Source organism: Pleurodeles waltl, chromosome 1_2 (genome assembly GCF_031143425.1).
Source record: "Pleurodeles waltl isolate 20211129_DDA chromosome 1_2, aPleWal1.hap1.20221129, whole genome shotgun sequence".
Taxonomy (NCBI): Eukaryota; Metazoa; Chordata; class Amphibia; order Caudata; family Salamandridae; genus Pleurodeles; species Pleurodeles waltl.
The window spans coordinates 1091808437-1091880525 of record NC_090437.1 but is presented as its reverse complement, the minus strand read 5'-3'; the positions used below and the strand labels follow the sequence as shown (position 1 = coordinate 1091880525).

General features: G+C 45.4%; 1 protein-coding gene across 1 annotated transcript; it reads left to right on the top strand.

The window, feature by feature from the left end:
• Nucleotides 1–16288: 16288 nt before the first annotated feature.
• Nucleotides 16289–69242, top strand: SOD3 (superoxide dismutase 3). Its single transcript, XM_069202169.1, has 2 exons — nucleotides 16289–16425; nucleotides 66970–69242. Exon 2 carries the CDS (start codon nucleotides 66989–66991, stop codon nucleotides 67766–67768), a length of 780 nt encoding a protein of 259 aa, XP_069058270.1. The 5' UTR covers nucleotides 16289–16425; nucleotides 66970–66988; the 3' UTR covers nucleotides 67769–69242.
• The last annotated feature ends 2847 nt before the right edge of the window (nucleotides 69243–72089 follow it).

Here is a 72089-nt window from a genome sequence, read left to right as displayed (position 1 = left end):
CTCCTCAAATTGATCGGCTGTTTCTTGCTCAGTGAGTATCTCTCCCTCCTCTAATTCTGCTTGTTCAGCTCCAGGTTCTCGTTGCTTTGTCTCGGTGCCTGGTACTTTCTTGTCAGTCACTGGTGATTTCAGTGCTTCAACTTCCTCTTATGTGGGGCACGTCACCCTTTTCGTGTGACTGGCGTGAACCCAGTTGGGAACTCCCGCACACTTTACAGCGGTAGTAGTCGTCAGAATCACTTGGAAAGGCCCTTTCCAACGAGGTTCCAGACACGACTTCCTCACGTGCTTCTTTATCACGACCCAGTCGCCTGCTTGCAGGGCGTGTCCTGGACCTTGGATCGGTGGCAAGGTGGTTGCCTCCACCTGGTGAGAAAAAGAGCGTACCACATCAGCTAGACCTTTGCAGTAGTCCAATACCATATCATCTGTAATATTCAAAAGAGCATTTGCAGGAACTGCTGGAAGTCTCATGGCTCTGCCCATGAGGATCTCGTGCGGGGACAATCCAGTTTTCCTATCAGGGGTGTTTCTCATAGACATTAACACCAAGGGCAATGCATCAGGCCATTTCAAGTTTGTTGATGCACATATTTTCGCAGTCCTTGACTTCAATGTGCCGTTCATTTGCTCCACTAGACCTGAGGCTTCAGGGCGGTAGCTACAATGCAACTTTTGCTCAATGTTCAGCGCTGCACACAGTAATTTTATTACTTCGTTATTGAAGTGACTTCCCTATCTGATTCTAAAGAGATCGGGAATCCGAAACGTGGTATTAGTTCCCTCAAGAGTAGTTTGGCAACTGTGAGACTATCATTTTTACGTGTGGAGTATGCTTCAATCCAGTGACTAAAAATACACACAATCACCAACACATACTTCAAGCCTCCATGCACAGGCATTTCAATAAAATCCATTTGCATCCTGCTGAATGGACCTCCAGCTCTCCCAATGTGGCTCAAATTTACTACTGTTCCTTTCCCCGCATTCATTTGTTGACAAATGCCGCAACAATGGCAAACTGCTTCAGCAACTTGGCGGAATTTGGGGTTAAACCAATCAGTTTTGAATAGTCTGACCATGGCGTCCCTTCCAAGATGAGCATGTCCATGGTAGAATCTGGCCAATTGCGTCAACAGGCTGTTAGGCAGAACCAATTTCCCTTCACTTGAGACCCACAAATCATCTGGTTTCTTTACACATTGCAATTTACTCCATGAGAGTTTCTCATCTTCACTAACATCGTTCTGTAAAGACTTCAATTCATCTATTGTATCCACAACCTTTGGGGCAAAGGCTTCGCTTGGTTCAAGTTCTGGCTCATTTATCAAGTTCCATTGGTCCCTGAGCAATATACAGTTCAATGCGCAAAACCTTGCGACTTGATCTGCATACCCGTTTCCCAAAGAAACATAGGGGGTCATTCTGACCCTGGCGGTCATCGACCGCCAGGGTCGACGACCACGGAAGCACCGCCAACAGGCTGGCGGTGCTTCCTTTTGTATTCCAACCGCGGCTTCCGCGGTCGCCCAGCCGGGACCGGCGGTTTCCTGCCGGATTACCCCCGGCTGGGAGAATCCTCCATGGCGGCGCTGCTTGCAGCGCCGCCATGGGGATGCCAACCCCCTTCCCGCCAGCCTGTTTCTGGCGGTTTTCACTTGAGACCCACAAATCATCTGGTTTCTTTACACATTGCAATTTACTCCATGAGAGTTTCTCATCTTCACTAACATCGTTCTGTAAAGACTTCAATTCATCTATTGTATCCACAACCTTTGGGGCAAAGGCTTCGCTTGGTTCAAGTTCTGGCTCATTTATCAAGTTCCATTGGTCCCTGAGCAATATACAGTTCAATGCGCAAAACCTTGTGACTTGATCTGCATACCCGTTTCCCAAAGAAACATAGGGGGTCATTCTGGTCGACGACCACGGAAGCACCGCCAACAGGCTGGCGGTGCTTCCTTTTGTATTCCAACCGCGGCTTCCGTGGTCGCCCAGCCGGGACCGGCGGTTTCCCGCCGGATTACCCCCGGCTGGGAGAATCCTCCATGGCGGCGCTGCTTGCAGCGCCGCCATGGGGATGCCGACACCCTTCCCGCCAGCCTGTTTCTGGCGGTTTTCACCGCCAGAACCAGGATGGTGGGAATGGATGTCGTGGGGCCACCGGCATGGGCAGTGCAGGGGCCCCCTTACAGGGCCCCAGAAAGATTTTCACTGTCTGCATTGCAGACAGTGAAAATCGCGACGGGTGCAACTGCACCCGTCGCACCCCTGCAACTCCGCCGGCTCCATTCGGAGCCGGCTTCATTGTTGCAGGGCCTTTCCCGCTGGGCCGGCGGGCGCTCCTTTGGCGGGCGCCCGCCGGCCCAGCGGGAAAGCCAGAATGGCCTCCGCGGTCTTATGACCGCAGAGCGGCCAAGTGGCGGTTCCCGTTTGGCTGCCGCCGCCAGCCAAACTCGGAATGAGGGCCATAGTCTTGTAACTTTGAATGTGCACTGCATTTTACCACTTCTCCTGGCAACTGAATGGCATGTAACAACTCTCTTATTCTTTCACCATTTTTCACTGGTGATCCTGAAGAAGTCATGAAGCCTCTCTGTGACCACAACTGTCCAAAGTCATGCACTATTCCAAATCCGTACTGACTGTCAGTATAAATGGTGACTTTCATCAATGCGGAAAGTTGGCAAGCTCTAGTAAGTGCTACCAATTCCGCTACTTGTGCAGAGTACACTCCTTGAAGCCAAGATGCTTCAAGAACACCTGTTATCGTACATACAGCATATCCTGCTTTCAATATTCCCAACGCATCTCTTAAACATGAACCATCGACAAAAAGGACTTGATCGTTGTCTTCCAATTGGGTGTCTTTGATGTCAGGTCTTGGTTTTGTACAAAATTCAGTCACCTGAAGACAGTCGTGCTCGACGTCTTCAGCGTTCTCAATTTCGACATTTTCACTGGGAAACAAGGTTGCTGGATTCAAGGTAGTGCACCTTTTCAGCTGCACATTCGGTGAACCGAAAATTATTGTCTCGTACCTTGTGAGCACCAGTCATGTGCTGTGTTCGGGAACAGGTCAGAAGTATCTCGACTGAGTGAGGGACCATGAATGTTAAAGGATGTCCCATCACTATTCCTTCACTCTGGGTTAGGCTGATACCAACTGCTGCTACGGCACGCAAGCACCCTGGCAGTGCTGCTGCGACCGGATCCAAAGTAGCTGAAAAATATGCTACTGGTCTATTAACGCCACCATGGGCTTGAGTCAAGACAGACAAGGAACATGCATCACGTTCATGACAAAACAATGTGAAAGGCTTTGTGTAATCAGGCATACCTAAAGCTGGAGCCCTGCACATGCATTCCTTTAATTCAATAAAAGCATCCATCTCATCTCCTTTCAACTCTATTTCATCCAGCGCATCTTTCTGGGTCAATTTCAGTAAAGGTTTTGCTAGAGTTGAGAAATTGGGAATCCATTGGCGACAATAGCTCACCATCCCCAAAAACGTTCTCACTTCTATTCTCGTCTTCGGTGGACTCATCCTAAGTACACTTGTTATCCTTTCTTTCATAATTCTTTGTGACCCTTTCTCTATTTGGTGACCCACATATTTCACTTTCTTCTGGCAGAATTGTAATTTTGAAGGGGACACTTTGTGTCCGTTTCTTCCCAAATGATTCAGTAGGGCAATGGTATCAGCTGTACAGTCACTTTCTTTCTTGGATGCAATTAGCAGATCGTCAATGTATTGCACCAAGGTTGATTCGAACAGTAGTTCCAACAATTCCAAATCTGTCTTTAGAATCTGATTGAAAATTGATGGTGACTCCGAAAACCCTTGAGGAATTCGACACCAACTGTAGACCCTGCCTAGGAATTTGAAACAGAAGAGAAATTGGCTGTCCTCATGAAGAGGCACAGAAAAGAATGCTTGTGACAAATCGATAACTGAGAACCACTCAGCATCACAGGGAATTTGAAACATTATCACAGCTGGATTTGGTACTACGGGACAACATTTGACTATTATGTCATTTATTTTCCTTAAATCCTGAACAATCCGGACCTTTCCACGCGGTTTTATCAGTCCCATAATTGGTGAATTACATGGACTGCTTAACACTTCTTTTAGTACTCCCTGTTTTACGAACTCATCAATGAGTTGTGCGACTTTCATGATGGTGTCTTGCGCCATATGGTATTGTGGGGTCTGAGGAAAAGTTACATTGGGTTTCACAGTCACTTTCACTGGTTCTACTCCTTTGACCAATCCTACTTCTTTCCCTGTCATATCCCACACTTCCTTTCCGACTGTTTCCTGTAACTCAGCAGGAATGTCTGCTTCAGTGAGCATTGGGTAAAGAGTAATCAGGGGATACTCTTCATCGACAGTTTCCACTTTGTCCCCTCCTACACTGTCCTCTTCTTCCCCATCACTGTTTGTCTGGATTTTAATTCCATCATTTGAACACATAATCGAACATCCCAATTTGCACAATAGGTCTCTCCCTAACAGTGATATCGGGCTTGAGTCACACACCACAAATTTATGTGACCCTTGATAGTTACCAATTCTGACTTGCACTGGTTCAGTGATTGGGTTTGTCAGATACCTATTTGCCACTCCCACCACCTGAACTGTTCTCCCTGAAAGTGGCAGATTTGGTACTTCAATGCTTCTAACAGTGGAGCATGTAGCTCCCGTGTCAACCAAGAATGAAACGCGATGACCCATAATTCTTCCTTCCACATACGGACCCTTTTGATCAACTTCCAAAGATGCTGCAAGCACACAATTTCCCTCCTCATCTGAACTTTCACTCTCCCATACATCGTTTATTCCATCCTCACTGTGTAAAGGGAATTGGTGTACTGTGTCATTTTGGTTCATCACTTGACCCGTGACCTGTTGAGGAAGCATTACCTGTTGCTGATTCATTGGTGCTAAGGGTATTTGCATTTGCTGATTAGGTACCACGGAAAACTGCTGTTGCATTGGCTGCAACTGCGCCATTTGCGCACGGGGCAGTTGTACCTGTTGTGGTTGTATGGGTTGTAAACCCTGCATCTGATTCATATTATTCTGAAAATTTGGGTTTGGACCCCTCAATTTCGGTCCCCATCTATTCTGAAATGCATTGACATCATTGTTTTGCTGACCTACACCTTCCTGCACCATCATTGGGCACTCCTGTTCCCAATGCCTGACGATTCCGCACGTGTGACATGGCATCACCTTCTTCATTGCCTGTATACCATTTGGAATCATAACAGTATTTATGTCAGGACCATTATTCACAAAACCTCCTCGACCTCTGCCTCTCATCTGGGGCTGAAACATAGCATTTCCCTGCTGTTGCTGCTGCGGCACCTGTTGTTGAAAACCTTGCAAACCTGTCTGAGCTGCTCTAAGCTGCATCACCATCACCTTCTCCTTCAACCTTTTCTGTTTTGTCTCAATCTCATCAGTGCAGTATTTTGCATAGTTCAACACTTCATCGATCGATTTTGACTGCCAACAAATCAAATGCATTTTAATCATCTGACTGACCTCGGGTCTCAACCCTTCCACAAATCTGAACAAGAAATGGAGCATGTCCTTTGCCTCAAACGTCTCTGTGCCACTGTAATTTTTAAACGCTTTCAACAATCTCTCATAGTACGCATGTATCGATTCTTTAGTCTCTTGTGCTGTTCTGTCAATCCTCTGCCAATCCACATTTTTCGACGCAACCTTGGTCTTCAAGTGCTCGATCACCTTATGGGATAAACTCATTACCGTAGGCGATGGTGCACCTGTGTCCCTATCTCTTTCTGGTTCACTCGTCGACCAACCTACAGCCCTTTTACAGTCTTCCCATAAATCTGCCGGAACCACAATTTCAAACAAGGTATTCAGGTCTTCCCAGAGACATTTTGCGAGTTTCACAAATCTATCTGTCTGTTGATACCATTCAATCGGTTTCTCCCTCAATTTGGGGAAATCATCCGTAAAGGATTGAATATCGCACCTGTGCCATGGTACATGTACAAATTTTCCCCCTGCCGTCTCTCTCATTGGCAACATGGGTATTAGGTTGTCATTCTGTTGTGCCTTTTCATTCCGATCTGGGGTACTTTCTTTCTTTTTGTCCTTTTTCTTAACCCATCTACTTTCCCATTTATCTAGACATCTCCAGACCTGTGCGCTCTGCAGTATCTCTTTAAGGTGCGTTTTCATCCCTGCCGAGCTCATGTGTTCAAAATCTTTTGTCTCGAAGTCTAACCTGTAGCTTCTGCTCAAGTGTTTGGTTTTACCTATATCGATCTCATTTCTGACGGCAATTTCTTGTAACTTCTTAGGTATGTTGCTCACTTCTCTTGTAATCCTGGGGCACATGTATCTCAGCTCTTCTTCCGTGTATGGCTCTAACCTGTTCATACCCATTGTTCCCTCTACTAGTTCATCTGCTTCCATGCCCAATCTTATTCTATTCAGGTATTCTTCTCCCTTCCCGCTGGATGTACTCTGTGGGGAGTTCAGGCTGTTAAACCGTTGTGTTAGCTGTTGCGCGTTCAGTCCCATCAATGTAGCACTTACATCAACTGCTACTGATGGTTGCGGTAACGTTTCAGTCTTTGAAGTTAACAGTATTAATAGTGGTGGATTTGACCTTACCACAGTCGGCAGAGCACAAATTGGAATTGGACTAAATTCCGACAACGACCCAGATCCATTTGGCAGTGTTGCTATCAGAGTTGTTTCTGGAGTAATTTCTATACATCTTCTCCCTGTCTCACTTTGTGTCATTACCCCTTGATCGCATACGTTTGGGTTTGCCTGTATATACAATGGTACTGGCGGACCCACAGTAGTAGGCAGAGATATTGCGTCTGGATTCTGTCTGTTCCCTGAATTCTGTGGCATGTTAACCCCCACATTATGGTTCATCATTGCTGGCATACCTGATTGGCTTTCTGTTACTAGGGTGTACCTCGGCACTTCTTGTGCCTGTTCTTGAGGCTTCAAAAATTGTGTTGATTCAGCTTGAATCAATGTCGGTCTTTGATGACCCTGTCTTCCCTGAGCCACTAAGCTAGAAGTTGTTCCCAAGTTATGCGCCTCACAGCAGTGTCTTTGAACCTGCAGCTGATAATTATCGACAGGTTTCAATTTGGGCACGTCAGGATATATTCTCTGGACTTGTGATATTTGTGGTGAAAAAGGCATATCGGGACTGCTCTGTCTTTGTGATATTCTCAAATTCGGTGTTACATTACCCTGTGTTGGTTCTGGAGGGGCAGTACTAATGCTTGAGCCTTTTTCGCTTTCCACATATGGTGGCGGGCGATCATTCAGCAGTTGTATAATGAACTCCTCATCGTCTGACTTGTCTGACCTTTTCGAGTTTCTGTTGTTCTCTCTATCTCTGGACTGACTCCTGTTTGTTTTATAGGTAGCTTTCCTTCCTTCCGTCTCTGCTTCATCAGTGATTGCTGGAAACAATTTAATTCCCTGTAGTACGTCTGATCTCCAAACCTTCTGTGTGCTATCCCATCTAGCATCCGCTAATGTCTTTTCTACTTTTCTTATTCTTGTCTCAAATTTCTTTTGTTGTTGGTTTCTAGCTATTAGCTCCCAAATTGCTAGTGCCTCAAACTGTGCTGGCCTTGGAGGTACTTTCATGTCGTATAGCGCAAATCTTAAATTCTCCAAAACCCTTAGGTTAAATGACCCATGGATAGGGAACGCTACGGTTCCATGCTTCTCTGTTAATTTGCACCATTGCTTTAGCCAAAGACATGGTGCTACTCCCTTTTCTTCAATCACAATGTAAGCTGGTGTACCTTCAGGTGGTGTTTCTTCTCCTACATTTGCTTTAATATAAACGTCTCCCCTCATGGCACTCTTAAATGCTTTGAAAAATTTAATCTTTTCAGTCTTTTATTTTTCTAAAATGTGTAATCAATAAGCGACTTTAATTTCCGGAATACTCTTTGCTTGCCTTTCCCCTCCAATTGCGCTTCACGGACTGCGTCCAATCCGTGCTCGACCCTTCTCACCAACCAACCTATCCCAGCGCGGCTCCTAGTGACGTCACACTCACACACTGCGACTGACAAAGTCCAGCGGCTTGTCCTCCTTCATTCAGCTTCACTCAAAACTAATTTCTACAATATAGCGACCACTAACCAAAAGAAGAAAACAAATCTGTCGGTTTACTACAGGAAGGGTAACACAATCGCTTCAGAAACCTTAGGGATTTTTCACTAGCCTCAGCAGTTATTCCATCTTTCTCGGTCTCCCACTTTCGCAAGTAAAATTTGACCCGCAAACTTTACTCTCAACTGATCAATGAACTATTCTAGCGATCTTTAGAATTCGTCAAATCTCAAAGTCGAAAATTTTCTTACATGCCTCAATATTCATACCGACTTGTTGACCACGCCCGATCAACCTACTAAACCGAACAGATTACAACATCCATCAAGTGTCTCATACACTTTTCAACATACTCCAGAGTCTCTTGACCTCGCAGGGCCCGTCTCAACAACAACAACCACGTGGGCAATTTTCTGCACAAAGCGCTACACACATGTGAAGTTTGACGACTTCCCTACTCTCACACTTTGGAGTCACACTCCTCTAAAGCTTCAACTGGAGTTCTTAACCCCCCCTAAAATCCTCAAAAACTTCTCAGTTCACCTGCGGCAATAAGCTATGCAAGCGCAAAACCCTAACTTCACTCATTCCGTCACTAGAAACGCCGAAACATTCTCACACCTCCATGTCCTCCATTCACAAGCTCCGAGATCCCGGGAAAGTCATTAGGGACTTAGGGCATCATCATCTCTCCAACTTATTTTATCAAAGAAAATTCTAACCTAACTCCGTCTATTGCTCGGATGGGGTCCCAAAGGGCGAAACCATCAATCTCTGCTACCATCTACTGATAACGCGTCCAGCCCTTATAAATTACCTGTACCTGGACACGTTGGAGGTCGGTGAACCTTTTAGCTGAGTTGGGCTCTCCTCATCCTTGAATAGTCGGGTCACTTTAATCAATAATCAATAACTGTTGTACGCGATAGCCAATACTCAATTAGTAGATCAAAATAACACATTAGGAATCAATAACAGTTGATATTTCGACGCACCATGACCTTTCAGTCATGAATAACCACACCGGTTTATTAAAAGTTAGTGAATTTATTTCTCTATATTAACAAAGCTAGCACAATGTATATAAGTCTCAAAACCAAATGATATATGTATACGAACATTACTAGCTGTCCATAGCGGCGGAAGAAACGCAATCTACGAAATATCTGAATGATAGTACATTCAGTTATGGCAATACAAATCACTAATAAAAGCAACTGAATTTGACTAATTTTGTACATTGGTCAGCATAAAAAGATTTCAATTCAACATGGTGCACCAAGTTCATACCTCGACTAACCTCTAATTAGCATTGGCATGTGGGGCTTCATGCAAAACGAATTTAGTCAACACAAATTTGGAAAACTTCTAGCTTGGGCCCTGTCAAAATAGCAGTTGGTACCTAAAAGGAAAAACACAATGCATAATACAATTATTCTTTCATATTTACCAATTACATTCAGCATTCAAGGAAGTCTTCGTCCTTCAGGTACCGGTTTGATCAGCATGGGACAGGGTTTTAAAGGGGCAAAGTTAAGGACAAGTTTCCTTGCAGCAGCAAGGAGAATGGGACAAAATTGCTGCATGGGCAAGACGGGGTAAATTAAAGTTAAAGTCTCTAGGGTGAGAATTCTCAAAGTCTCTTTCTCAGTAATAGAGAAAAGGGCATCAGGATGTCGTCTAAGATGGAGTCTGGCGTTTGGCTTCAAAGATGGCATCAAGGAAAATGGCTGACTTCTCTTTGTCCAGTGGGTTTAAGTAAGAAACATTCCAAATTCTGCAGAGTCTTCCATTGGAGGGTTCATAGGGTAGCTTCAAATTGACCAATGAAAATGTAGATTTTCCAAGTAATTTATGACGGAAAGTCTTAATTTTATTAAAGACAAGGAGGCGAATATTATGCGTTCTTTTCTCACTTTAATTTCAATAGCAGCAGTCAAGAAACTACAACTCCCAAGAGGATTAGCTGTTGGCTAACCAATGGGAGTAAAACAGGAATTAGAAGTGAACCAATCGGAAGAGGACATAAACCATAGAGAGTACCCTTGACTGCAAGCTGCCCTCTTTTCTTGAACGAGCCAGTCAAATAGAGTCATAAAACAAAGGGTAAATAAGTCCAACAATTGCCAAAGACAAAGAAATGGTACACAATTCTTGAACAACAGCGAAGAGCCGAGAGGGCGATGGCTGCGAAAGGTGATCTGGAACGGGTTGCGATGACGCTTCCAAAGGACTCTTCTTGGAGAAGGAACTGATTGAGCCAACGGCGTTATCCGGAAGCTGGAGGCAGTGCTGGAGTCGCTGGGAGGGAAAGTGAAAGTACATATTAATAAAAGTACTGAGGTGGGATAATATTCACCTCTGTGTCTTTAATAAAATTAAGACTTTCCGTCATAAATTACTAGGAAAATCTACATTTTATGACAAGACCGGAGGCTCTATTATGCGCGTTCAAAGCTTGTCAATAACTAAAGAAGAAGCCATTCTAACAGGTTTACAATAAAAGGTTTTAAAAACATTATCGTTTGACCAATCTGCCGACCTGAGAATGTCCTCTAAACTGGACCCAAGGGCAAAAGCCTTAGAGGCCATGGCCCCCCTGGAAGAATGTGCTCCAAAAACAGAAGTATCTATTCCCGCTAGGGACATAATCCATTTAATCCAGCGGGCTAAAGTTGCTGAAGTCACTGGCTTGTGGGGTTTGCGAAACGAGATCAACAATTGATTGGAAGAGGACGTTCTCAGGTTAACAGTTCTCTTTTCATATTCTTTTAAACAAAGACCCACACATAGTTTTGGCCTGTCAGGAAAGAAAGGGTAGAAAACGGAATGTAAGTTAGTTTTGGTGCGTTTGGAAAAGTGGAATAAAACACCTGAAGGTAAGAACTGCCGTGCAGAGACATCTAAGGACTTAACGTCCGAAGTCCTTTTAATAGAAATTAAGCATAGTAACATAGTAAGCTTGGCAGAAAGCATTTTGAGGGAAAGACATGAATTATCTGGCCAGGAAAGGAATAGATTCAGAACAAGAGAAACATCCCAGATATGTGAATATTTGGCGGCAGGGGGTCTGTAAAGCTTGACGCCTTTCAGGAGACGGCAAATCAAGGGATGGGACCCAATAGGATTGCCATCAACGTTTGAGTGATTCATGGATATAGCGGATCTGTAAAGATTTATTGTGCGATATGACTTACCTAAGCCCGCCTGGGCGGCTAGGAAATTAATAATTAAATTTAGATCTGCTGAAAAGGGATTGGAACATTTTCCCAGACACCAGCTTGACTAAAGAGCCCAAGCTGATTTGTAGGCTCGCCTTGTGCCGGGTGCCCAAGCGTTATTAATGAGTTCTGAAGCTTCTGACGAAATAGCGAAGGGCTGTTGGGAAGACCGGAAATGAGCCAGGCTGAGAGGGTTAAAGATTGGTCGAGAATCAGATTGTGGGGGCGACCAAGAGGATCCAGAATGAGGGATGGAAAGGTCGGGAGTAAGATAGGGAAATCCACTGCTAGCTCGAGGAGGGGTGGAAACCAAACTTGAGATTGCTAGAAGGGAGTCAATAGTACGAGAGACGCCTTCTGACGTCTGACTTGGTTTAGGACCCTGTTGATTAGGATAAAGGGAGGGAAGGCATAATTGAGGGATCTGGACCAATCTTGTAGGAAAGCGTCTGTAGCTAGGGCTAGCGGATCCGGACACCAGCTGAAGAAATTGGGAAGCTGAGTGTTGAGCCTGGACGCAAAAAGGTCTATTTGAAACGGACCCCACTTCATTTCTATCTGACAAAAGACTGACTGGTGTAATTTCCAATAGCTGGAGTCCGAGAGATGGCGTGAATACCAGTCTGCATTGGAGTTCAATGATCCTGGTAGATATTCGGCTATGAGGGAGAATTTGGGGGATAGGCAAAAGTCCCAGAGACTCTTGGCCAGCAGGGCCAGAGGTCTGGATCTGGTGCCTCCTAAATGGTTGATGTAACGCACCGCTGAAATATTGTCCATACGAAGCAGAATGGAGCATCGCGCTCTGTTTTTTGTGAAGCTTCTGATCGCAAAGGAGCCTGCAAGAAGCTCTAAACAATTTATGTGCAATCTGGAATCCTCTGCGGACCATGTACCGCCAGTCGATATCGAACCACAGCGGGTGCCCCAGCCCATGAGACTTGCATCTGATTCTAACACAAGATCGGGCACAGAGGGGAAGATGGATCTGCCGTTCCAAGCCTCTAAATGGGATATCCACCATTGGATTTCCATTAGGGATTCCTGGTCCAAGGAGACGAGGTCGGAAAAAGCTAACCCCCGACGAAGATGAAGGATCTTGAGTCGCTGGAGGGCGCGGTAGTGAAGGGGTCCTGGGAAGATGGCCTGGATAGAGGAGGAGAGAAGGCCGACCACCCTTGCGAGCATTCTGAGAGAGATAGTGTCTTTTTGAAGAGTTTGGATTAGTTCTTTTTTGATTGCGGAAACCTTGGAACGGGGAAGAAATAAAGCGGCCGAAACGGAATCTATTTGGAAACCTAGAAATTCTATTTGTTGAGAGGGCAAAAGAGCAGACTTTTCGTGATTTATCAGGAAGCCGAGATCTGAGAGGAAAGAGGATGTTATGTGTAGATGAGTCAGCAAGGAGGTTTTGTTCTGGTGCATGATCAGAATGTCGTCGAGATAGATAATTAGTCTGATGCCTAAGGATCGAAGGTAGGTGACGACTGGTTTCAACAGTTTTGTGAAGCACCAGGGTGCGGAGGATAAGCCGAAAGGAAGGGAGGAAAAATGATACGTTTTTGAATCCCAATGAAATTGTAAAAACTTTCTGTGAGACTGATGAATAGGAACGGTCAGGTATGCGTCCTGTAAGTCTAGTCTGACTAGCCAATTGAATTGGAGCAAAATATCCCTGAGATAGATGATGGTTTCCATCTTGAAATGGCGATAGATGACAAATTGGTTGAAAGATTTCAGGTTGATTACCGGACTCAGCTTTTTGTTCTTTTTGTGGACGAGGAAGATAGAGCTGATGAATCCGGAAGGGTCTGGAGTGCAAAGATGGATGGCATTTTTTTCTAAAAGGGATTGAACCTCTAAAGAAATTAGAGAGGACATTTCGAGAGAAAACTTTGGAAGAGGAGGAAGACAGTATTGGTGGGGAGCAGAAAGAAGTTCGATATGATATCCCTGAACAGTGGAAAGGACCCAAGGGTCTGTTGAGATTGACTTCCATTTTTGTAGAAAGAAACGAAGGCGACCTCCCACGGGAGGGCCAGAAAGTTGGCTTACCTTGATTATTTGGCGGTCTGGAGAAACGCTGACCACGGTTGCGGAAACCCCTTGATCTTTGTGGATAGAAGTGGGGTTTGAATTCCTGGGAATAGGCATTGAAGGAGTTGGAATAACCTCTTGAGCCTTGATTTCTGTATGTGCGGCCGGTAAAGCGGCTCCTACCTCTACCGGCCCTGGAAGAAACACATTGGTTGAATACTTTCTTCAGGTTTTGTTGGGCCTTGTCCAAAGAAGAAAATGTTGAGACAAATCGGCTAAGGTCTTTGATAAAATTGTCGCCAAAGAGTTTGCCATCGGCCTGGATGCCGGGGTCCCGAGGGGCCAAGTTAGCCAACTTAGGGTCCATTCTGAGCAGAAGGCCCTTGCGTCTCTCGTGGATAATAGCAGAGTTTGCGTTGCCCAATAGGCAAAAGGCTCTCTGGGTCCAAAGGGAAAGATCTAAGGGATCAATAGGCGATTCATCTAATCTGGCTGATTCGGCTATATCAAAAATCCTTGCCAGAGGACCTACCACGTCCAGGAGTTTGTCCTGACACGTGGTCCAGGCTTTGTCAACTCCCTTGCGGGGATCCTTACCAAATTTGGTAAAGAAGGTGATTAGCGAGCCATCAATGGTTGGCGTTACTGTAATATTAGAGTCCCAACAACTGTCTGGGACATTCCGATTTTAATTTGGATCTCGTCTGTTTGTCTAAAGGAAGATGTAAGCGGGAAGCAATATAGTCACCTACGTGCTCCAGAGGAAGCCACTCTGTTAAATTAGGATGATGGATTAGGGATGGGTCGAACATGGGAACACCCTCAGAATCGACCACACTGGTAGAGGGGCCACCTGACGCCAGTTTGATACGTTTGGGAGAAGGAGAGGATGGGGAAAACGTATCGTCAGGATTGTCGGATTGAGATAAATCGTCCATGTCCTCATCATCCGTGTCCCAAATTTTTGAAATTACAATCTTTTTTGGCGCATTTATATATTTTAATTTTGATTTACATTTTGATTGAGATGCCGTATTTTTGGTAAAATTCCCCTGCTTAGAAGGAGGCCTGGGAGGAACCAAGTCCTCGGTCTGGTGTGAGGCAAGCTCACTTTCTGCCTGAGCACCTTTACGTGTCTTAAAAGAAAATAACTTCCGTTTTCTGCTTTCCCCCGCAGAATGGGCCATAGACTTGGACACCATGGACATAACTGAATTCTCCATATTTTTTTACATTTTGTCCATTGATGCTTTCATAGCATGTTTCACTGAGGACTGGATAAATTTATTTAAATCTTGTCTGAAGGATTCATCCTCCTCTTCAGAGGCAGACCTTGAGGGAGAACTCCCCAGTTCCATAGTAACAAAATATATATTAAGGAGAGACCAAAAAGCAGAAGAAATAAGCACTGGGAATGTGCTGTAAGCAGAAAATTCAATTGTGGAGTGTTAAGGGTTAACTGGAGCAACACGCTCCCAAAACAGAAGAAGAGCTCCTCCCCGAGGCGGAATCCAGGAGACAGTTCGGGACGAGGAGGCGTAGGAGGAGGCAGCAACGCGAGCGCTGTCCTCCGTGTGGATGAGGAAAGCTGTCAGGCCTTTGAAAAGGGAAATGCGGCAGTCTCGAAGGCCGGTAAGCGATTCCCCGTCAGACGCGCATAAACATACAGCGCGCGCTGACGAATGGGGAAAAACGAAGTGCGCAATAGAATGCTCGGAAGAGCGCAAGATGCAAACGGTGGCTGAACGAAATTGGGGGGGGGAGGGAAGAATAATAAAAGCCGCGGAGCGGCAACAGCAGTAATAATATTAGAGTCAAATCAAATAACAGTTAAAATGACGCCAGAAGATAAATAACCTGTAATAAAACATCTAATGAAACAGTAAATGCGTAGAAGGACAAAGGAGAGTACTTATCTTGACTGCGAGCAGCAAGAAAAGAGGGCTGCTTGCAGTCAAGGGTACTCTCTATGGTTTATGTCCTCTTCTGATTGGTTCACTTCTAGTTCCTGTTTTACTCCCATTGGTTAGCCAACAGCTAATCCTCTTGGGAGTTGTAGTTTCTTGACTGCTGCTATTGAAATTAAAGTGAGAAAAGAACGCGTAATAGAGCCTCCGGTCTTGTCATAAAATGTCTTTCTTCTAGAACTCTTTTGTGCATACATTGTCCTTGGAGCCTTGGAACACAAGTTGTAACAAGGTTTGCCAATTATTTTGATATCTATACCCTCATTGTCCGCACCTGCAGACTGACCTTGGATCAGAGGGGATGAAACCGGCCTAGTACGAAACCTTGGAGATAAGTGTATTAGTCATCTTCTACTAGAAAAATACAACTTCAAGCAAGAATATGTTACATTAGTTCAAGGAAAAGCCACGCTGTTAGAATTTGAGACCAGGCAACTAGGCCAAAGCCTCTACTAAATTTAAGCTAAGCACAAACAGTTTCAATAAGAAATCATGGCACACATTTGCAATTATGACGGATTACTACAATTTTCAATTCTTCACGATTATTAAAGCACGCTTATAACATTGGCAAACTAGCCCGAGGGCACAATTTCCCCCGTACATTATTTTTCTTTTCTAAAATCACACTACATTATACGATTTTGGTTACATGACATATATGAATATATGTAGGACCCTCTTTTTCTGCGTCATCAGTAGCTCTGGCTGTTAGGCCATGCCTTCCCAACTTTGATGTTCAAATGTCCAATTCCAGTTAAATTCACTACTCGAGATAGCAGCGTCATTCTGCGTTATGTAACTGAGTGCTGTTCACGAGCTAGAACAAATATTTTCCTACATCTGCTTTTTCTGCCCCGTGAAGCGCGGTGCTCCGCCCACGGCATAGAGTTACCCAGTCACTGTATAAACAGCCAGCCATTCACTGACTTAACGCCAGAGATTCCTGGGACCTGGATGTTGAAGCTGCCCTTTGTGCGCGCGAGGACAGGAGCGAACAATTAGTGGCTGCGTCAGGCCACCAGAGGAACTTGAGCCGCGCAGTGAAGCGTAAGTTATTGACAGAAATGTTATTTCTGTTTTACCTTTAGTTAGAAAATCTTTGGTTTGTTTTCCACCGGCTGCATGCGACTATAGCTGAACAGGGAGCACACTGCTACCAACAGTAACGTTTTATTTGTTCTATTTTCTATTTAGCCAGACCCTTTCTCCCCACAACTAGTGCGTTTGCTTCTAGACAAAAGTGTTTCTTTTCCAAAGTGAAAAAATCTTCCTGCTGTTGCAGAGTAAACAGCGCCTTCAAATAGGTCACCATCAAAAAATGCTTAATATTTTGATTGTATTTTGAAAAAAAATGCCTTGGTGGAGTATGTTATTTTTTTACTACTCGTCTCAAACACGGCGGAAAGTGTTTGATGCATGTTGATGAAATACGTTATTTTGCAATATCGCAGTTTTGGAATTCTAATGGTACACGATTATGATTTATCGTGTTACCTAACAAAAAGAGTAAAAAAACAGAATTCGCGAAGCTTATCTACCAGTTGATAGTTGTGTGCCGCATTAAACCCCAAACTAAAGAAACATTGTAATAAAAATGTAAGCTCATGTTTTTTAAGATAGACATACACGGCCCAATGTCCAAAACCCCAAAGCGTTAAATAAAACCAGTAAAAAACCACTTACAATTGGTCAACTGCCTCTCGGAAGAAACAGTCTATTCACAAATATTTTGGTTTAACTTAACTTACGTAGTGCGCTCCTGACGTATCCACCAACAAAAACCATTACTGATAGAGATATTGTCAAATGAATATCGGATCTCACTCACTGAAATGGTAGGATACTATAAGGGCCAGATGTACCAAAGGATTTTCCCATTCTGTGTCAATGGGAAAAAGCTTTCGTACATATGGCCCTTAGTTGTCAAACAAAACAGACAATGGAATAATTTTATTTATGCTAAAGTCCAAATCACATTACTCAATAATACACTTCCATAAGAGTCAAATTAATGCATATATATATATAACTTCCCTTTCTAATGCTTAAGTAAATCAACCCACCTATCAACTCTCATTCCCTCCACCATCTCCTGGCAAACTTACCATTCAGCGGAATGTTTATCCTCTCGATCACATGGTCCCCTGGGAGGCTTTTTGTCCCAGGTAATTTCTACCTACGTACAGGTTTTTAATTTGCACTTAATTGTCCTCGGGGCATGCTTCCCATTCTGTGGGCCAAAATGCCATTTTTGCTTTACATTGCTGAAGTTCCCAGCAAGTTATCTCAAAATTTAGCCATATTCTGGCACAGCTTTCTTTCCACCTGCAATTTGTTGACTACAGCCTTCAACAAAGATTGTAACATTTCACACGATACTCAGGGCCACTGGAATTATGTGATTGTGCTGCAGCAGCGATTTTGGCATCGTCATAGGTTTGCCACCTAAGCCACCATCTGCCGCATTATCTGCAGATTTTAACAAACACAATTTATTTCCAGCTAAAACCGGTTCAAACGTTACTAAAAATGCGATGGCATGTTACCATACAGTGGAAGGCCCTTTGCAAAGCTGGACTGCACAGCTTTCACTTGCTTACTGCTATATTTGGATGCGAAACTGGTACCAATGAGGTGTAACCAATGCTCAGAGAGTGTTACCAAGTATGAAAATGATGAAATAATGAAGTAATGCTGTTACAAACTGTCACATTATTCTACATAATTTGCTTTTTCTTGCCGCATAATTTACTCAAACCTACTGCGCAGTTTGGCCTGCTGCATAATTCAAGTAGCTCTCACCTTACTACAACACGTCAATGGACTTTCTCTTGACATGCAGAATTAGCTGAGCAAGAGCCTGATTTGGAGTTTGGGGCACAGAGTAGTATCTGTCGGGATGATAAAGAAATTTACCTGTCATCGTGACGGTAGTCCCCCAGCCCAGCGGTCATCTCTGTACATGGAAGGGGACTGCCTTTACGGTTACATATATAGATTTGTTTGAGTGCCTTTATTGCACAAAATTAAGAGCAGTGGTACAAAATGCTGATATGGACTATATTTTACATTTCACACTGTAGGTTTCAGCATCATAATGTCAGCCCCATACGACTGCAGAGCCATGTCATTGTGAGGTTTACTGTGATTATGCTGCAATAGAGGATTACATTATCAAGCAAGGTTATCTAAATTATGTAGCAAGAAAAGACAAATTATGCAGCTACATGCTGCACTTTCTCTGTCAGCCTCCGTTTGGACTAGAAACAACATTTTGTTGCTAACTTCAAATTATTCCCAAAAATGTATTAATCCATAATTATGTGGTAAACGTGGATGCCATAAAGTCACATCAGACCATTGGTCCTCATCATTATTGTAGGAAGTTGGCTCTGTATGTGCTATTTCAAAGTAAGGAATAGCATGCACAGAGTCCAAGGGTTCCCCTTAGAGGTAAGATAGTGGCAAAAAGAGATAATACTAATGCTCTATTTTGTGGTAGTGTGGTCGAGCAGTAGGCTTATCCAAGGAGTAGTGTTAAGCATTTGTTGTACATACACATAGACAATAAATGAGGTACACACACTCAGAGACAAATCCAGCCAATAGGTTTTTATATAGAAGAATATCTTTTCTTAGTTTATTTTAAGAACCACAGGTTCAAATTCTACATGTAATATCTCATTCGAAAGGTATTGCAGGTAAGTACTTTAGGAACTTCAAATCATAAAAATTGCATGTATACTTTACAAGTTATTGACAAATAGCTGTTTTAAAAGTGGACACTTAGTGCAATTTTCACAGTTCCTGGGGGAGGTAAGTTTTTGTTAGTTTTACCAGGTAAGTAAGACACTTACAGGGTTCAGTTCTTGGTCCAAGGTAGCCCACCGTTGGGGGTTCAGAGCAACCCCAAAGTCACCACACCAGCAGCTCAGGGCCGGTCAGGTGCAGAGTTCAAAGTGGTGCCCAAAACACATAGGCTAGAATGGAGAGAAGGGGGTGCCCCGGTTCCGGTCTGCTTGCAGGTAAGTACCCGCGTCTTCGGAGGGCAGACCAGGGGGGTTTTGTAGGGCACCGGGGGGGACACAAGTCCACACAGAAATTTCACCCTCAGCAGCGCGGGGGCGGCCGGGTGCAGTGTAGGAACAGGTTTAGACATTGTAGGGGTACCATGCTCATGCACTGGTACCCTCACCTATGGTATAGTGCACCCTGCCTTAGGGCTGTAAGGCCTGCTAGAGGGGTGTCTTACCTATACTGCATAGGCAGTGAGAGGCTGGCATGGCACCCTGAGGGGAGTGCCATGTCGACTTACTCGTTTTGTCCTCACTAGCACACACAAGCTGGCAAGCAGGGTGTCTGTGCTGAGTGAGAGGTCTCCAGGGTGGCATAAGACATGCTGCAGCCCTTAGAGACCTTCCTTGGCATCAGGGCCCTTGGTACTAGAAGTACCAGTTACAAGGGACTTATCTGGATGCCAGGGTCTGCCAATTGTGGATACAAAAGTACAGGTTAGGGAAAGAACACTGGTGCTGGGGCCTGGTTAGCAGGCCTCAGCACACTTTCAATTGTAAACATAGCATCAGCAAAGGCAAAAAGTCAGGGGGCAACCATGCCAAGGAGGCATTTCCTTACACAACCCCCCCCCCCCAAACGAAAGAGGATGAGACTAACCTTTCCCAAGAGAGTCTTCATTTTCTAAGTGGAAGAACCTGGAAAGGCCATCTGCATTGGCATGGGCAGTCCCAGGTCTGTGTTCCACTATAAAGTCCATTCCCTGTAGGGAGATGGACCACCTCAACAGTTTAGGATTTTCACCTTTCATTTGCATCAGCCATTTGAGAGGTCTGTGGTCAGTTTGAACTAGGAAGTGAGTCCCAAAGAGGTATGGTCTCAGCTTCTTCAGGGACCAAACCACAGCAAAGGCCTCCCTCTCAATGGCATCCCACCGCTGCCACCAATGTAGGAAGTTGGCTCTGTATGTGCTATTTCAAAGTAAGGAATAGCATGCACAGAGTCCAAGGGTTCCCCTTAGAGGTAAGATAGTGGCAAAAAGAGATAATACTAATGCTCTATTTTGTGGAAGTGTGGTCGAGCAGTAGGCTTATCCAAGGAGTAGTGTTAAGCATTTGTTGTACATACACATAGACAATAAATGAGGTACACACACTCAGAGACAAATCCAGCCAATAGGTTTTTATATAGAAGAATATCTTTTCTTAGTTTATTTTAAGAACCACAGGTTCAAATTCTACATGTAATATCTCATTCGAAAGGTATTGCAGGTAAGTACTTTAGGAACTTCAAATCATAAAAATTGCATGTATACTTTACAAGTTATTGACAAATAGCTGTTTTAAAAGTGGACACTTAGTGCAATTTTCACAGTTCCTGGGGGAGGTAAGTTTTTGTTAGTTTTACCAGGTAAGTAAGACACTTACAGGGTTCAGTTCTTGGTCCAAGGTAGCCCACCGTTGGGGGTTCAGAGCAACCCCAAAGTCACCACACCAGCAGCTCAGGGCCGGTCAGGTGCAGAGTTCAAAGTGGTGCCCAAAACACATAGGCTAGAATGGAGAGAAGGGGGTGCCCCGGTTCCGGTCTGCTTGCAGGTAAGTACCCGCGTCTTCGGAGGGCAGACCAGGGGGGTTTTGTAGGGCACCGGGGGGGACACAAGTCCACACAGAAATTTCACCCTCAGCAGCGCGGGGGCGGCCGGGTGCAGTGTAGGAACAGGCGTCGGGTTCGCAATGTTAGTCTATGAGAGATCTCGGGATCTCTTCAGCGCTGCAGGCAGGCAAGGGGGGGATTCCTCGGGGAAACCTCCACTTGGGTAAGGGAGAGGGACACCTGGGGGTCACTTCTCCAGTGAAAGTCCGGTCCTTCAGGTCCTGGGGGCTGCGGGTGCAGGGTCTCTCCCAGGCGTCGGGACTTTAGGTTCAAAGAGTCGCGGTCAGGGGAAGCCTCGGGATTCCCTCTGCAGGCGGCGCTGTGGGGGCTCAGGGGGGACAGGTTTTGGTACTCACAGTATCAGAGTAGTCCTGGGGTCCCTCCTGAGGTGTTGGATCGCCACCAGCCGAGTCGGGGTCGCCGGGTGCAGTGTTGCAAGTCTCACGCTTCTTGCGGGGAGCTTGCAGGGTTCTTTAAAGCTGCTGGAAACAAAGTTGCAGCTTTTCTTGGAGCAGGTCCGCTGTCCTCGGGAGTTTCTGGTCTTTTCGAAGCAGGGGCAGTCCTCAGAGGATGTCGAGGTCGCTGGTCCCTTTGGAAGGCGTCGCTGGAGCAGGATCTTTGGAAGGCAGGAGACAGGCCGGTGAGTTTCTGGAGCCAAGGCAGTTGTCGTCTTCTGGTCTTCCTCTGCAGGGGTTTTCAGCTAGGCAGTCCTTCTTCTTGTAGTTGCAGGAATCTAATTTTCTAGGGTTCAGGGTAGCCCTTAAATACTAAATTTAAGGGCGTGTTTAGGTCTGGGGGGTTAGTAGCCAATGGCTACTAGCCCTGAGGGTGGGTACACCCTCTTTGTGCCTCCTCCCAAGGGGAGGGGGTCACAGTCCTAACCCTATTGGGGGAATCCTCCATCTGCAAGATGGAGGATTTCTAAAAGTTAGAGTCACTTCAGCTCAGGACACCTTAGGGGCTGTCCTGACTGGCCAGTGACTCCTCCTTGTTTTTCTCATTATTTTCTCCGGCCTTGCCGCCAAAAGTGGGGCCTGGCCGGAGGGGGCGGGCAACTCCACTAGCTGGAGTGTCCTGCTGGGTTGGCACAAAGGAGGTGAGCCTTTGAGGCTCACCGCCAGGTGTGACAATTCCTGCCTGGGGGAGGTGTTAGCATCTCCACCCAGTGCAGGCTTTGTTACTGGCCTCAGAGTGACAAAGGCACTCTCCCCATGGGGCCAGCAACATGTCTCGGTTTGTGGCAGGCTGCTAAAACTAGTCAGCCTACACAGATAGTCGGTTAAGTTTCAGGGGGCACCTCTAAGGTGCCCTCTGGGGTGTATTTGACAATAAAATGTACACTGGCATCAGTGTGCATTTATTGTGCTGAGAAGTTTGATACCAAACTTCCCAGTTTTCAGTGTAGCCATTATGGTGCTGTGGAGTTCGTGTTTGACAAACTCCCAGACCATATACTCTTATGGCTACCCTGCACTTACAATGTCTAAGGTTTTGTTTAGACACTGTAGGGGTACCATGCTCATGCACTGGTACCCTCACCTATGGTATAGTGCACCCTGCCTTAGGGCTGTAAGGCCTGCTAGAGGGGTGTCTTACCTATACTGCATAGGCAGTGAGAGGCTGGCATGGCACCCTGAGGGGAGTGCCATGTCGACTTACTCGTTTTGTCCTCACTAGCACACACAAGCTGGCAAGCAGGGTGTCTGTGCTGAGTGAGAGGTCTCCAGGGTGGCATAAGACATGCTGCAGCCCTTAGAGACCTTCCTTGGCATCAGGGCCCTTGGTACTAGAAGTACCAGTTACAAGGGACTTATCTGGATGCCAGGGTCTGCCAATTGTGGATACAAAAGTACAGGTTAGGGAAAGAACACTGGTGCTGGGGCCTGGTTAGCAGGCCTCAGCACACTTTCAATTGTAAACATAGCATCAGCAAAGGCAAAAAGTCAGGGGGCAACCATGCCAAGGAGGCATTTCCTTACAATTATCCATTGAATCAACAATTTATTTCAATAAAGGTAAACAAAACCTAAACATGTAGCAAATCTGTGTTTTCTGCATGGTCAATCCAGATTTTCTCACATTTTCTGGACACTGTTTTTGCTGACTGTGCACTTTACCACTGTCAAACAATAGTAAAGTGCATACGCTTTGCTTCTCCTCTAAAACACGTTCATATTTGAAGTCCCTATTAAGCCTATTTAACTTCCCTCTATGTCCACTGTAAATGGTGCCAAAATGCACCTTTTGCATGGAACGTTAAATGTCATAAGTGGGCTACAGTGTATATTTATACCATCCCCTTATTGGACACAATTATATTTCTATTGGAGCAACACTGTGCTCTGGCAGGGAAAACATTTTGCAGTGTAGGAAAAGTCTATTTTTATATATTCATAAAAGACCCCTAATTTGTACTTTCTAAGCCACGGGGCAGGGTGCTGAAGCATATAAAAAAGGTGCGTTATATATTTGTGTTAATGTGTTCTCATAGCCAAATAAAAGGCAAAAACTATTTCATGTGTATTCTGGCTAGACCTTTCCCTTGTAGGCTTAAGTGTGACTAAAACATTTAGGCCCAAATTTATACAATTGTATTTTGTAAGTTTGCGCTGCTTTAGCGCCAAAAAGCGGCGCAAATACGGCGCTAAAAAAGTATAAATATGGGCCTTATTTTCTAACTCTGATTAGGAAAGAACTACTAAAGTGCTTCAAAGTTATTTCCTGCGTAATTCTTAAAATCTGACTGTAAGAAATTGGGTTATTGGTTGAGTGGGGGCTGAGGGAATTCCTACTTAGGCAACAACCACAATCATTTGCCAGGATGAACCACAAAAAGTCACTAGTGCTTAATCTTCTGGTAGCTTGACACAAAGCTGTCATGCTTAACTCAGAGGCAATGTGTAAAGTATTTATGCAACACACAAACAATAGTAAAGTGAAAACACAACACAAGAAAGATCCAAAACCAATTTAGACAAGCATTTACAATGCTACGGGTCTCGCGTTTGCTCATGTTAGAGCTAATCGCGTTGTGAACTCCTAACCCGACTTTTCACCTATCAGGCAAAAGTGCATTTGTGTACACAACCCGAAAAAGTGAAATTAACTATGTAAAGCGCTCGACTTCTGCCAAGCGAGATCGCGTTCGTAAATTAGAGAAAAAGAAGTCCACGAGCCCGATGGAAAACAGCGAGCCTCGCATGTTTTCTGTACTTGGTCGCTGCGCTCAAGGAGGGCTAGCCATCGAAAAGGCATGATGTATGCTTGCCTTTGACTAATGAAAGCAAGCAGATTTTATTAGGCAAGCCCACGAACCAATAAAAAACACTGACGTGAAGTTGACAGGGCTCCGAGCCCTTTTCTAAATACAAAAGCGTCTCGCGAGCGAGCGCATGCAACGCAGGCTCGACCCTAAAAAATGGAGAAGATATTAATAAAATAATACCAGAACCACAAGAATCCAATCAGTAGAATAGGAGAAAATGAATTTCAAATTGTGTAAATATAGCACCTAAAAGCAAAAATCATCACTTGTGGTCATCTGGTTGTGCTCGACCTCGGGAACATCATTAGTTCAGGCCCAACAAGATAGACAGCAGGCTGGATGCAGGGACCAGGTTAGTCCCGCTAAAAAAGTTACCTTCTCAAAGTCTGGCGCAAAGAGTTCCATTAGTGTTGGAGGCAACCCCGAGGAGCAGGGAAAGTGTTATGCATGCTGTAACACAAAGATTAGGCCATGTGGCACGGACTGTCATGGCTGTAGCACCAAGAGTCGGTCGAGCATTGCAGGCGGACGTTGCTGGAGCTTTGCCTTGATGGTCACTGCAGGCTGTCATTGCTGTTGTGCAAAATGCAGATCTCACGCTGCCAGTTATTGCCGATAATGCTGTAACAGGAATAGTCAGTTTTACCAGAGCTTCGCACTTGCAGTCGTCACAGAAGGCAAAGTCTTGGTCGTCACAGAAGGCAAAGTCTTGGCACGAAGGAGCCCCTTTGAAGTCGTGAAAAGCCCAAAACTTTAGGATTTTTCTCTTTCAGGAGGAGCTCAGCTGATGCCAGCCAGGGGTTCAGGACATGGGGAGGCACCTCTTGAGGATCAGGAATTTACTCCAACAGAGGCAAGCAGGGCTGACAGGTTTAGGTCCAGGCTGGTCCAGTGCAGCAGCTCATCTGGGTAGTTGCAGGGAAGCCTCTGAAGGTTGATGTGTTCCTGTAGCTCAGAACAGGAGGTCAGCCAACTGACCCTCAGGGCCTCATTTACAAGGCCTGTGGCGCAGGGCGGGGCAACAAGTGTCTTAGTGTGCCGCCCTGCACCACTGGGAAAGGGCAGAAGTGCACCATATCTACAAGATACGGTGCACAACTTGCTGCCATGCGCCAACACAGACACCCTTGCATCCTGGTGCAAGGGTGCCTGCATTGTTGGGATGATTGTTTTTGTGCAGGAAGAGACACCTTCCTGCCCAAAAACAATCTTTTCCTCTTTCTATGTGTGCTACATTCTACAGCATACACAGAAAGAGAAAACAACGTGGAGAAATAAAGATGTTTCTCCCCGTTGCATCACTCTTTGCCACCTCTGAGGTGGCATAGGAATCTGCCACATTGCAAGACTTGTAAATCTGGGAATGTGTCAGACTCCTTCGAGTTCCATGGGTGTTGCGTGGGAACACCCCAAGCAACACCCATGAAACGCCCCTTTCACGCAGTGTTATGCTTGAAAGGGATCCATGTTTACAAGGCCATGAAAAGCTGCACAAGGTGGCTTTGTGTGGCCTAGTAAATATGGGCTGGCACACTGCACCACCGAAGACTAAAAGCATGATGCTCCGGTGGCCCAGTGTGCCGCTAGGGACTCGTAAATGAGGCCCTGGGAGTCACTCATGTTTGCTTGGGATGAAGGGTGTCAGCCTTTGTGTGGGGAGGGGGACACCCTGTCCTACCCCCCACAGTTGATTCTGGAAAGGTCTTCCCTTCCCCTGTCAAGGCTCCAAGAAGCCTGGGATGACAAAAGGCTGGTATCAGGATCCCGTGTATGTGCCGGAGGCAAGACGTTTGAAGTTTAAGTGGGGCAGGGCACAGCTGTACCCCCAGCAGCCCTAACCAATCCTGTCCACATCTAGTTCCCCTTGTGCCACTATCTGGGAGGAATACACAAACCACAACAGAAGAGCCATTCACCTTCATGCGACCCTGGACACTGGTAGAAGGCACAAACGGTTAGGACAAAAAAATGCAACTTTCTAAAAGTGGCATTTTCAGAATTGTGACTTAAAATCCAGCGTTAGCCTTAAAAATAATTTTATTATCACTTATTAGGTGCAATAAGGAGATGGGAGAGGTAAGCCTTACAATAGTGAAAAACGACTTCAGGAGTTTTTCACTACCAGGACATGTAAAATGAAACCTTACTTACCCTTACTATTATTTAACTTTGTAAGCAATAACGGACCCCCTGAGGAGGCTTCGCAGACCACCAGGGGTCCCCGGACACCGGTTGGGAAACACTGGGCTAGAAGTATCAACTACTTTGGCTCAGAGAAGAATGGCCTATCTTTGAGCCCAGGACAGACCTATGGGTGTTGATCACTCAGCAGGTGTTAGCTATCTGGGAGCTAGCTACCAGAACAATGGACACATTAGCAATTTCTTTTTTGTCTTTGAGATGCCAGGAGTGCTTCTCCTGTTATTTCGAGAACTTTCAGAGACAACCAGTTACCACTCACAGTCAGAGGAAGAAATAGTTGTGACCCTTTCATGTAGGGGAGGGTCCAAGAAGCTGAAGATTTGCTTGCTTGGTTGCAGCTGGGTCCTGCATGTTGAAAGATGGGGTACAGGGGATCCTGGGTAATTTTTACAATAAGGCAGAGGATGTGCTGCAAAAGGAGGTGGAGTGACTTTGAGTAAGGATTTGAGTGGTAGATTTTCTCCAGTCACTGGTTACTACATAGGATGAATCTATCATCTCAATCACCACTTTCTCATAATATTCCTTGAAAGATTCTACCTAAACAAGTAGACCTTGCTCTAAGAAGAATCCTGACTTCTGACTCCTGTTGGTAGAAGGGAATTCACACAAGGCCTCTGGAATCCTGCTGTCACCCAGGGACTGGAACTGTCTCCATGGGTTGAGTGCTTGGCGTCCTGTTTACCTGCTTCAGGGAAACAAAAGAAAAAGGGCTCCTTATTCCAAGAGGTCCCATCTGACTACAGGAAACTAGACCATGCAGGAGAGCTGGCTGGGGGAAGACCTGGTGCCTAGAAGCCAGCCTTGAGAAGTAGGCGGTTGTAAAATTGACCAGAAGTGTCTCAGCAGGTGGAAATTAAGACTGACGATAAAACCTTCGACTAGGACAACGCGCTTGTGCCATAGCTACCAGGAGGTGAGCAGTAATTCTCTCAGAAATGTGTTTTGCCCTAACCAGACTGGGTTTATTGAGTTAGTAGGGGTACCACATACCTAATTATTAACTCCATTTTCTGACACATAGGGCCTCATTATGACCCTGGCGGGCGGCGGAGGCCGCCCGCCAGGATCCCGCCCTCCAAATTACCGCGCCGCGGTCAAAAGACCGCGGCGGGTATTACGAGTTTTCCCCTGGGCTGGCGGGCGGTTCCAGTAAAACCGCCCGCCAGCCCAGGGGAAAACGACCTTCCCACGAGGATGCCGGCTCGTAATCGAGCCGGCGGAGTGGGAAGGTGCGACGGGTGCAGTGGCACCCGTCGCGTATTTCAGTGTCTGCAAGGCAGACACTGAAATACTTTTCGGGGCCCTCTTACGGGGGCCCCTGCCGTGCCCATGCCATTGGCATGGGCACGGCAGGGGCCCCCAGGGGCCCCGCGACCCCCCCTACCGCCATCCTGTTCATGGCGGCTTTCCCGCCATGAACTGGATGGCGGTAGGGGGGGTCAGAATCCTCATGGCTGCGGAGCGCGCTCCGCAGCCATGGAGGATTCCAAAGAGCAGCGGAAAGTCAGCGGGAGACCGCTGACTTTCCGCTTCTGACCGCGGCTGAACCGCCGCGGTCAGAATGCTCATTGGAGCACCGCCAGCCTGTTGGCGGTGCTCCCGTGGTCGGTGGCCCTGGCGGCCACCGGCCGCCAGGGTCAGAATGACCCTCATAGTTATTCCAATCATTGGGCATGGTTCGCTGCACATTGAAGCAAACAGGTTTTCATGCTAACTGCCCTATAATTAACATGTATTATAAAAATACATAATAGGTAACACATTCATGTGGTCCTATATTGCCATCACAGGGTTCTGGTGCCATTCACAAACTATTTGGCCTCTGAACTTGTGATTTATAAAGGTAACCAGAATACATAGATGCAATATTGGACCGTAATGCACAGTTACCTATTATGTATTCTATATATAAACCAAAGAACACATAACCACTCAAATTAAAATGAATATGAAACAAATAAAATCATGACACTTAAAAATGTTGCTGTAGGTGTAATATTGCAAAGTCAGGAGAATATATGGTGTACAATGTAACAAGCCGCTTCTTGTGTGTTAAAATATCTGTTGATCCTTTCTGGATGTAAATATGCTCTGTGTAAGATATAGAAATTGATGAGCCGAAATCTGGCATTTCTGAAGGTTCTGGGCATTCTATGCAGAATGCCCTCCCAATCTATCTCTGATATAAGTGGTGCCAAAGTCTGCCTCCCATTTGGTCTGTATTCTATCTATGGGTCTGAGAGTCTCCGTTTGTAAATGTCGATATAGGCAAGTAACCGCTTTCACTGTCCCTGTTGCTAGTAGGACTTTAGAACAGGATGCATGAGTTTGCGGTTCTGCATCTCCCATTCCCCAGTGCCTACGTATGATTGTCAGTGCTGCCCCATGGTTCAAGAATTGACCTCCCCGTAGATTAAATTGCGCGCTGAACTTCTCAAAGGGGGTTATGACCGCATCCCAAAATAAGTCACTCAGGCCCATATTTATACTTTTTTTAGCGCCGCATTTGTGCCGCTTTTTGGCGCAAAACGGCGCAAACCTACAAAATACAATGGCATTTTGCAAGTTTGCGCCATTTTTGCGTCAAAAAACGACGCAAATGCGGCGCAAAAAAAGTATAAATACGGGCCTCAGTTTATTTAAACCTGCTGCAGTCCATGTCCCCAGGCCATACCAGTTCTGCCCCCCCACCCCCCCACCTCAATAACGGCAAGACCGAAGGGGGAGTTCTGGGGAATATGGCAATTGAATATCTGATTTTTTCATGACTGCTCTGCAGCATTTCTGCATGGTTTGAAAGGCCTGCAGGCCCATTCCAGCATGGGCCTCAGCTCTCAGGATCAATCCAAGTAGCGCCTAATATGCAGGTGTAAACCTATCTATGGGCCCATCTTTCTGCCGCCTGCTTGTCATCCATCTGGTGAGCCACTGCAACTGTTCTGCCAAATAGTCGAGTTCAAAGTCCGGAGCTGCCAGACCTCCCTGCCGTACTTGACACCGGAGTGTAGCAATGCCACTCGCCACCGCCTCCTGCCCCATACAAATGCCATACTAAGTGAGGTTAGTTCTTTTAAATAGTATTGGGGCACCCACAGAGGGAGTGTTGCCAAAAGGTACAACAATCATGGTAGCGCCACCATTTTCAAGAGAACAATTCTGCCCGTCACTGAAATGGGCAGCGTCTGCCAAAAGACTATAGAGGTCTTCAGGTTGCGAAGACCTAGCCCATAATTACCCTCAAACATGTCCTGAGCAGTTCGATATATTTTGACCCCTGGTTATGATAAGCAATAGGGCTCCACCTCCAAATCCATGGGCAAGTCAACCGGGATCTCATTTTCCTCGACAAGTAACAATTTTGTTTTGGACCAATTCACTTCAAGTCCTGAAACCTCTGCAAAGTGTTCTAACAGGGATTGCACCCTCCGCAGATAACTTCCTGTGTCTCGTAAGAATACTAACAGATCGTCAACGTACAATGCAATACGCTGTACATCTTCCCCTGCTATGATTCCCTCAAAGTGAGCTCCTGACTTGGCTAACAACGCCAAGGGCTCCATGGAAATAGTGAAAAGCAAGGGGGATCATGGGCATCCCTGCCTCGTGCCTCGCTCTGTCCCAAAGCCCTCTGAAATAATCTGTCCCGTCCACATCCTGGCTGTGGGTCTCATATATAAGAGCTTCGTCCAGGCCACAAATCTCTGTCTGAGTCCCATATGGGTCATGAATTTGTAGAGGTTTTCCCACTCAAGGCTATCAAATGCCTTTTCAATATCTACAGAAAATATAGCAGAAGTTGTTGGGTCATATGAGGTATCAGCTAGTATAGCCATAAGACATCTGATGTTAGCTGCCATGTTGCATTTGGGAATAAAACCTGATTGACCAGTGTGAATTAAATTGGGCATAAAGGGGAGAAGTCGGTAGGCTAAAATACTACTCTGCTAGTCGGTGGGAGATGACCTAGTGTATATGCCTTGTTAAACATCTTCACTAGTCTCGGGCCAACACTGTTGAGTAAGTACTATAAAATTCGATCGGTAGGCCATCCGATCATGGAACTTTGCCTCTGGCCATTTTTTTAATGGCCTCCAGTACTTCAGGCACAGTTATTCCTTCCCCCAGTGTTACTGCATTGTCCTGGCTCAGACGAGGAACAGTGATATCTTGCAAAAATCTAATTAATTGAGTGGGGTCAGCTAAGGGTCTGCTATGGTATAAGGTGCGATAAAAAGCAGCACAGTAGGCATTTATTCCTTTTTGAGTTTCCAGAGGGGTCTCTGTGCTCAAGTTTATTTTCACTATTAAGGAGCCCCTCCGTGCTGGGTTCGCAAGCCAAGCCAACATTTTTTCCACCCGATCTCCTTCTATATGTTGCAGTGCAATATAAGCCTTATAATCAAAGGAGCAGAGCCGCTCTGTGTGCTTCGCCACTTGCTCCCTGACCTCCTGCAGTCGCAGCTCTAATTCTGGGTGGCCCGGTCTGACAGACTCTAAAGAGAGAAGTTTAATTTCCACATCCCTAATGTCCTTCAGCAAGGTGGAGTGAACCTTAACCCTCTCCAAGATACAATGTCCTCTAGTCACCACCTTGAATTTTTCCCACTCTGCTTGGGAGTCTGAGGCTGTGCCCTCATTTTTGGCAAAATAATGCACTATTTGCTGTTGTGTCTTTTCCCTAAAGGGAGGATCCTCCAGCATCTCCGGATTCAGCCGCCAGCTTGGTATCGGTGCAAGCGTTTTCCTCCTGGACAATCTAAGTAGCACTGGGTTATGATCTGATAGTGTGCGAGCAAGGTATTCAATACCCACCATCTTGATGTGAATTTCTGAGGAGCAAAGAAAAAAATTGAAGTGGACATGCAGCTTATGTATGCTTGAGAAAAAGGAGTAGTCCCTTTTTAGGAGATGTAGTATGTGCCAGCTATCCCAAAGTCCCCTGTGTTCCTGCCACTCTATTAGCGCGTTCACCACCCTGCACGTAGGTGAGTCTAGCAGGAGGAGGGTGAGACCATTCCATCTCGTGGTCCAAAATACAATTAAAATCACCACCCAAAACTACCCTGCTCATTAACATGTGAGGTAAACGTGTTGACAATTAGTCGAAGAAGAGTGACTGGTGTATTGGGGCTATAAATGTTAATCAGTGAGATGTCCTGTCCAACTAGCCTAACCATCACTACGACATATGTCACCCTCAGGGTCCACCTCTGCAAGCACTAGAGAAAAAGGCAGACTCACCCTGATCCATATCAGAACTCCCCGCGCATAAGCCGAGAATGTAATGTAATATAGTTGCCCTTGCCATCATCTCTGCAAGGTCACGCCCTCTTTGGCAGTCATGTGCCTTTGTTGCAGGAATGCATTATCCACTCCCCGTCTCTGTAGATATGTGAAAACCTTATATCACTTAGCTAATGTATGTATGCCCCAGACATTCCAGGAGATTATCTTATAAAAAAAAATTATGCTCCATGAGGTGTATGTAATTTTGATCGGGAAGTGGAGATTTCCCTCCGCATTCCATAGGAGATTACGCCGAGCTCCCCCCTCAGCCCAGCATGTATTGGTGACCTTTTTCCACACCAGTGGTAATTCCCATTATTCCTCAACTAAATCTAAGTAGTTAACAACTCAACTCCCATTCCCCAGGACAGGAAGAAACATTCCCCCATCCAAACGGCAAATTAAGCAACAGTTCTATCTCAGTATAAAAATGTTTTAGGGATGTATCCAGGCAGCGATCGGCTCTCAAGAAATCCAGCCCCCACCCGACTTCAAACATCTTTTTGCTTGCAACATCTTGTAGCCCTCCATCACAGGGACATAAACTGGAAACTGCATACAATATTCCACTCCTAGGTCTCGTAACTTCTTATTCACTGTGCCGAAGGCCGTCTGTTGTCGTTGTACTTCTTTAGAAAAGTCAGGGAATATTAGTACTTTATGGTTTTCAGTCACCAGATTGTCATTTTGGCCAGCGTGCCGCAGGATAAGGTCCTGATTCCGAAAGTGTAGCACTTTTTCCACTACCGTGTGTGGGTGTTCTGGCCAGCACCCGATGTGCTCTTTCAAAAGCAAAAAATTGGGAAAGCCCCTCTGGGACTAACTCCTGAGCAATTCATGTCTCCAGGAGGCCCACTACTCAGATGTTACTGTGGCGGGCTCTATTTTCAGCATCTTCTGCTCTAGCCTCCAGCATTTGCAAGTGCAGTTCTCCATCGTTTAGCCTATTGCTGGGCACAGTTACCGCTGGAGTTGTCTCCGATAGTTCCCTTTCAGTCACGGTCATGTGTTCCGCTAAGCGTCTATGATCATTGCGTAGAAGTCCCAGATCCGTGCTCATAACGTCTGTCTGTCTTGTGCTCCAGAGCTTCCCGAGATACCGCGATTGCCTGCATCACATCTTGAAGAGTGGGAGTGAGGTACATGATTTCCAAATGTGGGTGGGCATTCTGCGCTTCTAGTTCAGATCCCTGGAATCCACTCTTCTGGTCTTCCGCCGTCACGTCCCACATTTTATTAGCCTTCAACATAGTTATGGGATTCAGTGATGCCCGGTGTGTGAAAAATGGGGCACTCTTTTGCTCTCTCTAGGTGCCCTCGACTAGTGACACCAATGGACCTACTTCTACTGCGTGGCCTCTGCTCCTCGCTTGCCATGTATTCTTTCCTGCCTTTGTGGGTCCCACATGCACTTCTGTTCTTATCTGCATGCCTACGATCCAGCATGCACAGGCCTTCTTCAGCCATAGATCACACTTGTGCTGTGTTTCACCCTGATAAATTTAGGGCGTCTCCCCGGGTGCCCGCCAGTCAGGGCGTTAGAGGCAGCCTGTGCTCCCAGCGGTCCCAGGACCCAACAGCTAGCTGGGCCACTTTGTCCTTCGTCCTCCTTCTTTTCACTCCTCTCCCCCTTTTAATATTCTAGTCATTTCTGGTGAGGGTGTGTGTTGGGGGGGGAGAGCCACCCCCACAAAGCGCAGGATCTCCCCTTCCAATTTTCGCCCCCCGCTATCTTGTAGCCAGCGGTGGGGCCCCCAGCTTCCTTAATTTCCAGGTCTCCCTTCTGTGTTTATTGGTCCTCATGAAGGGTTGGGAGGTAGAGGCAGGCAGCCCACACAGGCAGTGTTCAGCAAGGGGGAGAGAGCACTGCTCTTTATTTGCCATGGGCCCAATCTCTGGCGCAAAGGAGCCCACTTATCCTCCATTGTGGGCCCCTGCCCACTTCCCCACTGGCTGTCGGTGCCTCCAGCGCTGCTGGCTTTTCTTTTCCCAAGGCACCAGGCCCCAGCACTCTTCGCGAGATCCAGCGATGCTCGCTACCTGTCCCCTGTCTCTCTTGGAAGCCGTCAAGCCATGGTGGCCACCATCTTAAAGGCCCTCGCAATGTCATGGGCCTGCCACTTTTCTGGGCCCCACAACAGACTGCTTTTCTTTGGATTTTCTCTTCGCAGGGGCCTCGCAGCACTTATGTGCCGGATGGGGTCCCCGTGGAGGGCTGTATGGCAGCAGGATAGGTCAGGTGAGGGCTGGTTTCTCAGAGCGCTGAGGTCCTGCGACACACTCCGCCTGCCGCCCGTCTACACCCACTGTTTTTACATTTATTTACTTACATGTGCCCCACTATATAACACTATTCGTATATAATACATATTACAAAGCCTGCAATATCAGCTGTGTAGTTATGATTAGGTCAGAGTTTCCATTTAAAGGCATTTTTTGTTTTCCTACTACCTTTGGTACCAATTCGCAAATCTACGTAAACGTTTTTAAAGAATAAAACTCATACAATTTTGGTTTGGCATGTCAAGGTTTGTGCTTATCCTTCAATGACACAGGTGCAGGGGCCAAAAAAGTGTATTTTTCCATTTTCACTCCTATAGGAGTCTTTGCTATCTACTGAAACAAAGGCTAAACATACTTACAACAGACACGCCCTGACGTAGACTTTTACACAAGAAAATGTCTTTGCTTGGTTTAGTGCAAGTCCATTCAATAGTTTTATAGAAATTAGTAAACATTTAGAGCTATTTTGCCTGTTATTTAGTGGTTATTTCATGAATGTTCCATTAATCTGGGTCTATAGATCAGCTCACAGACTAAATCTAAAAAATGACAAAGATTAATTTTAAAGAATGAACACATGATGAGATGACAGGACTTTTTTTCTATCATCCATTTTGGGTTTGCGCACCCAAAGTCGGGTGTAAGACCCCAGACTTTAGATTGGCTGGTTGCAACAGAGAACCTGTTGCACCTACCATTACAGGAACACAGTGCTCAGATACTCCATCTGGTAAAAAAGGTAAATAAGCCATAAGTGGCCAGGGTTAGCATCCTTTGGCTTCTGACTCAAGTGAGGGGGCCCTATATAACACACTGCCAACACATTGTCCATCATCAGTAGGACCGAGCAATATGCCTTGTCCCTTAACAGGGATTGCACTCCAACGTACCCAGTGAGCAGTTCTCAGACGTTGATGTGCAACCCTCACTCTAGTCATAGTCCTCTTGTAGTGACCTTTCCACAGCAAGCTGCCCACCAAGAAGACTGGCATCAGACTTGATAACTACATCCGGAACTGAGCCAAAGATTGCATTTTGTTCCGGGCCATTATATCGTCAAGCCACCATTGCATCTCTGGCTTGGCTTACCAGAGCTGAATAGGACAGATCCTTTTGTAGATGGGATGACTTCAGCCTCTGCAGGGCCCAGTAGTGCAATGGCCTCAGAAATATAGCCTGGATGGACAATGTGAGGTGACTCATTATCCCGGCCAAGTAGCAGAGAGAGATAAACTCCTTCCCTATGCTGCACTTCAACTCCTCCCTTAACAGTGACAATTTCCTGTGAGGAAGTTTAAGGACCTGTTGAATTGAGTCTGTCGCAAAGCTTAGGAAATAGATTGACCAAGTAGAAATGAACTCTGATTTCTGTTTGTTGACAATGAAGCCCAAGGACTGAAGGAAGAGTCGAGACAAATGCAGATGCTAAAGCAGGGACAACGCTTGTTGTTGAAGGATGAGAATGTTGTCAGGGTGAATGATTAACCTGACTCCCCTGGAACTCAGAAGCTTCACGACCGGCCGCATGAACCTGGTGAAGCACTATAGGCTCATACACCTGACCATCCCAGGCAAATTGCATGAATCTGTGGTGAGGGGGAAAGACTGGGATGGTGAAATATGTGTCTTTGAGGCCCAACCTTATGATCCAGTCATTTGGGAGAAGAACATCCCACAAAAGATGGGGAGCTTCCATTTTGAAATGATGGTACACCAGCCAATGGTTGAACTCCCCTAGATTGATCAACAGTCACATCCCCTGTTTTTTTTACCAGGAACAAATTGCTAGGGAACCCTTGGGTGTAGAGCTGTAGGAGCTATGGCCTTTGTCTAGGAGAGAACTTGCCTTCTGGGAGATGAGAATTCTGTTGCCACTGAATGGACTATTGAACAAGGCAGACATGCCCAAACAGGGGTCCCGTAGAACTGTATGTGGAAACACAGATGCGTCCTCCATCACATCCCTCCAAATGTGAAGGAATAGACCTTGTCAGCCTCCCACTTATTTGGAAAAGAAGGGAAACTCACTTACCTGACCTGCCACCAGAGATATTCGCTGCTCAACGGAAGATGCTTCTGCCTTCATGACCCCAGCTCGAGAAGAAACCACCAAACCACTGCTGGTCTTGAAACTAGAATTGCTGTTGGCGACCGCCTGTATACTGCTGGGATGCTGGGTAGAAGGAAAGGCCAGAACTGTGTCCCCTGCCTCTGCCGGCCCTTCTAAAAACGTTTTTGCTGAACACTCGTTTCATGGACTGTTGGGCCTTGTCCACCGATGAAAAGGTAGTGAAAAACTTGTTCAGCTCCTTCATAAAAGGGTACCCAAAGTGGCCCCTTTGTCCAATGATCCCACCACCGCGCTAGCTACTTCTGTTAGCTTTGGATAGATTTTCATGAGGAGGGAGCATCTTCTTTTTGATGAGGGAGCACAATTTGCATTCTCCTGGAAGCCAATAGCCCACTTTGCCCAGCATGACAAAACATAAGGGGAAATTAATTTGCCCATGTCTTTGGCCTCCTTGGCTGTATTCTGTATTTTAGTTAAGGGACCTAGAATGTTTAATAATTTATCTTGGCAAGCCTTTCAAGACAGATCACTCCCCTTGTTTGGTGGGGTCTTCACAAATTTCAATATGAAAGTGGCCATTGTGCCATCAATCTCAGGTGCCAGGGTGAGCTTCCTATCGAGGCATGGAAGAGGAAATTCTGTCATATGGCACCTCTCACCTCCTTGTCCAAGGGTTTCCTAATTCTAGTGGCCACGTACTAGGCCACTCTATGGCCTGGGGCCCAATCTACCTAACAATGGTGATAGATATAGTCTGGGTCCCAAATGTCTTCAATGTCATGAGCTCCTGAGGCCTCATCATTATGATAATTATCCAACCTGGGACACTTGGGACTTCCTTACAGTCTCTAGGGTCAGCTAGACCTTGGCTCAGTATCCAAGTGATCAGTGGGGGCCAGGTCCCCTATGTCTTCCCCTTCATCTCCGTCCCCAAGTGTTAGCCCTTGGTCATCCATCGGGGTAAGCATGGGCCAGCGTCATTGGAATTCAAAGGTGTGGGAACTTGGTGTTTCAAGGAATGCTTTCCTAAGTTATTTGAAGGTGTCTCTCATGGGCCGTGGCCCCTACTTTTTTTTTTAGGGCTACCCAGATTGTTTTGCATGAGAGGTTACTAAGGCTACAATGGCCACCATGGGGCCACCAATTTCTCTCAACGGGGGGTTCATGCTGTGCTGAGTAGCCATCAACAAATTCTGCCTGCTTAGAAGCTCAAGAGCAAGAGACGTATCTCTCTGTGTTGTGGCATCCACAGTATCTATAAAGCTATTATTCAGATGAAAAGGATGCTGATCCTCCCTGAAATTAGCTTGATTCCCTTCCCTAGTACCTGCCATGGTTGATCAGGGACTATACGGAAAGGCTGAGATCAAAGGCGTGCCTATTATGTAATCAGGGCTTCACCCTGTAAAAGTGCACTGATGGCATTGGAGAAACAGTAATCAACAGCAATCACATACCCATTGATCAAACAATATCTGTGGTAACCCAGCACTGTAGTGCATTTTCCACTAACACTTACAGCTCTATTGCTGTTTTACTGTAGTAATTTTACCAAAATGTGACTTGGGGAGGGATCAGACTACCACTTGGGCCGCTACTCTTCCAACAGTGTACTGGCAGGTATACAGATACAAGAATAGCCAGGAGGTTAGTACCCTCTAGTGATCGAATGTATACAACACAGGAGCAGTCAGTGAATAGCTGAAACTGTGCCACAGTATGAGGAGGCGGGGACCTAGATTAGCTCGACCCCACACTGAGGAGCTCTTTCTGCCAACAAAAAGGCGAAAGGCTGCAAAAGTGAGAAAGGAGTGAGGCAGGGAGCAGGAATGAAGGTCAAGGGAAAATGTGAATTGTACGGCTGAGAGAGAACAAACATGACCCAGGAAAATAGCATAAAGCCCCAACCAAAAGCACACATAACAATACCTCAGTACACCCTTAAATCCCCAACATGCAATAGGACACTCTGACAAAACCCAAATCAAGGAAAAGCGTTTGTCTGACTGCTGAACAGAGAAGAAAGAGCTGCCTGATTGGTGGACTGTTGAACCTGCTTGGATTAATGTGATTTGTAGTCCTTCATGTTTGAAGTTGATGGGCTGCTGAGCAATAAAATGGAGAACCTTTAAGCATAATCTGAAGACTCTGGTCCTGACAGAGAATCTATGCTCCCAGTTCTAGGAAACTGTTATCCCTTCACTGAATATATGTTGACTTTTTTTATTATTGGATTTTTACTTTGCAAAAACAACATTATATCCAGACTATACTTGTCATCCGCGTAACATGGTGTCTGTAGACAGTTACTTTGCTTCTTGTCAAACAGTTGTGATGTAGGTGGTGAATCTTCTTCTGACTAGTGGTGCCATTGAGAGGGTATGAGAGTTAGGGATAGATGAGGGGTGGTACGTGTGCTATGTTCTTGTATCCAAAATGGAGTGAGAGCTCAGACCTATTGTACACCTCCGACCTCAGAATGCCATCTTAAAGAAGGAGAAATTCAAAATGTTAACTGTGACTTAAGTTCTTTCTACTTTAAAACCCAGAAAGCTGGATGGTGTTTTTGATGTGCGGGTTGTATTTTTTTATATCAGTCCACAAAGCCCCATTGATGCTACTTGTGGTTCACAGCGGAGTCAGAACATTTCCAATTTGCCATTTTGCCCTTTAGCTTGACCTTGACCCTTCGGTTGTTCATGAAAGTGATGGCAGATGTTACAGCCAACCTCCGGTCAATGCTTGCCCTGTCAATATTTCTGAGGTTTTTCATCAACAAACTGAAGTCCAACCTGATGAGTACCTTTATGGACACAGTGACATTCAAGGTCTTTCCACAGTTGCAGCAAGTCTGGGACATTCTGGAAATTATCCTGGATATTAGTAGAGATGCTTCTGAGACTTGGTGGACTTCTAACCTCAAGTATTGTGCTTCTCTCATGCTCTAGGTGGCACGTATGGGCCATACAGTAGAATCTTTGGTTTCTGATGGGCTCAGCTCTGTGGCAGTCTGTTGGACACCATCTGCATCTTAGAGTAGAACAGCTCGAGACCTTTGATAGTGACTAGTGGTCACTAACTGTACTTGTGACAGTTGGTTCTCCCTACCCAACCCACAGTTGAAAGCAATGATGAGTGCATCCTCTCTTTGTTGGGAAGGCCTCCCAAGAAGTGGAAATCAGACTTTGTCATCTCCAGGGGAGTGCTGGCTTCACATGAGCCCATTGGAGCTTCGTGCCCTTCGGCTGGGTATGTAAACACTTTCTTACCTACCCTCAAAGAAAGGCTGGTGAAGGTTCTTATGATATCATGAAAGCCATGTGATATTGACCAAGCCACATGGAGTGAGGCCTTGTGCCCTGTGCCAGGAGCCTATGGAGATCGCTTGTTCATCCGAGGATTTTTCAGATGTCCAGTTACCTGGCAGGGTCTCTTAACTCAAGAGCAGACAATTTGAACAGAAGTCAGCATCGCACATCTCCATTCCAGGGTAGTCCAAAATATATTTCTGGATTTTCTTACCACTGTTGAGAACACCCAGTGTCAAGACTTTTGTGCTTTGGAGTTTCTGCCAGAAAAGCTGTTGAACACACATTCTATCTACAATGAAGCAAAAATCTCTTGTACCCGTTCCCATCTCCAGCCACAAGTCCTGAAGAAAGTCTGGTAAGGTTGGGCTCAAATCATCTTGAGAGCCCCATATTGGGCCAGGAAGGTGTAGCACTCTGTCCTCTGTTCTGGCTATCTCTTCTTGAAGACCTCCTGTCTCAGCAACAGCGGAAGGTTCTAAATCCTATCTACAGCTCCATATGTGGAGACTAAAAGATGAAAACTGCGCAGCTTGGATTTGAAGGCCAAAGTAGGGGGTCTAGTCCTCGCAGATATATGCCTGTTGACCAAATCTCTCTGTTCTGGGTGTAGGTAGACATTTGTGGCTGTCATCTTGATCCTCTTCATTCCAAACTGTCTGTCTGTTCTTGTTCATCTTAACAGTAGGCCCGCAAGGCCTTGCTGTGGGCACAATTAAAGGTTACATGTTTCGGCCTTTTTATGTTTGCCTGACTAACCTTCTCTCTTCACATTATGTGAAAGGTCTAACATAAAGGCTTTCCATAAAATCTATAGTCATGCCACAATGGGACCTTAACTCGATTCTAACTTTTCTCATGCGCACTCTTTTTGAACCCATGAATAGCTGTTCCTTTTGGCACTCAACCATCAAGATTAACTTTTTCGGTGTGATCCCGTCTGTGTGGCTTAGTGTACTGGAAGTGCTTAGACCGCAATTTGCTTAAACTGCCTTTTTCCCTGATAAGTTGGTTCTGAGGAACAGTACCACTTTTTTTGTTTAAAATAGTATTGCTCTTCCCTGTAAGTGGGTCAGTTATCTTACTGCCATTTTTCTCATCACCACATCCGTGGAAAGATTGCCCTTGTCTGGATCTCAAATGAACCATAGACTTTTATGTTGATCACTCAAAAGAGTGTTGATGATCAGCTCACTGAGGAGCTTGCTGGAGCCAAAAGTGAAAGGTATTACATAAAAGGACTGTGCCAAGGTAGGTTGTCGTACGCACAAATATCAGTTTCTCTCTAACCAAAAAAAGAGCATCCTGAAGGCATAATGGTGCAGTTAAGGCCTCCAAAATGGCATTATCTAGGAGAGTTCCTGTTGTAGACACCTTGTGCTGTCTGTATTTGTATAGTGCATATCTCACCAAGGAGGGTATCTTGTCACTGAGAGCTATAAAGATGCAAGATGGGCATCAGAGAACAAAACCCGGTCTGCCAAGAAGGTCATTTTGCCTGCACAATTTTGCAGGGTTTCTTGGTTATTGTCTACTCCTCAGACCATCAATCTTTTGGGATGGTACTGTATGGGTATCAAAGTTAAAAATGAAGAATCTGCAACAAGACCTATCCATCTGAAGAACAAGCTATTACTTACCTTCAGTAACGCTCTTTCTGGTACGAACTCTAACCGCAGGTTCTGCACTCCCGTCCTAACTCTTCTGTGGAGTGGCAGAGGTGCACATTTAAAAAAGATCCCAGGTTAGTTTTCAGCATACCGTCACCTGCAATTTACTTGAGTAGATTTGCTTCAGGAACTGACAGAAGCTGACAACAGCTCAAAGGAGTGACATATATGTGGCTTTCCTCCATCACTTCTAGGAGGTGTGATGTTGCCATACAGCCACACTGCCCCACCTAGCGATGCATAAGAGCTACTGCTTGAAGATCTCCAGAATCAGTCTTACACCTGGGAATATTCTAAAGATCAGAAATCTGCATTTCAATAGATTATCTACAAGAAAGATGATTACCCAAGATAAGTAATTTGTTCCTTTCAACACTTATACCACTATGTTTGTCCAAGGCTACTTCCATCGACAAAAAAGTTGAATGTTGTTAGAAATGGGGTTTCTGGGTGGCTAGGGCATTCAGCTAAGCCAGGCAGAGCCCACCACTCTAGTCAGGGCAAGTAAGGTACCCACCAAAGATATCCTGTGCTCACCCCATTGGTAGCTTGGCACAGAGAAGTCAGGCTTATCCCCAGAGGTCATGTGTAAGGCGTTTGCACAACCCACTCACACCAGTGATACAATAAAAACATCACAAATGAGGCTCCATACAGTATGTATAAAAACTGTACTTATATTGTAAATAGATATATCAGACCAGAAACAGCATGGGTCATGAGAACTGTGCAAATATGACAATAAATAAAAGATGATATCTGTTACTCTGAGTAATATCATAGTCACCAGTCACATGCAACACATTATCAGTGGAAATCCAGAGCAGGCTTTGTCCTGATGCTGCAAAATACACACATGCAACCTGATATCTGTGCACAATATGCCATGGCTGAATAATACGTATTGCTCTGACAAAAACGACATCCAAGAACCTTTAGGACATGGAATGAAATGAGCAAAGCACACCAATTACCATTGACCATTATAAGTACATAAGTCACACTAAAATTATAGGGTGCAGTACCCCCGCACTCCTAAACAATGCATTGCAATCCTATTCAATGTCTTACAGTAGTTAGGGATCCCTTTGTCAGGTTTGCCCTCGTCGTTAGAGCGAAGGGCACAGGAGCACCTGTGTCCCCCTCTGTGACCTCATAGTAATTTTTTAGTGAATGGATCTCCGAAGATAAGGTGAGTTCCCAAGAGGTTGCCGGGGGCCTCCACCGAGGTTCTATCCCGCTAACTAGGAATACCATGTGGGCAAATGCCCTAAGCGGCGTAGACAACACTTGCCCCAGTTTAAGAGAGGCTGGAGCCCTTCATGCCTATCTAGACTTCCAACATGGGCCAGCAAGGGATTTATGCTGATCAGCCCACAAGAGTAGCGTGAGGAGGCTCACGGGTCCTGGGGGTGCCCCACAGTAACTTCCTGCAGCTGCAGTGAACTGCACAACCCTCAGGCGTGATCTCCTCCTCTCGGGTGAATGGCACCTCCGGTTCCTCTCTCGGTGGGAACCTCCGTACTGTGGGATTCCCTCTGTGGAGCGACCAGAGAGGATGTTTGAAGGAGTATCGATGAGACTCATAAGCGGGGCCCGCCTCTTCAAACTCCGGAGCTCCTTGCAAGATTTCACACAGCAGTGACCCAGAGGCGGAGCCGGGCTGATGAGCCTCATGTTTCTGGCCCGCTCCTGGTTGCTGGGCAACATGACGTCCGGAAGCCACTCAGTGAGGAGCGGCAGCAGTTCTCCTCATCGGAGGATGTCAATTTCGCCACACGCCAGGTCCTATTAGTTTTTCCTGGGGCAGGCGCCTTTTAGCTGAAGGCAGGACAAGAGCTACGCATGCACTGGGAAAGAGAGAGACACTCACTGTAATCTCAGTGTGTTGGTGGCTGGCCAGGGAGCAGCAAAACAGTGTTCACAGTCACTGAAAGAGAATAAAGCTCTCTCTACGCAACAGCTTAAAAATGAAGAAAACCATAAAGCGCTCACCATGGGCTCGCTTTTTGAAAGAGGCCAAGGAAGAAAAAATCAGTGCTCTCTCTGTGATGGGCTCCTTGGGAGGCACTCAGAGGGCACAACAGGGGCAGGTAGGCCATCTCAGCTAGATGGGTGGTGGTTCTTCCTGGTAGTGCCTAGGTCATCCAAAGTGAGGGAGCAGATGGCAGCAGGGCAACAAGCAGAAAAGCAATCCAGTGAGTCCTTTATGCGACCCAGCAGGTTGCAGGGCAACAGCAGAAGAGCAGTCCAGATGACTAATTTTGCAGTTCAGCATTTCTTCTGGCAGAGGTTTAGGGCCATATGTACGAACACACTTTCCCATAGACACAGAATGGGTAAACCCCTTTGCTACATCTGGCCCTTAGTCCCAGTTCCAAAAGTGCTCTAAAAATCATGGGGTCAGAGCCCCTGTACTTATCCTTCAAAATGTCTTTGTTCAAGGGGTGACTTCAAAGGGACCATTTCAAGTGTAACATAACCCCTTTCCACCCAGCCCTGGTTCCAGACATCAGTAGGGTGTAAAGCAGCCCAGTTTGTGAGGGAAGGGCACTGCCTATTGACATGTAAAGTGTGAACGACCCTCCCTCTCCCCAGCCCAGGATGACTATCAGTATGCAGATGGATGCAGATGCCTCTTCTGTCACACCCAGCCATTCCTGTGTTGTGGCTGTCTCGAAAGTATGCACAAAGTGTAGCTGTTACTCTGCCCTAGGCATGGATTGGAGTCAGGCTGCAAAACACTAGAGTTATAAGCACAGAGAAATGGCCACTTCCTAAAAGTGGCATTTCTAAAATAGTAATGTAAAATCCAACTACACCAGTAAGCAGGATTTCTCACCACCATTCCACACATACCAAACATGCCTTACGCTACTCCTGTCAGAACAGATATTACCACTTTTAAATATATAAGATAATTCTCACTGCTATACTGTGAGAGGAGCCGCCCTCATTGTAGTGAAAAGGCGAAATAGACTGTCACTGCTAGGACATGTAAATCATAAAAGTACATGTCTTAATTTTTACATCCACTGTACCCTGCCCCTGGGGCTATCTAGGGCCTGCCTTAAGGGTGACTTAGATGTAGTAAAAAGAGAGTTTCAGCTTTGGCAATTAGTTTGAATTGCCAATTCATTGTGGCAGTAAAGAGTGTATGCAGGCACAGCAGTGGGAGAACAGACAGGTTTAAAAGGCTACTTCTGTGGGTGGTGCAATCAGTGCTGCAGGCCTACTAATAGCATTCAATTTACAGGCCTTGGGTATATGGGATACCATCTTACAAGGGATTTATAGGTAAATTAAATAAGCCAAACAGGTGTAAGCTAGTCATACCAAGTGTTAGGGGAGACAGCACATCCACTTTAGCACTGATTAGCAGTGGTGAAGTGCCCAGAGTCCTAAAGCCAGCACAAAGAAGGTCAGAAAAATAGGAAGAGGAAGGTAACAAGGTTGATGATAACCCTGCAGAAAGGGTCATTTCAAACAAAGTATATATCCTTAATTTAATTTTCACTCACTTCACCACTTTAAACTATGTTGTTTGTCTGATACTATGCATTGCCCAGAATGTTTATATTGTAGTAGACTTATCTCTGCTGCACAGTGCTCTGTGTTTGTCACCGTTATAACAAGAACTACTAAAGTAAGACATAAAATGGCAGGCTAATGGAAAGGAGGTTGAGATACTAATATAAAACAGGCGAGAATGGCTGTGTTGGGACTATTACTAAAGATGAGCATTAATTATGGACAGTCAACTGTAACCCAATACTTTATACACAATCATAGGCCACAAAAGTGGTAAAATATTTCTGAAAAAAGGCAACGCATGCTAAAACCTAGACAAAATAAGTAGTCAATGAGGCATTCTGGAAAGCATATGTAGTTGTGATTACAGATAAACTTCCAACATCCGTGCCCGTACATGTACCACCTCCACCAGGAGTACTGATGTCATTCCTCTTGTCCTTCACTTGTAACTGACCATCCCAGGAGTCCCCACAGATGACTCGCTATATTATACATGCTTTGACAGGAGCGGTGAAACCTTAGGAATCAGACATTAAGACTGGAGACAAGCCAATTTACAGGACACACAACTCTTCCTTGACAAATTAGATGTCTTTCCTAGTATGCATCTCAATTATCTGTGTTCTTATCTAAAAACTCAGGGTTCTGAATCATCAAGATATTGGTGAAAATAACTGACAATTCAGAACTCTATGAAGATTAAACAGTGAGAGAAGAGAGCTGCTGTATGTGATTGAAAAAACAGTTTTAGAAAATGTTGCCTACTTTCTAAGTCACAAAAAAACAAACAAGGAACAAATAATCTGAGGAATTTGATGGTTAGTTTAGTCATCAAGTTGAAGTTTTGAAGTTACTGTCAGTGGATATTCACTGACAGATAGAATTGGTCATTTAATGAAAGTAAGCGAAGCAACATTGCCGCCAGGATGTGAGCCCCGGAGCTCCTGGCCATCCTGGATAAGAATCCTAAATGATCCTGCACATAGCCCGCTTCTACCCCATGACAGTGTCCGCTGGAGCTCTCCACCCGCCTGCCGAGGGTTGTCTGGCACGGAATAAACTCTGTCGCCGACAGTATCACACCACTGTTAGAGGCCTAGCCAGGGCCTTGGTGAGAGAGGAGCAGGCTCAACTGCTGACAGGGGAGATGAGCACTGGTGCCCCAGCTCAGAGGCCCCTGAGTGTGGAGGAACATCACTGGGCCCGATTGGGGAATGAGTGCTGACTGCTGGTGTGCAGACCCCCACGTGAGACGACAGAGCGGGGCGGAGGCCCATAATGCGCCTGCACACGCAGGGGTGAAACACAGGGACAGTGGCAACCCTCTAGCTGGGCCTCTGATAGCAGAGTCCGGGGAGTTGAGATGCTGGGTATGCCCATGTTGACCTACACAAAAATAGCAGACTCACCAGATGCAGGCATCGCCACCACCCCTTGCTCCAGGTTCAACAGACACTTGAGGTGCCGGTACTTGACTGTCTGGAGCAGAGGCCACTGAGTTGCATGTGGCGGCCCCATACCCTTCGCAGGGCTGCAGTTTCTTTGGATAGGCCCTGAGGCCTTGCCGAAGTGGTTTAGGTTCCATTGCAGGACAGATGAATTTGGCCAGCCACCTGGGAGGTCCTTAACAGTGGATTTGAAGCATAATGCCCGGGCTACAATGGGAGAGAGCCAGGCGCCATACTGTGTCTTATCACAGAGCAAAGTGAACCTGCAGCACCCGTGACCGACGATAAATGCCTGGAGGGCTAGATACCCACAGGCCGCCAACTGTTCAGGAGCCCATGTCACCCCAACGAGCCCCAGCCTCAGTAAAGATCGTCCTTGGCAACCGCACTGAGGATCAAGTGCCCTACACATTGAATGACAGGTGCAAGCTGGAGGGCAGCTCGCAAACAGAGGTGCGATAAAGTATAGAGGACAATAACAGGTGAGGCCGCCCCCCGACACAGTGACTAACAAAGAGATTTGAAGATACCAGGCTGCGCTCATGCAGTTGTAAGTACTCCTGAAAAGACACCCTGAAGCTGTAGGTCAGCGACTGAGAATTACTCGGCGCAGTTGCTGTATGTCGTAGCCAGACACCCTTAGACGTACTACTGCCACGGAGAATGAGTAGAGGCTTGACCAGAGGTGGGGGAGCAGTGGACTGGAGATGGGGGGGCTATGTTAGCTGCACCACGTAAGGGAAGTGACCAAACATGGAGCAGGCTGTGGAGTGATCCAGCTACCACAGTCAATAACCATGGGCAAAGATAGACCTGCACGCTCGCACTTTACAATTACCATTACTCAATATACCCCCCACATGCAACTGACCCAGAAACTTACACAACAAGGGGTGAAGATACCGCAGATAGGCTGCCTGAGGGGTATCCTGAGCCATTATGGGCTGAACTACTGGCAGCTATCCATGGTTCCTGAACGGTGCTTGAGAACAAGATAGAAGCAGTATCCATTGATGTCAATCTTTTGCGTACAGACCTGAGGATGGTGGCGGACAAGGTCATGACAGAAGAGGGCAACATCACGAACTTCAGGGTGAAGTTACTGTCCTTAAACCACAGATGGCCATGGCTATGGAAGAATTGGAACGCCATGTGGAGGATGAGGAGGGTCACTCCTGCCAGAGCTATACTTCGGGCTGGGCTTTCCAGAGAAAGTAGAGGGTACAACGGCTGAAATTTTTCTGGAGAACTGGGTGCCAACGGAGTTGAAACCACAATGGACTGTCCCAAATCTTTGTTGCTGAGAGTTTGCACAGGGCCTAGTCCCCATCCGCGACACCAGTTCTCCTCCCAGAGCCCTCACTACTAAGATCCTGTGTTACAGAGATAGGGACAGTATACTACCCGCAGCTCCTGCACTTCAGCAACAGACACATAGCTATCTACCCGGACTATACCAAGACAATGCTAGACCGGCATAAATCCTATCAAGCAGCAAAACAAACACTGAAAACACAACACCTGCAAAATATGCTGTTGTGCATAGTGCATTTGAAAGTCCTAATCCAAGGAAAGGCACACTTTTTTGATCAACCTGAGGAGGTCTGGGAATTTGTGGAGATGTGGGACAAGACAGCAATTCCTGACAACATTCAAAGACAGATCCACAGTTCCTGCCCTCGTGGGGTGTGCACAACAGATTTACCACTCTACACCTGAGAACCCCAAAACCATGCCCCTGGGACTGCTGAGGGTAACGATCAATGATGATGAAACGATGCAGCTGCAGGATTCAGATGCACAGTCTGGTGGTGGCACAAACACCCCAACACTCGCCTCCGGGGCCCAAGAAGAGACTAACGATATTCTTTCGGACTTTGAACCATGGTGGCTTCAGAAGCGGAGCCCAGAGAACCAAGAGAGTGGTAACACTTTTCCCTAGAGGACAGTGAGTGTTGAACTATAAGGGGTTGTGTGGTGTCAAACATTATTAGGACCTAGGAGCGCTGTGCCACGTCAGAGACACTGGTATGTAACACAAGATGGGCTCCACAGAGGGTGACAGCCAAGCCGGAGAACCCTCGATCCAGGGGAATGACCAGTTCACAGATGCTCTAAGTAGCAGACAGACAGTGGGCTATCATGTTCAACTATGGGGGGCTGGCCAGGAGTTGGCAGGAGAGTTGGATTGACCATCCCTATTGGACAAGCAGGGATGCTGTGCTGGTCTGGGCACATGCTGGGGGTGGACATAGATAGACCGCATGTTGAGCCATGTATGTCTATGGGGGGGGTGTTCCTTTATGTTATTCAGTAGAGGTTTTTGTTTAAGGGCAGTACGAAGCAACAACAGAACACATTAAGGGCCATATTTATACTTTTTGACGCACAACTGCACCAACGCAGTTGTGCGTCAAAAATTTTAACGCCGGCTAACGCCATTCCAAAGCGCCATGCGGGCGCCTTATTTATTGAATGACGTTAGCCGGCGGAGCTGACTGGTGTGCGTCAAAAAAAATGACTCACACCAGGCAGCGCCGGCGTAGGGGAAAATGGAGCTTGGGTGTCAAAAAATGGGGCAAGTCAGGTCTGAGGCAAAATTTTCGCCTCAACCCGATTTGCGCCATTTTTTTCGACGCCCAACCCCCATTGAAATGACTCCTGTCTTAGCACAGACAGGAGTCATGCCCCCTTGCCCAATGGCCATGCCCAGGGGACTTATGTCCCCTGGGCATGGTCATTGGGCATAGTGGCATGTAGGGGGGCACAAATCAGGCCCCCCTATGCCACAAAAAAATAAAATAATAATACTTACCTGAACTTACCTTAAGTTCCCTGGGATGGGTCCCTCCATCCTTGGGCGTCCTCCTGGGGTGGGCAAGGGTGGCAGGGGGTGTCCCTGGGGGCATGGGAGGGCACCTCTGGGCTCCTTCCGAGCCCACAGGTCCCTTAACGCCTGCCCTGACCAGGCGTTAAAAAATGACGCAAAAGCGGCTGGACGTCATTTTTTATGGCCCGCCCACTCCCGTGCGTCATTTTTGCACGGGAGTTTAAATAAGGCGCACATGCCTTAGAGTCATTTTTTAGAAGGGAACGCCTACCTTACATATCATTAACGCAAGGTAGGTGTCCACGCTAAAAAATGACGCAAACTCCAAGATCTTTGGCGCTAGACGGGTCTAACGCCAATGTATAAATATGGAGTTAGCTTTGCGTCGGATTTGCGTAAAAAAAAACCGACGCAAATCCGGCGCAAACAGAGTATAAATATGCCCCTAAATTGGGAGGGCTTTCACTGACGCATATGATGAGGGTAGCTATAGATTCCTGACATGGAACATCAGAGGACTAGGCTCATACACCAAACGATACAGAAGGTTCTTTGACACAATATCAAAACCTCAAATATCGTGTCAAAAATATAATTAACAAAAATGTAGTTTTCCTATACATATAATGGTAAGTACAAAAGTATCGAAAACAAAATATCATTTAACACTAATAATAAAAAAATATTATTTTTTAATATATACGTAGTTAAAAACAGTAAGGGCCAAAGGACCGTCGTTCCCGCTGTGGCAATCTGACCGCCGCATCCCTAGCGGTCCAACCACCAGATTAGAATCCTGGCAGTCAAATCACCAGGAGACCGCCACCACTGCCAGGTTCAGAGATCCTTAAAGGTTGCCTTAAAGGTTGCCGGCAGTAAAAGTCGTGGTCAGTCACAACGGTGCCGAGTTCAGCACCGCCATGCTGATCATGACTTTCCTTTCCGTCAGCCTTTTCATGGTGGGGTTCCGGCCATGAAAGGGCTGGTGGAAAGGCAGAGTTAGGGCCAGAAGGGCGACCTCAGGGACCCACTGTCAGCAGCCTCTTCAGGGGGCACTGTTTGTGTGACAGCATTGGCCTCGGCTCCCTGAGGGAACCGAGGCCAATGCCGCTGCACTGTTTCCACCGGACCTCCTGGCAGAAACATTGTAATACAGCGGTGGTGAGACCCCCTGCTTGATGGCCACCTGCCCACAGCCATATTGGAGTTTGGGCAGTCAGACTGCTTCATAATTATGCCCTAAGGGGGTCATTAGGAGTTTGGCAGACAGAAACATCCGTCTCCCCACCAGCCCCTTTACAACTTTCCCACTGGGCTTCCAGTGGGAAAGGTGTGGCAGCATTGTGCCTGGCTCATAATTGAGCCAGTGGCAATGCTGCCGCATGCAGGGTGCATCAACACCCTCGAAATGTGCAAAAAGGCGCTGGGAAAGGGGGACTCAAGCACTGCCCATGCCATGGGCATGGGCAGTGCAGGGGTCCCTCTGTGGCCCCCTGCACTTGTTCTCTGCCAGCCTTTTCATGGTTGTGAAACCACAATGAAAAGGCTGGTGGAGAACAAGGTTGGAATCATCATGGCGGCGTTGAGTTCAGCGCCGCCCTGGCTGATTACAACCTGGACTACCGTCAGCCCGTCGGGATCTTGGATCCTGGCGGGAACGGCTTTTGGTTGGCGGGTCTGCCAGCCAACCTTGTAATGTGGAGGTCAGACCACCACAGCTTCAGCGATCCAACCGCCAGCGCGAGTCTGGTGATCTTGTGACTGCCAGACTCATAATTGTCCCCGAAATCTTAAATAATTATACATATAACATTAATTAATATAATGTAAATGAAATATATTTGAGTGATATGTAAAAATATGTAAATATATACTTATTTAAACAAACACGCACATATGTCTAAGTTAATGTTTATATAAACATATCATATAAAACTATTATAACAAATATTAACCCCTTCGCTGCCAGGCCTTTTCCCTCTCAGGTGCCAGGCCTTTTTTTGGCTATTTTGGGCAGGGCGCGCTTAGGCCCTCATAACGTTTTGTCCACATAAGCTACCCACGCCAAATTTGCGTCCTTTTTTCCAACATCCTAGGGATTCTAGAGGTACCCAGACTTTGTGGGTTCCCCTGGCGGAGACCAAGAAATTAGCCAAAATACAGTGAAAATTTTGTTTTCTTTTTAAAAATGGGAAAAAAGGGCTGCAGAAGAAGGCTTGTGGTTTTTTCCCTGAAAATGGCATCAACAAAGGGTTTGCGGTGCTAAAATCACCAGCTTCCCAGCTTTCTGAAACACTCAGACTTGAATCAGAAAACCCAATTTTTCAACACAATTGTAGCATTTTACTGGGACATACCCCATTTTTATGATAACCTAAACATTTCTGAAATGAGCCCGACGCTGTTCAACATCTGCATGGCCCCCCTCGCACAAGTGGCCCGTAAGCACAACCTCAACATCATCTCCTACGCCGACGACACCCAACTCATCCGCTCCCTCACTAAGGACCCGCACACCGCCAAAACCAACCTCCACGAGGGACTAAAAGCCATCGCCGACTGGATGAGAGACAGCCGGCTAAAAATGAACTCGGAAAAAACAGAAGTCCTCATCCTTACGCGCACCCCCTCCGCCTGGGACAACTCATGGTGGCCGTCCACGCTGGGTCCCCCACTTACACCCACCGAAGGCGCACGAAACCTCAGCTTCACCCTCGACTCCTCACTCTCCATGTCAAAGCAGGTCATCTCCTCCTACTGCTACAACACCCTCTGCATGCTTCGCAGAGTTTACAAATGGATCCCAACAGAAACAAGAAAAACTGTAACCCAGGCCCTCGTCAGCAGCAGACTCGACTAGGGCAACGCCCTCTACACCGGTATCTCATCCAAACTCCTCCAACGCATCCAAAACGCCTCCGCCCGACTCATCCTCAACATCCCTCGCCACTGCCACATCACACCCCACCTAAGAGACCTTCACTGGCTCCCCGTCAAAAAGAGGATCACCTTCAAGCTCCTCACACACGCCCATAAGGCACTCCACAACACCGGACCATCATACCTGAACAACAGACTCAGCTTCTACACCCGCACCCGGCATCTCCGCTCCGCTAACCTCGCCCTCGCCTCCATCCCCCGCATCCGACGCAAATCTTCCGGCTGCAGATCATTCTCGTACCTCGCCGCCAAGACCTGGAACACCCTCCCGCTGGATCTACGACACACCCAGGACCTTCTTTCCTTCAGAAAACTCCTCAAGACTTGGCTCTTCGAGCAGTAGCAGCACCCTTCCCCCCCAGGCACCCACCTTGAAACCCTCATGTGTATGTAGCGCACTTTACAAATTGACTGATTGATTGATTGATTGAAAAGTAGACAACATTCTGAATTCAGCAATGGGTAATTTGTGTAGATCCTACAAGGCTTTCCAACAGAAAATAACAACTGAAATAAAAACATATTGAAATTGAGGTGAAAAAAACTGCCATTTTTCTCTACGTTTTACTCTTTAACTTTTTCCTGCAATGTCAGATTTTTTGAAGCAATATACCGTTACGTCTGCTGGACTCTTCTGGTTGCAGGGATACATAGGGCTTGTAGGTTCATTAAGAACCCTAGATACCCTGAGCCAATAAATGAGCTGCACCTTGCAGTGGGTTTTCATTCTGTACCGGGTATACAGCAATTAATTTGCTGAAATATAAAGAGTGAAAAATAGGTATCAAAAAAACCTTTGTATTTCCAAAATGGGCACAAGATAAGGTGTTGAGGAGCAGTGGTTATTTTCACATCGTTGAATTCTGGGGTGCCAATACTAGCATCTGAATTACAGGGCATTTCTCAACTGTCATATTTGGAAGGAAAAAATGTAGAGCAGGACAAGGGGCAATAACACTTGTTTTGCTGTTCTATGTTCCCCCAAGTCTCCTGATAAAAATGGTACCTCACTTGTGTGGGTAGGCCTAGCGCCTGCGACAGGAAATGCCCCAAAACACAACGTGGACACATCACATTTTTCCAAAGGAAACAGAGGTGTTTTTTGCAAAGTGCCTACCTGTGGATTTTGGCATCTAGCTCAGCCGGCACCTAGGGAACCCTACCAAACCTGTGCATTTTTTTAAACTAGAGACCTAGGGGAATCCAAGATGGGGTGACCTGTTGGGCTCTCACCAGGTTCTGTTAGCCAGAATCCTTTGCAAACCTCAAAATGTGGCTAAAAAAACACTTTTTCCTCACATTTCGGTGACAGAAAGTTCTGGAATCTGAGAGGAGCCACAAATTTCCTTCCACCCAGCATTCCCCCATGTCTCCCAATGAAAATGGTACCTCACTTGTGTGGGTAGGCCTAGTTCCTGCGACAGGAAATGCCCCAAAACACAACGTGGACACATCACATTTTTCCAAAGAAAACAGAGGTGTTTTTTGCAAAGTGCCTACCTGTGGATTTTGGCCTCTAGCAAGAGCTGGCACCTAGTGAAACCTACCAAACCTGTGGATTTTTGAAAACTAGAGACCTAGAGGAATCCAAGATGGGGTAACTTGTGGGGCTCTCACCAGGTTCTGTTACCCAGAATCCTTTGCAAACCTCAAAATTTGGCAAAAAACACTTTTTCCTCACATTTCGGTGACAGAAAGTTCTGGAATCTGAGAGGAGCCACAAATTTCCTTCCACCCAGCGTTCCCCCAAGTCTCCCGATAAAAATTATACCTCACTTGTTTGGGTAGGCCTAGTGCCCGCAACAGGAAATGCCCCAAAACACAACATGGACACATCACATTTTTCCAAAGAAAACTGAGGTGTTTTTTGCAAAGTGCTTAGCTGTGGATTTTGGCCTCTAACTCAGCCGGCACCTTGGGAAACCTACCAAACCTGTGCATTTTTGAAAACTAGAGACCTAGGGGAATCCTAGATGGGGTGACCTGTGGGGCTCTCACCAGGTTCTGTTACCTAGAATCCTTTGCAAACCTCAAAATTTGGCAAAAAACACTTTTTCCTCACATTTCGGTGACAGAAAGTTCTGGAATCTGAGAGGAGCCACAAATTTCCTTCCACCCAGCGTTCCCCCAAGTCTCCCGATAAAAATGATACCTCACTTGTGTGGGTAGGCCTAGTGCCCGCGACAGGAAATGCCCCAAAACACAACATGGACACATCACATTTTTCCAAAGAAAACAGAAGTGTTTTTTGCAAAGTGCTTACCTGTGGATTTTGGCCTCTAGCTCAGCCGGCACCTAGGGAAACCTACCAAACCTGTGCATTTTTGAAAACTAGAGACCTAGGGGAATCCAAGATGGGGTGACCTGTGGGGCTCTCATCAGGTTCTGTTAGCCAGAATCCTTTGCAAACCTCAAAATGTGGCTAAAAAACACTTTTTCCCCACATTTTGGTGACAGAAAGTTCTGGAATCTGAGAAGAGCGACAAATTTCCTTCCACCCATCATTCCCTCAAGTCTCCTGATAAAAATGGTACCTCACTTGTGTGGGTAGGCCTTGTGCTCGCAACAGGAAATGCCCCAAAACTCTATCTGGACACATCAAAATTATCAAATACAAAACTCCCTGTTTTTGCGGGGGCACCTGCGTTTTTGGTCCTGGGCTCAGCAGCCATCTAGGGAAACTTACCAAACCCCATACATTTCTGAAAACTAGACACCCGAGGGAGTCCAGGGAGGTGTGACTTGCGTGGATCCCCCAATGTTTTCATACCCGGAATCTTCAGCAAACCTCAAATTTAGCTACAAAATCACATTTTTCCCACATTTCTATGTGGGATTACCGGACCTGGACGATTTTCCTACCACCCAACGTTCCCCTCAGTCTCCATGTAAAAATGATACCTCATTTGTGTAGGTGGGCCAAGTGCTTGTGACAGGAAAGAGACAAAAACATGTCGAAATTGAGGGGGAACCAAAGAGGGTCCAAAAGGGCAGTTTGAAAAAAAACATTTTTAGGCTGACAAGTGCAGCAGAATTTTTATCGGTATAGATGAGACAATGCTGGGTGGTAGGAATTTTGTGATTCCTGCAGATGCCGGAAGTTTCCATCACAAAAATGTGGGAAAAATGTGTGCTTTCCAGCAAATTTGCAGGTTTGCAGGGCATTGTGGGTAAGTTAATGGTGCAGGGTGCATGTGAAGCACACCACCCTGGAACTTAGTTTTCAGATGTGTCTAGGTCTTGTGAATTTTTCTACATGGCAGCGTCCCAAAATAAAAAAATATTGCAGCCCTCACCATTCCAAATGGGACGATTTTAAGAGTTACCAAGCTCTCATGGCCCAAATGTAAAACAAAACCCAAAATAATCAAATGTCCTCTTGCTTGCCATGGGATAAGATGTTTTAGTGTGTGGGGGAGAGCTGAAAGACTGTTAGCCCTCTCAGTTCGGGTGGGGGCATAACCAGGCCCATACTGGTTGGTAGCCACAATTCCACTATTTTCCTTAATGTTTTTTATTCCCTGGCAGCTAGTAGACTTTCTGTCCCCCTCGGGGTGTGGATCATGGGTAATTGCCCAATCTGCCCACTGGTTGGCATAACAACTTGGCCCCATTTATTTGGGGTGGGGGTAAGGGGGGCAGTTATGGCCAACAGTAATGTGCCCCCATGGGAAGCGACCCTTGCCCAAGGGGCTGCCCCCCCAAACAAAACACACACATACACACACACCAATCCATGGTGTCTAGAGGTTTCTGTCCCCTTTGGGAGCAGATTGGCCTAACACAAATTGGCCGATCTGCCCCCAAGGGGGGCAGAAATGGCCTAAATACAATTGTCTAAGGGGTCGCTCGCCATACATAAAAACATAAAGTAAATACAAATATATATATATATCCCTGGTGTCTAGAGGTATCTGCCTAATTATATTAGGCGGATCTGCCTCCGCCAGGCAGAAAAGGCCTAAAAATATTTTGCCCCCCCAGGGGCCGCTCCCCTTATGCGTTAGTATGAAAAAAATAAAAATTCCCTGGTGTCTAGTGGTTTCTGCCCCCCCTCGGGGTAGATCAGCCTAATTAGATTAGGCCGATCTGCCCCCAGAGGGGGCAGAAATGGCCTAAAAATAATTTGGCCACTCGGGGGCAACCCTTGCCTAAGGGGTCGCTCCCCACACATAAAATAAACAAAAAAAATTATCCCTGTTGTCTATTGGTTTTCTGCCCCGGGGGGCAGAAATGGCCTAAAAATAATTTGGCCCCCTGGGGAGCGGCCCTTGCCTAAGGGGCCGCTCCCCTTATGCACAAGTATGAATAAAATAAATAATCCCTGGTGTCTAGTGGTTCCTGCCCCCAGGGGGTGCAGAAACGGCCTGAAAATAATTTGGCCCCCGGGAGCGACCCTTGCCTAAGGGGATGCTCCCAAAACATAAAAAAAAATTAAATAAACAACAAAAAAATTATTCCTGGTGTCTAGTGGTTTTCTGCCCCCAGAGGGGGCAGAAATGGCCAAAAAATCATTTGCCCCCCTGGGGAGCGTCCCTTGCCCAAGGGGCCGCTCCCCTTATGTGCAAGTATGACTAAAATAAATAATTCCTGATGTCTAGTGGTTTCTGCCCCACCTGGGGACAGATCGGCCTAATTATATTAGGCCGATCTGCCCCCAGGTGGGGCAGAAATGGACTCAAAATATTTTGGCCCCTTGGTAGCGATGCTTGCCTAAGGGGTCGCTCCCGAAACATAAAAAAAGAAAAATATATTTTTTTTTTTATCCCTGGTGTCCAGTGGTTTTCTGCCCCCTCCCGGGGCAGATCGGCCTAATATTATTAGGCCGATATGCCCCTAGGGGAGGCAGAACAGGCCTAAAAATCATTTGCCTCCTTGGGGAGCAGCCCTTGCCCAAGGGGCCTCTCCCCTTATGCGCAAGTATGAATAAATTAAATAATCCCTGGTGTCTAGTGGAGGGGGCAGATCGCAAAGCTGATCTGCTCCGGGGGGGGGGGGGGGGGGGGGGCAGAAATGGCCTAATAATAATTTGGCCCCCCGGGAGCAACCATTGCCTAAGAGGTTGCTCCCCAAACATAAAAAATAAAAATATCCCTTGTTGTCTAGAGGTTTTCTGCCCTCCCCTGGGGGCAGATTGGCCTAATAATATTAGGGGGAAATGGCCTAGGAATAATTTGTCCCCCTGGGGAGGGGCCCTTCCCCAAGGGCCGCTCCCCTTATTGAAATATGCAAAAAAACAAAATTCCCTGGTGCAGAAATGCTGTAAGGTCTTTCCTTTCCTTTCTTTTCTCTCCTGCCCCACCTCCCGGTCGGAAGAGAAATGCAAAAGCATTTCTCTTCCGGGATCGCGCTGGAAGCTTCTGAGGTGACCTATGATGAGGTCAGCGTGTGATTTTGCACGCTGATGTCATCAGACGTCACTGGGGGGATTGGGGGGTCGGGGTGAAAGGGGAAGTGATTCTCCTTTCATCCCTGATGGAGGGGTGTGGGTGGGGGGCCCACGGGGAAACGCTAGCGCTTCCCCCGTGGGCCCGGTGCAGGACGAGCTGGTCTCGTCCTGGGCATGGGAGGGGTTCATTTTAGTTTATTTTATAATTTTCTATTTTTCCAATTTATATTTATTAATATAGGATATATATATATATATATAAATAAATATAAATATGTATCTGAAAATAAAAAAATAACAAACTGCAAATACATTTAAAATATTTCCAATTTAATTATACATAAAAAGTAAACAATAGATAAAAGTACATTTAACTAAAAATATGTTAAAAACTAAATACATTTATACATATAAGTATTATAAAATTATATACACAAACACATAATAGTAATATATATTTAAACAACATTAACAAAATTATTAAACTATAGTAATAATAAACATAGTACTCCCACTCCAATCTATCCATCAGACTCGGGAGGGGTCAAATTTACTATTTCCACTCCAATCTGTGCAACATTAGAGAAATTATTGGACACTCGAAATATAAAATGTAGAATTCCCCTCCAGTGTATGCAACAGTAGGGAAGGTATTAAACTCAGGAGTGGTAACATTTACTATTCTCACTCCAGTCAGTGCACTGGTACAGTACAAAGAGAATACTTTAAACAAACAAACAACATATTTTAACAAGTCTGTTAAATACCCCAAAACAGTGGTTCCCAACCTTTTGATTTCTGTGGACCCCCACTTTAACATTAATGGAAGCCAGGGACCCCCACTGAATCATCATCAGAATCCGAGGACCCCTGCCTGAGTCATTACTGGAAGCTGATGACCTAATTTGTCAATGTTTTTTAATTTTCTAAGCAGTCGCGGACCCCTTGAGAAGGCTTTGCGGACCCCCAGTGGTCCCCAGAACACAGGTTGGGAACCACTGCCCCAAAATATAAAATTCTAATTATAAAAATTAAGGGCCTGATTACAACTTTGGTGGTCGGAATCCCAGTCTGCTGCAGCGGCGCACTGGAGAATGCTGCCAAGCCGGCTGCATTCCGACTGCCACATTACGACATTCCTGCAGGGCTGGTGGTGTGTTGGCGGTGCAGTCAAGGTGGCAGCATGCTTCAGCTGTAGGAGAGAGCCTAAAGCAAATGCGGGTAACACTACTGCACCTCCAGTAAGTCGGGCACCCTGTTTGTATGCACCATGTTGTGCATGACAGTGCGTGCACCGACATTGCAGGCGTAAGGGGAACAACATGGGCCCCAACCACAATCTACATGGGCTTATTCGCCCTGAGGTCTTTTTGTGGCCCTTTAACTGCCTTTGTGCCGAACTTTTCATGGTGGTATTAAAAGGTCAACAGAAAGACAGATCATAATGCACATGGTAGTGCCAATGCCAGCACCACCACCATTGATCACTGCTGTTCCTACCGCAGATGCCACAGTAGCTCTAATGTCAGTAGTGGTGGTGGTCTTGTGGCTGTGCAACCGCACATATCGTAATTGGGTAGTCGGACCAATGAGGAGGTGGTGGCCAGGCCACCAAAGACAGGATGCAAGCTCCTAGACTGCCTAAGTCATAATCAGTCCCTAAATCTCTTAATTTTAACAGAAATTTAAAAAATAACATAACTATTACAAATTTCAATAATTATTATCAATTAACACGAATATTAATAATATAATTAAAATACCACACTATATTTTCACAAACATAAGAGCCAACAATTAAAATGTGATAAAAAATAATGTATAACACAACCTTTGAAATAATAAAAAAAGAAATAAAAAAAATTTAAACCTTTTTTAGTTTATAATTACTAAAAAAACTCTCCCCATTACTGTACAAACTAAATAATACACCCTTAAATATAACTTAACATATCAATTACAAAAATAAATAATAAAGTAAAAATTCATTATCAGTAAATAATTAAATTAACCTTCAAACCTGTAACCCAACACACATCTAACATATAATCTAAAACTATCCTAATTACACAGTTTACCTAACGAATTATCAATTAAATAATTAATGATCATTTAAATTAATTATTGCATAGTTATGATTCATTTACTTCCAACACTGTACACCTATAAATCCCACAACCTTCGCCTAAAACATAATTTAACAAATTAATTAGCGAATTGACATAATTAATTTTCAATTGAATAATTTTTAATAATTTAAAATTAATTATTATTTAATTAGAGTGAAATTACTTCCCACCCTATGCCCCTACAAATCCCACAACCAGCACCCAAAACTTAACTGAAAAAATAAATTAAGTAGAGAATTAACATAATTAATGATCAATGAAATCATTAACAATAATTAAAATATATAATTATAGTTTAATTGCTTCCCATCCTATACCGCTACAAAACCGACGACCTGTCCCTAAAACTTAACTGAAAAAATAAATTAATTAGAGAATTTACATGATTAATTATCAATTAATAGTAATACAAAATTAATTATTAACTGTAATTAAATTACTTCCCACCCTATACCCCTACGAAGCCCACAACCCGCTTTGACACAGAAAGTTACAATAAACAAATTTAAAAAAACAACTAAATATTTACAAAATATATTAAAAAAACATTAATATTTATACAAACAATTTATAACATATACTAAAACACATAAAATAATTAAAAAACAATATTATTGACAACAATATTTTTGCAAACAATATTAACAACATATATATTTGTAACATCGATATTAACAACAAAAATATTTTTGTAAACGATATTAACAACAGATATTTTTAAAATCAATATTTACAACATGGATATTTTTAACATCATTATTACCTCTCAAATTGATATTCTAGTCAACAAAACTACTGCATCACAATATTTGTGGATTATGATATTTAAAACCCTGATATTTCTGTATCTCAATATTTTAAATTCAATATTTTGTCCAAATACCGGTACAGAACACTCTCCACCATGAAAAGACATAGGATTAGTCTTGCATGCCTTCAGGAGATACACTTAAATAGCTCAGGGGAGGCCAGACTGGCCAAAAAGTGGCATAGTCAAGTCTTCCACTCCTCATACTCCACCTAATCCAAGGGCACCCTGATAGCCTCAGGGTTACCATTCTCAATGAGGTACATGGAAGCCGACGTGGGAGGGAGATATGGTCTCTTGCAGGGGTCCCTAGATGGCCCAACAGTCATGTTACTCAACACCTATGAACCAAATGTTGACAACCCGACATTTTTCATGTCCATGCAAGACCTGGCAAAGCCGGAGGTGGAGACTCAGCTACTGTGGTTGGGTGACTTTAACGTTGTCCCTGATGGCAACCTGGACAGGACACCACCTAGAGCAAATACAAAGCCCCTCATAATAGTGGCACTTAGAGGGGTTATGCATAACATGGGGTTAGTAGATATATGGAGGGAAAGTAATCCAACCCACAAGGCTTATACAAGTCACTCTACAATACACATTTAGTAGGGTAGGTTGGGTCTCTGCTTTGAGATACCATGGGCAGCCCCCCTATAAGGGTCCGGTTTTGGAGTATGCCTGCAGAGGTGTTGACAGGCCCAGAGAGGAGGGTTGCATTGTCGCAAACATTTTCTATTTGAATGCTGATTGGGGCTCCACAATGTTTAGAGCAAGGGAGGGGAAGGCCTTGAAAACGGTGGTATGAGGTGTTTGTATGGGCCTGACAGTTGGAGCTGCGCATGGAGGAGACTCAACCGGCGTTAACACAGGCCCAGGATTTGACTCACCCAGAGTTATAGGCAGAGGAAGAGACAGTGTGCAGTCATATAGCGGACAGCTGGGACCACCTGGACAAGTTTCACTTAAACAGTAGAGACAGCAACTGCATAGGGAGGGCTATAAATTGGGGAGACTCCTAGCATGGATTCTGTGCAGGGAACACCCACCACCAACCACAAGAAATTTAATTACCATGGAGGGTAATGTTGTTGCTACCAGGAAAGGTGTCGTAGAGGTATTTAAGATGACCCTGCAGGGAGTGTATACCACAAACCCAACATTATCCCACACTGCTATGGCCTATTTCTGGAGTGCCTAGACCTGCTGAGACTCCAGGTAGAAGCAATTGAGTAGTTTGAAGGTCCGTTGGAGCTGAAGAAGTCAGGGCAGCAATTTGCATGCTTCTCCAAGCAAAAGTCCTGGGCAGTGATGGCCTTCCAGCTGAATTTTACCAGATGCACATGGCTGAGACAATCAACGGCTTCTGGAAGTACTCATCAAAGCACAGGACAAAGGGATGCTCCCACCGACCATGAGAGAGGGGAATATATGCTTGTTCCTGAAACCAGGGGATAGAACAAATCCAGTTGCATATCGCGCAATTACTATGATTAATACGGGCGTAAAGATACTGTGTAAGCTGCTGGTGAATCATCAAGCCCTCCACATGACTAAATTGGTGCATGAGGACCAATGTGGCTTCATCCCGGGCAGAAATACAGGCATGAATCTGACAAGGCTGGTGCATGTGCTCCATGAAATGGCACTGGTCTCCACTGACCTAGAGAAAACTTTTGATACGGTGACTGTGGCTACTTACTAGTGGTCCCATTTCCAAGGATGGATTAGGTTACTGCATACGGACTCTACTGCTGGAGTGCAAGTAGGACAGAGTTGATCAGAGACATAGACGCTGGGTTGGGGGAACGTGACACTCCTGTTCGTGCTCACATTAGACCCCTTGGCAATCAGAGTACGCTAGAAATTACAAACTTGGGGCTTACGCCTGGGGGACATGCAACATAATGAATCGCTGTATGCGGATGGAGCGTTATTCTGTATCTCTTTCCCCTGCCTTGCACTGTCCCTGCACCTCCTGGACAAATTTGGAGAAGTATTACGGCTCCAAATTGACATGTCGCGTAGGCTTTCATTATCCTAATGAGACTACTGGATTTGGGCGTCAACATCACTTGCGCTGTGGGGGACTGACTCTGAACCCACTACAGGTGAAACCTGTCAGCCTAATCCAGGTTTTGTTCTGGCTAACTAGCAGTGCCTCATCTCCACCCAAGAGCAGAGATGACTGGGCAACCAAGCGCATGACACAAATGACTCCTCAGGGAAATCATGGTTGCTTAGATCTCATCCGTTTCTCTCAGTTACATTAGTCTCACGTATGCAAGGACAAGCAAAGGCAAAATATAGTTCAATACGTTTTTTTTTAAGTAACTGCATCTTAGATAATAAAGCATGTATTGCAATAACTAGCACAACAGGATTAAAATAGTGACAATGAGAGTGAAGCATAAAAATAACTCTACCATATTGTCACTAAAGTTGTTAAGAATAGCTCCTACCAAGGCTGTGTTAGAGAACAGCATTTTAAGCTCTAATTCTGCTCTTCAGGCTCCCCTGAGAAGACATCACCCCTCACACCTGAGCAAGAGGCCTGTAGTCTACATAAGCAGCTGCTGCAAAGCACTCAGCAATCAGCATACAGTCGTGGTCATCTGGCTGGAATCTCCCTCTAATGTACATGGGTCAAAGTAGTGCTTTTATAATAAAACAGCTGATGTTCCAAGAAAGGATCCCCACGTAAAGTGTGTGTTTCTGTGAACATTAGAGACAAAGCGTACCACTTTTGCCTGCAATCTATCTTACTGCAGCCTTGAGAAAAGCAGAGTGAAAGGAATGTCTTGTTTAAGAAAGCAGTGCTGGACTAGGCAAAGAACAGCTAGATAGAAAAAATACAACAAGACCGCAAATGTGGCTATTGTTAAAATAATAAAACGAAGATGAATAGAAAATATCTAGGTTAAAGTGCACAGTGGCAGGCCTAGTTTGCTAAAATAATGTGCATGAAGCTATAACTAAAATGGCTACACAACAAACCCGGCAAAATCTCTTATGTTTTCGGTGGCCTCACTGGCACTTGGTACCGGTGGAATGCCTCATGACTCTGGAATTCTGTCCCCTATTTTGTTTGCCCTCTTTATTGAACCTCTCGCCATTAAAATTAGACAGAATAGTCAGATTCAGGCACCGTTAAAATCAATGGGAAAGATTAAACTTTATGCAGATGATATTATTCTGTTTTTGGACATAAAACACTTTTCTCAGGAAGCGGCCTTTAATTTATTTAAAGAATTTCAGCAAATCGGTGGCTATAAGATTAATAGGACCAAGACCGACATCATTCTTTGTGGCACTACTCCTAATTGTCTTCTTCTTAATTAAGAGAATGCGTAAATCCCAACCCAAAAAGATACTTGGGGGTTTATTTTTCGGCCAATATAAGTGATCTCTATGAACTGAATTTCGCTCCTTTACTTCAGAAAACTCAGGCTTTACTGACGAGTTGGACGCCTCTCCCTCTCTCTATATTAGGCCGCATTGCATTAATTAAAATGTCAATTTTACCACTTTTCAACTTCTTGTTTGTGGCTATTCCGTGTGTTTTAACGCAACCTTTCTTTAAAAAACTGGAATCCCTATTTCGCTCCTTTGGCAGAACCGAAAGGCTCGAGCCGCTTTGAGTATACTGTACGCCGATAAGGAGAAGGGGGGACTGGCCTTACCCAATTTCAAAGATTATTATTATGCATTTTTTGCACACTATTATGCTAGCTTTAAATTAGAATACTCCGTGGGCTCCAAGTTTTTCACTGAATTTCAGGTACTAATATGCAGAGAGCATAATATTCGGAACCCAGCCCTTTTGACCAAATCGCCTAAAAAAGTTTGTTATAAAATTCTTAAGTGGTTTCTCAAGAGAAGAGTGGATTTTTTTTAGAAAATATTCAATCCCTTCTGTACATTTTGACACTCCACTCTCACAGATTTTTCTAGGTTCAGGGACTCAGCTCAACGAAGTCATGGTGAAAAGGTGGGAGCGCGCTGGATTTAGTAAAATTGGAGATTTTCGTGTTGAGAGTAACTGGGAAGCCCCATGGAAAATCATGATCACAGTCAACAATGATCTTTTGCTGGTCAGATCCTATAATATTTTGCTCCAGGTTTTTAAAGACTTAGATATTAATTCTATCATTACTGCCCAATCATTGGTAACAGAATTAGTTACACCTTCTCGGATAGGGAATGCAGGGGCATGGCGAAGGCTCTTGGCAGAAAGGGTTAAAGTGGATCTGGGAATAAGAGCTCAGAAGAAATGGGTTAGTCAGGAGGGCATGGTGGTCTCAAGTGATTACTGGGAGACTATTAACCGCCTAAATTTCTCTGTGCTACGTGGGGCTAATTGGCATTGAATGATATTTTTTAGTAAATGGTTGCTGTATCGAACCCCGCAAGCCCTATCTCGTATGGGGATCGGCCACCCAAATATGTGTTTTCGGTGCAAGGAAATAGGGGCGGCAGGCTGGATACATACGATCGCGACATGCCAATGTATACAGAGATACTGGGAGTTTTTTTTTGCAATTTTAACATCCATTGTGTTGGTACCCATATCTCCGAGTATTCGCCTGTTGAGCTTGGGCTATGATCCTGGCGCAAGACTCTCCTCTCGATTGGTGAAGCTCGTATTTATAGCCACTGCAGTGGCTAGATCACTGTTGCTGAGAAACTGGCAGTCTGAATTATCTCCTACTAGTCAAGGATGGTATAAAAGGATGGTTCAAGTTAGACTTCAGGAGATGAGATATGCTAGTAGAATAGGTAATGCTAAAAAGTTCTCTCTAATCTGGGGAAATTATTTCTTAGACAAGCTTGGTTGATCTTTTTTTTTATTTTATTTTGTTTTATTTTCTGAAAGTGACAATGTATCTTGTTGTGTACTGATGTTAAAAATAATAAAAAATCTAAAATAAAAAAAAATTAATAAATGCACCCCGGAATTTCGCTGTAAACTGGCTAATTTCCAGTATTTGGAGATTCAGGTGGCACACTTCCGGGCCAAACAATTGCAGCTTAACATGGGCAGAATACTTGACTCTCTCAAGGCCCCTCTGTCTCTGATGGACAGACTTGCCATTTCCAAGATGGTACTTCTGCCCAGATGTCTGTCCGTACTCCAGACTACGTTGTGCCCCCTCCTAGTACGATTGTTCAGACAACTAAACTTACACCACATTTCCTTATTGTGGTCAGTGGGGCACAGTAGGGTGGCATTAGCAACATTAACCAAGTCATATGAAGTAGGTGGACTGGAAGTGCTGCTCCTAGACCTATATTATTACGCAGCCCAACTGCAACATGCAGCAAGGTAGCTGGACACGGACTCTATCTGGGAGAAGTGACTACTAGAAGAGATGGTGGACACTAATGGAGGGAGCGGAAGTGCCAAAAGATGCTCCATACATAGTGTGACCGACGGCCAGACTTTGACGGTGGTTTGTTGTTACGGTACTGAAGAATGCACCATTTCATAGGGAACTCCTGATGTGGACACTGAAACCAGTCAGACAGATGATGGAGAACGTGTCCTTCTAGCTACGGAGAGAGGGAGATATGAGCACTAGAGGGACCTGTACCCTGACAAATTCTTTACTTCATTTGAAAATGCCTGTAGAGACTTTGGATTAGACCATGGACAGTTTTTACAACTTGCCGGCCTTATTAACATGGCTAAACAGACCTGGCCATGTTATCGTGCAGCACCACAGACTACTCACGCACTGGGGATATTATTGACTTCTGGGTTAGGAAGGTATCTGATTACGCTTGGTTACAAAACCATGAGGACTGACGTGGTGGGAGTGCCACTGCTGGCTCCAGCGGTGTGGGACGACCCCCTTGGGGATGGTGACTGATCATGCATTTGTGAACTAACGCTGACAGTGTCTAGTAATGCCCACATCCAACTGACACATTACCATTTCCTACAAAGGACCTACTTAACTCCCAGAGATCTACATCATATGGCAAGGACTTGGCCAGACTCTTGTCCCCAATGCAATGCCGAAAGGGCCGGATTACTACACTTGGCGTGGACCTTTAGCGCAGTATGGAGGTTCTGGGAACAAGGGGTGGACGACATGGTGCAGGTCACACACCTGCCCATAGCTGTCAAACCTCAATGTTACTTACTGGGTAAATTGAAAGCCCCTAAGGACTGTAAAATGACATACAACTTTGATCAGTTTACCAGGGTGCCAGCACGGCTTAGAATCGCAATTACATGGATGTCTCAACGAGCCCTGGCGTTAACTCAATGGCGTAGGGATGTGGTTGAATGGTCCCTGCCAAAGGAGGCACATATACGACTTAGCAGAAGGGATGACAAACTTGAAGAGGCACTCTGTACTTGGCGAGCCCTTTGCCACAAACTCTTGTACCCCAATGCTGCAACACCAACAGACTCTGACCTTAGTGGTGATCCTGATGACTTAGAAAGCATGGATGATGACAGTGTGGGGACTGCTGCGCCCTCTTAGTTGCCCTGATGTACACACACATAGTGGGATGGGGAGTATATACCAGGTTTATTTGATGCCCGGGGAGCAGCGGCTTACATATGTGGATATCAGATGTTTTACAGTGGACCCTCTCATTCTGTATTGTCACATATACCCATGAAATAACTGCCATGTTGCGTGCTGTCAAAATGAAAAATCAACGTTTAAAAAAATGAAAGTAAGCACTTTTTGTTTCTTAATTCATTCACCGATTATTTTTATTCTGTTTCATTTATGCAGGATCAGAACTTCCGTAGACATGTTTCATGTTTTCATGTTTCATGTGCCCAGTGTTTTCTCTCTGCTGTTTTTGGTATTCAGAGTCATTGCTGTAGAAGAGGGAAATTCAACGGAATGTGATTCACTGAAAGAAATACAGAACAAAGTAACAAGCTTGTGGGAGAACTGGATGCCCCCACAGAGTTCCAAGGCAGACAGCGATGGGAATTACTATGCCACTTGTGAACTAAGACCAAGCAAGAAGCTGGACGCTAATGAGCTGGCTGTGACCGGACATGTATTATTTAAACAAAACTATCCTATTGGAAAACTAGAGGTGATATTTGAAGTGGATGGGTTCCCCACTGAAGACAATCACACTTTAAGAGCTATTCATATTCATGAATTTGGTGATCTCAGTGATGGCTGTGATTCCACAGCTGGTCACTACAATCCTTTCGGCGTTCATCACCCTAGACATCCAGGAGATTTTGGCAATTTTGACACAAGCAGTGGCAAAATCAGGAAACGCAAAGGAAACCTTCAGGCTACACTATTTGGCCCATACTCTGTTTTAGGTAGATCGATCGTAGTCCACAAGTATGAAGATGACCTTGGGAAAGGTGGCAACCAAGCCAGTATAGAGAATGGGAACGCAGGCAAGCGTCTTGCTTGCTGCGTGATTGGCCTCTGCAGCAAAACTATGTGGGAAAAGGTCAGTCCCGTGTATTCAGAAACAAAGCTTGAAAGGAGTTCAAGACGTGTAAAGGGCATTGAGGGTAAAATATCAAAGAAGCGGGGGGCTGCCTTGCGCAATTAAGACAGTTTGCGGATATTTGCCACTAGTATTTTCAGCCTCCTTTTTCATACATGTGCCCATCCCCAAAAGTCCTGCTGTTCCATAAAAAAAATGGCAGTATCCCTTTTGCCTTACTTAATACATGTATTACATATAGCAAATCAAAACTGTCCACCTATCAGTCTTTTTGGCATGGCATAGTTTTTGTATAGCTTATGCATTCTGTATTTACAGACTTCCCCAGATTATTGAGAGCAGGTGGAGTAAATACTTTACAGCACTGTGAGAAATGCACAGTAAAAACACACTAAATAACATACTCTTTGCTCCTCCTGTCCAACTGCGATATATTTGAGTAATTGTCTCAAATGCGCATGTAAATATTATTTTCTTGCTTTAAAATCATGAGCCTCATTACAAAATTAAAAAAAAGAATGTATGATCTTCTCAAAAGGAAAACTTCTGGGGTCGGATTTTTTTTATGCAGCGCAGAAACCAAAGTGTCTTCCAGTACAAATGACTATGTTGAAGAAAACCTTTCTCCAGTGTTAGGCCTGCTTTTTTAGATTTAGGATTTTACCTCAAAATCCATGGGTTGTTGCCTGGGAACGCACATGTACCATCCATGATACATCACCTGGTGAAAAATATTATTTTATTTGGCTGTCTTAAGCATTGCCTTGAATGAACTTAAAAGCCAGATAACTAATACAAAAATAGTGACATGCACACCTCGTCAGCATGAACATGTTATTTTGTTTGTCCATAGTACATAATTTGAACCTCGGATGGCACATAGGTTCATATTGATGTAGACCACCAGTGCATACCAGGGAATCTAAAATTTGAAAAGAAACAGGGTTTTCACCATGTTACGTTTACCCAAAGCCTTTGGTTACCCCATTCTGTACCAACTTTGATGAGAAAGAGAGTACATGAATTAGAAGAAATGGAGGTAGAAGCAATTGAACATGGGAATCATCAGCAGAGAACACCTCCAACGTATCTATATATATATATATTAGAACATTTCAGCATTGTAGATTTGTCAGGTTTAGCTTTGATGCCAATTTCTTCCTTGACTTGTTTTGCCTACTGAATGCAGTGTTGCTTTTTATCTTTAATGTAGAGAAATATCGTCTAATGGCAGATAAAAATCTGTTGTATTTCTGATGACCATGCACTATCGCAAATAGTGTTTTTATGTTACCCCACCATCTGTTTTCCAAAAGTGATGCCTACTCTTGTAACATTGAAAGTAACTTGTACTCCATTTTGTTTGTTAGAAGTCTTACAACTGAACAGCTTCACTAATAAGTTGCATGCAATTTCAACTTGAACTCTGATTACCTGCTATGTATTGTGCCATTTAGGTACTCGCATTTTCCAGTTTTGCAATATTACCCACCTTCATTTATACTTGATTTCCATCCTGCAGTTTCTTATGAGTGTAACGATCAGAAAATTATCCATAATAAAATGCATTTCAGATGTATTTGATGCTTGTTTTAGTTTACGCTTTGAAAACCTTCTGAACTGCAGAATATCAGTATTATCCTATCTACTTGAAACATTTCAAACCAAATCTAAACAGGAATGAAATATGCACAGTTTGAGCTTTCCTAGTAAACACATTTATTTGGGGAAAACTAATTTCAGGCACGTTTCCCAGAAAAAGTCAGAAAGGCCATGATGGATATATATATAATTATGCCTACCCATTCCAGACATTTATAACTTTTTTGCTGTTCATAAAAGTCCCAGGAATACACCAGGGAAATCTAATACTTTTGTAGCCTATTTCTCCTAACCTTATATGACAGCTATGAAAGCAATGGTATAGTATAAATGTACAATTGCACATCCACATGGAGCATATATTCAATATAGAAAAACCCCTTCCATTCCTTTAAAAAAAAAAAAAAAAAAAAAAAAACTCCTCAAAGGGCAAATAATGCAGCCTGGACCCAATCAGAGCACTACAATGGTGAAAGAGAAATACTCTTGTGGGACTAGTCCATACATAAATGGCACTTTTGCCAGCCACTGGAATACAGAAGCTGAATCAGAGCATCCAATAACTAAGAAGCTGTCACAATGGTTGGATTGCCCACTCTGCAGCTCTGGATTTTCCCTGGTAGGTGAAAGGTCAGCAGGCTGCTTTCAGACTAGGATAGGGTGTCATGCCCCAACCATGCCCTAAAACAATATTCTGGTTGCTGTCTCCTGCAATGTGGGCTGGTTTCTACTGTTTTACCAGGGCTGCATATCCCTATGCCGCCGTCTCTTTGCATAATCATGACAGAGGGTCTGATTATGAACTTGGCAAATGGAATACTCAGTCATAAACATGACGGATATCCCACCCGCTGTATCACGATCTCCATAGGATATAAAGAGATCGTAATACTCAGACTCCCTGTGATTCACTAGTCGACCACTTCCACAACAAAATCACAGCCATCTACAGAAACTTTCACCCCCAACTCCACCAGCCTCGAACACCTACTGACTTTGTCTGGTGACTCTTGAAGCCACCTGATCACCGATTGGAAGCCCCTATCCACCCAGGAAACAGCAGTCTTTGACCCACTCTGGCTCACCCAACAACCTATACCCATATTACATCTTCAGTCTGGGCCAGAAGGAAATCAGAAGCATCCTCACTCCCATCCTCAACACCTCTATCAGGACTGCCACCATCCCCGAAGCATGGAAGCAAAAAGAGGTCAAGCCGCTCCTGAAGAAACCGTCAGCCGACCCTAGCAAACTACAAAATTACCTCCCCATTTCTCCACTCCCCTTCCCAGTAAAGGTCCTGGAAAAAGCCATCAACCAACAACTCTCCAAACACCTGGAAAGACACAATCTACTGGATTCCTCCGTATGTGGCTTTCGCTCCAACTACAGCACCAAGACCACCCTTACTGCTGCAACAGACGACATCAGGTCCCTCCTTGGCCATGGAGAGATGTTGGCCCTTATCCTCCTCAACCTCTCTGCTGCCTTCAACACCATCTTCCACTACACCCTTACCTCCAGGCTCCACCACATAGGGATCCGAAGTAAAGCCCTCAAATAGATCCATACCTTCCTCACAGGCTGCACCCAGAGAGTCCGCCTCCCACTTTTCACCTCAGAACCTAAGAGCACCGTATGAGGCGTTCCCCAGGGATCCTCACTCAACCTCTCCATTTTCAACACCAACATGACTCTGTTTGCTGAAATAGTTTTTTTTCAGACTCAACATCATCTCATACGCCGACGACCCACAACTCATACTCTCCCTCTCCATTGGCCATGCCACCCCAGAGACAAATGCAGCAACGCCTTGACACACTTCCCCAAATGGATGCAATCCAATTGCTTGGAGCTGAACACAGCTGAACACAGACAAGACAGAGGTGATCATCTTTGGGAGAAACTCCTCCCCTTGGGACTCCTGGTGGCCCTCCACACTCAGACAGCTACTGACCACACCCTCATTCTCAGCATCATCATCGATAGCAAACTCACCATCAAACAATTGATAAACACAGAGGCCTTCTCCAGCTTCCATAACTTCAGCATTATACAGGAGATCTTCAGATGGATCCCCATTGAAACCAGAAAGACGGTCACCCAAGCCATCATCACCAGCAGACTAGACTACGGAAACACCCTTTAAGTCAGGCTCCCCGCCCTGCTTCTCCACCGCCTCCAGCCATCCAGGATGCAGAGAAGAGACTCATCCTGGACCTCCCCATGCAGACCCGCATCACCCCCCATCTCAGAGGTCTCCACTGGCTGCATGTGCACAAGCGCTGCAAATTCAAGGTTTTCAACCATTGCATACAAAGCCCTCCACAACATCGGACCCAATCTCATCAACCACAGACTATCCTCCCACTGGCCCTCCAAAGAGCTCAGTTTAACAACCCTCGCTGAAGTCCAGAGAGTTAGATGCAGCTGCAGCGGAGGGCGCTTCTTCTCCTACCTCACTGCCAAGATCTTGAATGCTCCCCCCCACCTACCTGCGAACCTTGCACATCCTCCTCGACTTCAGGAAGACGCTCAAGACATGGCTCTTTGAGGAGTAGCTATTGATTCGAAGCAACAACCGACAGCACCCCAGGATGATAAGCAGCGCTTTACAAATCTATTGGTTGCGTGAATACGGAGGATGGGATATCTTCATGTTTGTGACGAGTATTCCTCTCCGACAACTTCTAAATCAGGCCCAGAGTTTTGGCTGCAGCTGAAACACTTGCCAATCCTAATGAGGTATGTGGGGCATTTTTAGAAGTTCGGTAGGATTGTAAAATTGATTGCAAGTGCGTCTACACTAAAGGCTATGGCTTTG

Coding starts and splice junctions, on each gene's coding strand:
- SOD3 (XM_069202169.1), top strand. CDS start 66,989: ATGTTTCATGTTTTCATGTTTCATGTGCCCAGTGTTTTCTCTCTGCTG.